Below are 71,559 nucleotides of genomic sequence, written 5' to 3' on the forward strand. Positions count from 1 at the left end.
GTATGAAGATGAATTCTCAAAGCCTCGGAAAGCCTCGTTTGCTTGGCCTTGTTGGATTTACAGCCTTCTTTCATCATTTTTACAGACATTGTACAGACACTGCCAGCACGCTTTCATTTCACCATATGGCTCTTAAGCAAACACATTATACCCGCAAACTACAGACACACGAGCACTCCACCCCACACTACACAAAACTTTAAAGATGCTCACATGTGCTATTGACAACATTAAATCCCTGGCAAATAGTCTCGCAGTCTGGTATTTGTCTGTGAACATGAGGTAATAAGGGAATACCGCACTTATCTTCATTATAGCACGGATGTGTGTCCCACCATCTCATTGATGCCAAGAAGCAAGGTTCCTGTAGAATATTAGCTCTCCCTCAAACCCCAGTAAAAAAAAAAAAAAAATCACCACAGATGCAGAACAGAACATGAGCTGGTGTGGAGAAAAGTAGGGAGAAAAATCAGAGTATGTGTATGTGAGAGAAAGAAAAAGAGTCTTGTTTCCCACTATACACTGGAAGATGTTCCACTAGAATATATTCTTTATAGAGTGCTCTAATTTTATGGTCTTCAGTACTTCTTCTCAGACGCCCTATACCCCTTTGAACCTGGTTCCCCCAATGTTCCTCCTACAGATATCCACTACAAGGGGGCCGTCTCTCTCTCTCTCTCTCTCTCTCTCTCTCTCTCTCTCTCTCTCTCTCTCTCTCTCTCTCTCTCTCTCTCTCTCTCTCTCTCTCTCTCTCGCTCGCTCGCACGCACGCACGCACGCACGCACACACACACACACATCCACACTTAGCCCGTCTCTTAAACCCCAGAGGATGGAACAATGCCAGCCCCTGGAGAACTTCCCTCACTGTTGCCCTGCTAATGATCTTAATAACAGGGGTCTATAAGTATTGTTAGCTTACTGAATTTTTCATAGTTTTCCAATGTTCAGGTTAAGCTCACATAAAATGATCATACTGCCCAAACTGTGGCTTAGAATTATGCTATGAGTTGCACACCTCCACCAGACTTTTCACTTAGAAGATGCATCATAAATACTTCTGAAGTCATCGTGTCGCCCTTGGGCGGGCCTCTTAAGTAAATGCACACGGTTCCTTTGTGGTTAGACTGAATTCATGCCATCAGCTTGGCAAGGATAAAATGGGCACCTACTTAAATGCCATGAACCTTTCATGAACTAGAACTCTGGGCCAGTTCTAATCTTTTTAGTGGAGAATTATGGGAGACCAGTTGTTTCATCATTAATCCATGCTATTTTCCGCTGGGCAATAAGACTCAATTACTGAAGCTTTTGAGCAAGACGCTCATAAAAGATACAGATGCTGGAGGAACACGGCCAGTGGGGCCATGAAACAGAATACACCGGCATCATGTACCTCGAGGACAGGCGCACACACACAAAAAATAGTGTGTGTGTACTTCATACAAAAAAGCAACTTAAAGCAAAAATTCATATTCTGTCATATTTTACTCCCTTGTGTCATTTCAAACCTGACTTTCATCCTCAAATGGTGATATTCTAAAGACATTCTGCTATAATTGTGATGAATGAGGACCAAATATTTTAAGCTTAAAAAATACACAAGTACCAGAAATATGTCATAAAAGTAGTTAGGTGCTCTGAAATCATACAATATCTATGTGTGTGGAACAGACTGCAACTTAATTTCCTTTCAGTCATCTGTGAATTGCTGTGACTGGTTGAATGAGTCAGTGAGTTGAACTCATGAATGAATCTTTCAGACCTGTTTTGTGAACTGTATCACGGGATTCATTGAAAAGATTATGATTTTTTTCCCCATTTGTACAGCTTAAATTTGGGTCTGTTTCTCAAACAACACAGTATTGTTGCTTTAGAAGACTTGGAACATATGGACGACTTTTATATTACTATTTTGAAGCTTACATGCAGTCACTGGGGTGGAAACCCCATTAATGAGGGCCAGATGACAATATGGGATGCCATAAAATGTTAAAAGAAATCACTTTTCCAATCTTAAGCCCTACATTGAATGCAACAATCAACAGGTGCACTCAAACACATGAAATACAATTGATAGGTTAGAAGACTTGCAAATCCCTTTTGGTTACAAGCTCCCTGATGCGTCAGATGGCTATAGAAGACTTTGGTCCCTTTGAGTTTTTCCTTTATCACACACACATGTTCCAGGAAATCAGTCCAATTGTGACCTAACACCATAGCTGCTCTACTGCCCAGTTCTATAAACCTCTGGATTTACAAGTCCATTAAGTTAAAAAAGCTTCATGACGCAATTCTAGGAGCCGTGTTGATCCCTGGAAGAAAGCATAATTACATAGCCCCGCATTCTAATGAATCAGTGCAAACGAAATAATACAATCAGAGACTAAAAACAAACCAGATCCATTTGTAAATAAAATGTTGTAACTACAACAAGCAGGGACAACTACTGTACAAGAAAGTTTTAAATGTCAGTTAAAGAATAAATGCATAAAATGAGCTGAACGAGACAGAAAACAGGCCCGTGTCTGTAGAACTACTGAATCATACTCAGCAGAAATGATATATTTGTATCTATAACCTGCCATTATACAGATCTGCCTCGCCATACATAAAGGTCCACAGCAATCAGACTGCAGAAGCAGAGGGAGGGATGGAACTTGGGGTAAATCTCCACAGGGAGAATCGAAGGAATTGGAGTTGTTTGTTGAAGAAGTGCTGAAGAGATTTTTCCAGCTGTTTTGTGGTCAACTGCTCCCCTAAAAACCCCTTTATTAATTTATACATTTTCCATATGGAAATATTCTGAGACGGATGTACATACACGCATTACAGTCCTGCATTTAGCCTCGTTCCTCAAGAAAGACAGAATCTGAACTCTAATTGGCCCAATATTTACCCAGGTATGGTAATCTAGGTTAGGTGCTAAATGTGCTCAGTGTGTGCAAAAGTATGTGAAAGGTCAGATCAGAATTTAAATCAGTCCAATAATCAGTGCCTGTTGTACTATAGGCACCTCTTTATGCGTAGGGATGCCTCATCTTCTACTCGTCAGTCTTTCCTGGCATACTGTAGCTTCAGAATGACACTCTTCTTCTGTTGTCTACTCAGGGTATCCACATAGCACCAAACAACAGTGGGGGGCATTTTGTCTTCCATTATTAAGAGTGCATCAGTCTCCATTTAAGCTATGCCAAAATTATTATGCTATGATTATTACTCACTGATCACAAATGGAAACAAACCTCTGCAGTGAGCAAGAAGGACCAAACAAGAAATGCATAAACAATAAAATAAAGAAATAAACAAATGTCCCCTTTTCCCTGTTGTGTAATTTGGTAAATTCCCAAAGTGCTAGTACATATTAGTGAGATCAGAGGATGTTTATGTTTAGAAAGAACCACTGAGTCTAATGAGCTACACATGTGGAAAGGCTCTATGCTGTTTTTTTTTTTTTTCCATTCATTAATCCATGATGATTTGTTAGGTTGCTTGTAAGAAGTCATCGAAACTTCCAAAACACATGTATCTGGCTCCCTTTTTTTTTCTCTCCTCTCTGCTTGAAAAGTCATGCAGAGCATTTGAGACACAAGTAGGCCTACTTTAAACCCTTAACTTTGAACAGTATTGTATGGTTGTAGCATGATTTGTTCATCTGAAGGTATCTGGACATAGTCGAGGCTAACTTGGATCACATCTGCCTTGATAACACATCACATAATGGCCTTGACGTCATTGTATTTCTTTCAGAGTTGTACGACAGTCAATCGCTGTTGGCGGATACCATAGAAATGAATGAGAAGTGCCGTAAACTGAATCACACCTGCCGCAAAATTGTCAGTACCTTCTCTTATAAAAGAGCGTGTTTTTTTTTCAGGGTAAACCCTAAAAATAGATCAATCCAAAACAAATATTTAATGGCAATCATGTTGAAGATTAGCCAATAGGCTGTCGCTTCGTTAAATGATAAGCTGTTTTCCCACAAAAGCAGTTTATTCAGCATAGTGAAGCCTCTCCTCCATTGACATCCATTTAAAAAAAAGGAGAAGATAAAAACGGCCTCCTGTCTCCTTCCTTGCATACCACATCATTACGCTTTTTTGCTAACCTTGGCTTAAAGCGTCTTAAGCAAGCAATGGCCGTCATATCACCATCTAACTCTCTACCACTTGAACAAAATGTACTCTGAAGATATTCTGAGATGATAGCTACAATATCATAACAGTCTTGAATAGTCTCTCATGACATATTGAGTAATCAACTGAACTTATAACCTTTTCCATTTTTTTTATGATTTGAGATCTAAGTTGCTTCTAGTAACAGAAGGGTTTGCATATGAAGAACCAATCAAATTGTAGGGAAATTATGTAATGTTTCATGTAATTTTTGCCATGATCTTGTTCTATAAAAACTGTTGTATTCTTTTTGCTGGTGGGATTCTCTCTGAAATTTGTCTGAGATCCTCCGGCCGTGATTAAAGCATATTCGAAGGCATTGTCTGGAGTCTGTCTATTTAATGCTGCGCAGCAAGTTAGTTAGGTAAGCTTACTGGACACTTTGATAGTGTTATAGTAAAAGGGACGCAACGTCGTCCAACTCGAAGCCAGTTGTCGACTGTAGACACAGTATAAAGATTATTAGTGTCGACTGTAGACGCTTGGGTGTCGATTGAGGACGCCCCAGATATAGATATCACCGTAAGTGTCGACTGTAGATGCTTGGGTGTCGATTGGAGACGCCCCAGGTAATTTGGAATCTGGTGCATCAGAAGAAAAAATCTACTACATATGTGTAGCCTGTGCATCTATTCTCAGGCTATGGTTAGCCTATTACAATTTTCACTGACAGCCCAAATTTTGCCTTGTTTTAGCCAAGATGTCAGGGCTGTGTTTGGACGGCTATTAGACGTCTTTTAAACGCAAAATTGCTTGCTGGGTCGGTCCCCTCAAAATGATGTCCGTTTTCTTCATGATGAGGGTGTTTTTTATTCTTCTCCTCCCAGGTGATTCATTACTAGTATTGCACCTTATGTTAAATAAACCTAAGTATTAAATGGGTTATGCATGGCTTAAATTTCGTTTTAAAGCTTCCCTGTAAATACTTTGGTGTTTGTATAGGATTAAACTAAGTGGTTGTGCAGGTTTTTGAGTTATTAATCAGTGAGGAGCACAGCAGGAGTAGCAGCCAAAGACTGCAGTCATCTGTACACTGACTCTGCAGGCAGGCACTGAGATTTAGTATGTATACTACTCTGTCATGAGTGGAAAAAATTAGTGCTCAAGGACAGTCTGGTAAAAGACTGAGAGAGAGAGATTCGCCCTGTTCCCTGTTGGCCAGTCTAAAGCGTGCCATCTCAAAAAAATTCGAAAATAACAAGCAATGAGGGTAAATCTGACAGATAGAAGAGAGAGAAAAATGAGAGAGACAGAGCAACAGCTACCAACACAAATATGGATAAGACTATAAATGATGATCTGTCTGGCATGAAGGACATTTTCCATGTTTTTGCACACAAGACTGTGCTTAATTCATCACCCTGGAATAAAATAGGGGGCAAATAAAAAAAAGGAGCAATTAATAACAAAAGCCTTTTAAACCTATAGGTTAGCTTTTTGACCTATTTAGAACTTGTGCTTCTTTTATCATAATGTTGTAAATTTAAAGTGTTTTTAAACAGCAAACAAACAAATAAAACAAACTTTCAGTAAAAAATGTCAGTAAAATTGAGAGAGAAATGTGCAAAAAAGGAAAAGGAAGTGAAAAAATTAAAACACAGGGAGCAAGATAAATTACACAGAACATTACAAAACACTACATTTACTATAAAAAAGGGGTTGATTTAATGAAATGTTTATCAGTATTCATTGGTTTTGCTGGGAAAAATAATGTGTTATATTGAAGAGATTCCGAAAAGATAAACATTGTGTAAATATTATATAGCAGGAGCTTTGAAGTATGGTCTGTGGTGAAATGCGTGGGCTAATAATTCTGAAAAGTGTTGTAACCGATAAATCACTCCGACACTAAAAATATTTTTTACTTAGAAGTTTGCTCTAACTGACAATATGAGTTTACCATTAATGTGTCACATAAAAATGTGCTACTTCACACAGCATATATCAGAGGTTATGCTTTAAGCAGAATTTTGGTGAAAGGCCATTTAATATCACATTTTTAAGAGGCTTATAAGTTTTGAGTCACTCTTGATCCAGTCAAGGATCTCCTGCTGACTAGAACAGTGATGTCAGTATTACAAAGTGTTTAAAAGAGGCAAGTTCATTTTAACTGGCATGGGCACACAGAGCTGTTGGTCTTTCCAACAACTGTTAAACACCATCATACATAAAAGCAGGATAAAGGCTATAAGGAGAGTCAGAACACATGCATAAACATCCTTCAATTTTCATTATAACCGAGTGTTGCAGCACACTCCTAAGGTGTGCAAAGTATTCAAACAGTGGAAATGTTTAGACTAGAGCATCTCCTTATTTAACGCAGGGAGGAGGATCACGCATGCTTTCCATATGCAGTAAGTGTTGAGAGCACTGAAGCAGTTGGAAGAGACCCCCGCTAGGCCAACAGTGGATCTACACTGGGCTTTCTCTGGTGGAGTAATGGTTGGAGCGTGCTCAACAGGAATAGCTGCGGTAGTGTTAAACCTCCGTGCATCTGCCAGGAACGCTGCCGCAGAAGCAGTTCTGTCTCACTACGTCTGAGGTCTATAAATGCCCTCATTGTGCCCAAGACACAGTCAGAGTCAGGCAAATCACGCCACACCATGTCCTAGCCACACTGCGACAGAAAATTGCCATATTCCCAGAATAGAAAGCTGATGAAAAAAAAGGCAAATGTTTGCACAATGTTAGTCTCTAGGGCTAGTCAATTAAGTTGCAGGGAAATGTAGGCCTAGTGTCAAGTGGAATGAACAGTTTGAGATGTCAATGTAAGATTGTAGCAGAAAAAAAAATGATCATAAGATTAGGAAAAATAAGTCATTTTAAGTTAGATAGATGGATGGATGGATGGATGGATGCATGCGGACGATTGTGCTGGACTCAACCAAGCTGAGTTGTTTCTAATTAAACTCCACATTCCTCCGAAAAGGATTGAGAGGGAAAGTGCCAAGGTCATTCTGGGCTCTAAAAAAAACTGTCACATTTAATAAAATACTTTGGAAGTAGAGTACATTTGTGGCCCTGTGTTTTTGCCACTGTATTTGATTTGATTTTTGATTTTTTACTTCAAGGTGCTTTGCACATGCTGATATATATGACCAAAAATGACATTGCAAATGTATAATGAATTATATTGGATATTTTAAAAAAAAAAGTACAAAAAAAAAATCTATCACTGTTGTACTCTTTGGTCAATAACATACTAGAAATATTTAGCATGCTCTTTATTGAGAACAGTTTTAAAAGTGTGACAGAAACTCTGAAAACAGATGGCTGTGAGTCTTGTGCCTATTTCCATAAACTAAAAATAAAATTCTCTCAGGGATCAGACTTGTCTCTATTTTATAGTTTCTAGGAACAATCCATGATTGTTGGAGCAGAAGAAGTGTTTTTGTTAGCACGTTGCTACAAAAGCCAACAATTGTTTTGCACTTCCAAACCATTTGTTCAAACAGTGCAAAAGTGTTGACTGTGAAGGGGTGGATTCTGGAATCCGCTGCTTCAATCTAATGAGTGATTATAATCAATGTATTCATCAATATTTTTCTTTCTAAATATCACATGAGTGAATGACTTCTCCTAACTATTTTACTTCGTTATAGAAGTTACTAGTGTGATTATCAAAAATGTTCTTTTCATGTATTCTCTAAAGTCTGTATTCAATATCTGAGAGGTGAACGAAGGGTCTGGCTCAAATGCCAGGAATACAGTAACAGCGCTTGCTCATTTAGCCCGGCTTCCAGAAATGAATTATGGACTTGTTTTGTGTTTGAGAAAGGTCTTCAACATGTGTCAATACATACATCTGCTTTTCTAGGGTACCCATGGTCACAGGGGTCATTGAATTCTATAGTTTAAGGGACCATTTCTTTGTTAAAGCCTTACTTTCCAGTTAGATTAAAAGTGTCCTCCCCTTGAGAGAAAGAACGTATTATCTTGATGTTTTGAGAAGACTCTCCTGTTTATAGTTAGAGCCTGGCCAAATCCAACCTTGAAGAAGCTGGGTGTAACCCAGGTTACTAAAGATGTTTTTATTTTTTGAAATAGAAAATAAAGAGACTGACACTTATGTGAATGAACAGTTATTTTATTAAATATCTGTAAAGAAAAGAGAAAATAAGAATACATAAATTAGAGAAGAGTGATTTGATTTAATGAGACAGTGATTGGTCCTAATGAACGAATCAGAGTTGGCCGCCTTAGTGGGTGGAGTCATCGGAGTCGAGAGATGATGCAATGATCATTTTCCGATAGAAGCACGTTAAGCACCGAAAGAGAAGCAGTGAGCGCGATCTGAGAAGAGAAAGAGACTTGAGCGAGCTAGTAGTTTGTTTCGAGAGATTTAGAGATATAGAACATAAAGATTTTGAGAAATAGAAACAGAACTTGATACTGTGATTGATTTTGAGTAAAAGTGAAACTAGCTTTTTGTACGTGCATTCAAGTACGGGCCTAAAGCTGAAAGAGCTGCCGCGAACTTTTTCTAATTGATAATTGGAGTACTCTTGGTAAGTGAAGTTTTCGTTTTATTGTTATTACTAAGGTTCTTATGTATAAATATTCGATAAAATGTGTTCAAATGCCAGATATGCGTGTATAACTTTCTGTAACCCGTGTCGTGGCAAGTGTGTTACCCTCACCCTCCTCAGTATAAGACACAGAGGGGCGTGAAAGAAGACACTGCTTCAATCTATGGACCAGCGATCAGAAGACCAGAATTCGCTCAAGAGACTGTGTTAGCAGCAAAGAAGCACAGGGACACACTGTTTAAGTTGGAAAAATTGGCAATTTGTATTTAAAAGGAATAACAAGCAATTAAAACGAAAGAAAATGTTCAAAAAAGCAATAAAATTAAACTCAACACATCAACAAAAGAAAATAAACCAGAAATGAATAAACTCTTATTTATATCCTTATTATCTTTCCTAATTAGTCTCTATTTTTATCTACTATAATTTATACGGTCTATTTAGTTTTAAATCTAATTTTACCTAACTAACTTATTTAGGTATAATTAAGATATCTGGTTTCTTTAGTTATTTGAGTTATTCCTAATTTGTCTTATTTATATTAAGAATACTTTTCTCTTTTGGTCTGATTTAAAATGTAACTCTTTTCAATTTCAACCTTTCAAGTTACCTTTCAGTTCCCTCTTATTACCCAAAAATAGAAATTATGAACTCTCAATCAATAATTCAAAAGAAATAAAATCACAATATAAATTGAAACAAAATAACAAAAATAAGGAAAATAAATCAGTGTCAAATTATCTCAGTGTTCACAGAAATCTCAATGTGATATGAGATTGTACTAGTTCTCAGCTCCAGTGCAACGTTCCTTCACGAGATCCTTCTTCCGCACACTCAAATTAACTCACGGTTCAGTCGGATGGGAAAAGAAACCATGTACTCGACTCTACCACACAGTTCACAGTGCGATTCTCAGTTCTGATCCTTATTTGGGCATGGCTCGCCAGTTCCTGCTTGCACCAACTCTCGAACTTTCGCAGTGAAGCAGGGACATCTCACGTGTAGCTTCCCCGATCCTCGATCCTCGTTCCAGAAAGCAGCATCCAAACTCAGCAAATAGAAAATGGCAGAAAAAAAACAAAACAAAATCCCGAATGGATATAAAAAAGAAATGGAAAGCCCAAAGGGGGGGGGGGAAAGGGAAAAGAAAAGAAAGAAAAAACCCAACCTTGAAAAACAAGGCCAAAAGTACAATTAGGACCTTTTCTCAAAAATACACATATTACCACACTTAATATCAATATATTCAACTATTAACGTTTCCAACTTCACTTTTAATATAATATTAACACATTAACTTCTCATATATATATAAAAACAGTATTTCAAATGACGCGCTAGGTCTCATCTGCTCAATTTACACGTGCGTCACACTCATCCGTTTACTCAAACTCAGTTATTCGACAAAATCTATAAATTCACATTTCACAAATCATCAAAAATAACTTCTCTCTTTTTTTTATCACTTATTTAACAAATTTATGAAGAAATCTTTTCCCTTTTTTCTCAGAAGGTTGACTCTTACATGCATTTAGTTAAATATAACACGCATATCTGGCATTTGAACACATTTTATCGAATATTTATACATAAGAACCTTAGTAATAACAATAAAACGAAAACTTCACTTACCAAGAGTACTCCAATTATCAATTAGAAAAAGTTCGCGGCAGCTCTTTCAGCTTTAGGCCCGTACTTGAATGCACGTACAAAAAGCTAGTTTCACTTTTACTCAAAATCAATCACAGTATCAAGTTCTGTTTCTATTTCTCAAAATCTTTATGTTCTATATCTCTAAATCTCTCGAAACAAACTACTAGCTCGCTCAAGTCTCTTTCTCTTCTCAGATCGCGCTCACTGCTTCTCTTTCGGTGCTTAACGTGCTTCTATCGGAAAATGATCATTGCATCATCTCTCGACTCCGATGACTCCACCCACTAAGGCGGCCAACTCTGATTCGTTCATTAGGACCAATCACTGTCTCATTAAATCAAATCACTCTTCTCTAATTTATGTATTCTTATTTTCTCTTTTCTTTACAGATATTTAATAAAATAACTGTTCATTCACATAAGTGTCAGTCTCTTTATTTTCTATTTCAAAAAATAAAAACATCTTTAGTAACCTGGGTTACACCCTCCCCTCTTGAATACATGCACGTCCCGCTGCATCTACACGTTTTGGGATTGAATCGAAACCACAGGTACAGCATTAACAGAAGCATTTACTTCCTCTAAGGCAGTACTGAATGCCTCACTTAGACCTTGCAACAGATTGAATCACTACGGTAAGTGGATTCCCTAACTGGGGATATTCAAGCCTTTTTGCAGGTCTTCGCTCTCTTTGCGAACGTCTGGGAATAACTCCCTCTTCAGACTCTGTGTCATTCTCTCGTTCACTTTGATCAATTTCAGTATCTTTAGCTTCACTCAGAACTGGATTCTCTTCATTTCTGTTTTCACCTTCACAACCAATTTCTGTTTCAGCTTCCTGAGAAGGAAACTCAGAGCGGGGATCAATTTCTGGTTCTACTCTCACTGGAATCTCTAAATCAACACGAACAGGTTCCATCCCAACAGGAAGAGCTTCCGCTTCTCCAGATTCAGGTAAGTCAACAGGGACATTCCAAGGATTTCGACAAGGTAAGTGCTCGGGGCTCACCAAAACTCGGGTTTCAAAATCCAATGTATCCCTAAATGCAGGATTAATGAATCGATCAGTGTCAGACTCATATTCACACTCAGATTCTGGCTCTTGTGAATCATTATCATCTGCACAGGCTCTAGTTCTGGGCCTGCGAACCCTTTGCTTAGGCTGTTTCTCATGTTGACTCGGCTGCAAAAATCCACAAGGTAACAACAAGTCACGATGTAATGTCCTGAGGGGACCACTCTGCCCAACTGGTCGGACAGTGTACACCGGTAAATCGCCCGCTCTCCTAACCACTTCTTGCACTCCTTGCTCCCACTTGTCTGCGAGTTTGTGCTTTCCTCGCAACCTAACATTGCGCACAAGAACTCGGTCACCCTCTTCCAAAGTTGAATCAACCACACGTTTATCAAACCTTCCCTTGTTGCGCATTGCTATCTTAGCAGAATTCTTCTTAGCTATTTCATAGCTCTCTTGTAACCGTTCTTTCAAATCTTTAACGTACTGAGAGTGAGATTTAGCTGGAGATTCCGCTGGCAATCCAAAAGCTAAATCTACAGGCAGCCGAGGAAGACGTCCAAACATAAGCTCATAAGGAGCATACCCTGTTGTATCATTACGCGTACAATTGTATGCATGTACCAAGGGCTTTACAAACTCCTTCCACCTAGACTTCTTCTCATTCTCTAGCGTTCCCAACATTTGGAGAAGTGTCCGGTTAAAACGCTCTACCGGGTTACCCCTGGGGTGATAAGGCGTAGTACGAATCTTGTGAATACCCGCTACATGACACAACTCTTTTATTGTACGGGATTCAAAATCAGGTCCTTGGTCACTATGTAGCTTTTCGGGAAACCCATAATGTACCAGGAAGTTTTCCCACAAACTCTTCGCAACTGTACGAGCCGTTTGATTCTGGGTCGGTACTGCTACGGCGTATTTCGTGAAATGATCCGTAATAACCAATATGTTACTGGTATTACTGCGGTCTGGCTCTAATGACAAGAAGTCCATACAGACCAACTCCAAGGGTCTACTGGTTTGAATGTTAACCAGGGGAGCGGCTCTGTCTGGAGGTCTTTTTCTACGCACGCAACGTTCACACGTCTTGATCTTCTTCTCCACGGCTTGGGACATTCTTGGCCAAAAGAATCTGGACCTCACCAAGTCTAAAGTCCTCTCAATACCCAAGTGCCCCATATCATCGTGAAGACTACGCAACACCATGTCTCTTAGTCCAACTGGCAACACTAACTGATAGTGAGAGACTCCGTTCTCTTGCTTCTTCCTATACAACACTCCGTTCTTCAACTCAAATCGACTCCATTCTCTCAACCACAATGCTAAATCAGATGGCTGACCCCTCAGGGTACCTGGCTTAGTTCCATTTCTCATCCACTCAACTATCACCTTGAGCTCTGGGTCTTTCTCTTGCCATTCTGCCAATGCTGCCTCAGAGAGATTGGGAAGATCAGGCAACCCATGCTCAGTCTCATGTTGCAACTCCTTCGGCAAAGCATTAACACAATAAGCGAGAGACTCCACTAATGTAATAGAAGGGTGTGTCAAACTGAGACTTTCAGGTAAACTAATCACCTGATGCCTTTCACATATGGCTTTCACTACATCTGCCATGAGAACATCAGACTTGTTTTCAGGATCTGCAAGGTGATGAAGTGTAAACTTCTCAATTCTTTCTCGTTCTTTCTGAGAGACCAAATCATCAAGAGGCTCACCATGTGGACGCCGGGAAAGACCGTCCGCATCCTGATTCTGACTCCCAGCCCTATATTGGAGTTTGAAAGTGTAGGTTGACAAACTAGACAGCCAACGGTAGCTGGTAGCATCAAGTTTCGCAGATGTTAAAACGTACGTCAAGGGATTACTGTCTGTTACAACAGTGAAGTCTGTACCATACAAATAATCACTAAACTTAGCTGTGACAGCCCACTTCAATGCAAGAAATTCCAACTTATGTGCCGGATATTTCGCCTCACTTTTTGTCAATCCCCTACTGGCGAACGCTACCACTCGCATCTGCCCGTCCTGCTCCTGGTACAATGCCGCACCCAGCCCCGTAGTACTAGCATCAGTGTGGAGCGTATACGGAAGTCTGGGGTCAGCAAAGCCCAGGACAGGAGCAGAGGTCAACTTTAAAATAACATCATCAAACGCATTCTGACATGCATCAGTCCATCGATCACCAAACTGCTCTTTTGTGTTAAAATACTCGCTCCCCTCTCGTTTTCCACTGCGGCCCCTGCGCAGTGGAGGGTACCCTTCAGTGAGTCCCGTGAGAGGCTTGACCATTTTCGAGTAGTCACGCACAAACCTTCTATAGTACCCCGCAAAGCCTAAGAAAGCTCTCAACTCTTTTAAATTTGTGGGTCTCGGCCAAGTTTTTAGAGCTTCAATCTTAGCCGGGTCAGTCTTTACTCCGTCCTTTGAAACAACATGCCCCAAATACTTGACTGATGTCTGAAAGAAACGGCATTTTTCAGGCGCTAGCTTCAACCCGTACTCCTTAAGCCGGTTTAGGACCTGGACTAACCGCGACTCATGTTCTTCTAAAGTCTTTGAAAAGACAATCAAGTCATCAATGAAAACTAAGACCTGCTTCCTGTGAAGATCACCCATACACCGCTCCATTAACCTCTGGAATGTACTTGGCGCATTTGTGATTCCCTGAGGCATCCTATTGAATTCCCAGAAGCCTAGGGGACATACGAAAGCAGTCTTGCACTTATCAGCTTCATCCATTTCGATCTGGTAGAATCCAGACTTCAGATCAAGTACCGAGAACCATTTGGAACCAGTAAGCACAGAAAAGACCTCCTCTAGATTTGGTAGCGCGTAAGCATCCTTAATCGTTTGGGAGTTCAACTTCCGAAAGTCGATGCAGAGCCGAACCGAACCGTCTTTCTTCCGGACCACCACTATGGGCGAAGAAAAGGAAGACTCGGACTCGCGAATGACTCCGGCAGAAATCAATTCCTGAAGATGCTTTCGAACGGCATCGATGTCTTGAGGGTGAATTGGACGTGCCCTATGCTTAAAGGGTGTCTCATCTGACAATCTAATCTGGTGCTTCACTTGACTAGTACAACCAAAGTCAAGATCATGCAAAGAGAAAACTTCAGGCATGGAATTTAGCCGGTTCGAAATTCGCTCTTTCCAATGTGAAGGCAAAGGAGAATCTCCAAAGTCAAAGGTAAGGTTGGCAGAGGTAGGTGCTGATGACTCTACTCCGCAAGAACTCTTGGTGTTCTCTATCACTTCCTCTACAGCGTAAATCTCTGCAAGTATAGCTTTAGGTGGAATTGTTATATCAGTCCGAGTGTCATTCTTAAGCAGAACTGACAGCTGAGAGGATCGTCTGGATGGTAAAGTGTGTACACAACTCGCCACCGAAAGACCGCTGAACGCTGGGGTTGAAGGCGGTTCAAGAGCTATCAATTTCTCTAAGCAAGGTTCCCGAAGCTGAACATAGCCATTCAAGACTACTGTGTTCCCGGCAGGCACAACCTCGGGGATAGCTCCCATCAATTTCACATGTCCTAATGGTTCACTGCTAGCTTGCCTCCATCTCGCTTCAAGGACTTTAAGCACTGCCTGATACCCATGAAGATTCGAACAAGGATTATTCTGTTTCTCGTTGATACAGTGACCATAAAGCACATCCAAGGAGTTGGTACCTACTAGAACTTGCGACAGACTATTGAGGTCCGGAACTACCAAAGCTAGGGTAGGAATTTCAATTTCTGCACCCACAAACTCTTTCGGAAACTTCAAGACCAACTCTATGTACCCTAGATACGGAACTGCTTGTCCATTGGCTCCTTCTACCTCTAGTAGGTTTCCCAATGACTTCAACGGATGATCAGACAGGTGCGACTCGTAAAACGACTGGGGAATGGTAGTAACCTGAGATCCTGTGTCTAGGAGACAACTAATTTCTTTACCCCCAATGATAATATGCGCTGTGCACTTTACTCCTACTAACCCCTCTGGCAGGTTCTTTAAGGGTGATCTATTCTGATTACTCGCAACGGCCGCTTGCCTATAACACTTAGGGCGATTAAAGTTACACCTTGTCTCTGTATGCCCCGCTACAGAGACATCCCCTAGTTTAAAGACAAGGAAGAATTCCCGTGCAGAGAGTCCCACTGGGCCTGCTGCTCTCTCAGCTTACGACGCTTTTCTTCAACTCTCAAGGGGTTTGCTGGATTATCACAGGCAACAGCCAAATGACCGTTCTCTCCGCATCGGAAACAATATCCGGGACGAGGCCGATTGGCCATTTGTTGGGCCCTTCTAACATCTCGACCAGTATCTGTCTCTATCAAACCAGCAGTCACACGGGAGTGATCTCTAAAATTTCTCTGAGCAACATTCTGAGCTTGCAGTTCAGCTACCTGTCGTCGTAGGTTAGCGACTTCTAAGCTATCTGAATCTTCACGTTTTGCTTCTTGAGTCATGGAAACTCGCATAGCGGCTATCTGAGCACGCAACTCTTCCACTACTTTTCTCAAAGCATCAAATTCTGTTTTCTCAGAACATCCGTTCTGGCGTTTCTGATCTGAACTTCTACCTAAAGTAGCAAGTTGAGCCTGAGCTTCTGCAAGTTGCTTTCTTAGAGAATCTGTTTCAGAACTACTAGCATTTGGTGTTTCATGAGAATACACTGACACTTGCTGGGTGGCAGCTCGAGGTTTCGGGTAACCAACAGGAGGTTTTGGCAACCCAAGGTGTTTTTTCATTCTCTCTTCTTTGGAAGTACGTTTATTCTCTTCTGTTCGAATTAACACAACCAACTCGGCGAAAGTGAGTGGCTGGGTTCCGCTCTTCCCTAACTGAAGGCTGTCAATGAGACCATTATCCCAACATCCCCTCATAAACTGCTTCAAAAGACAACGATCATGATCTTTCTCCGCGATACCTCCCCTCTTAATCGTTGAACTCAGAAGAACTTGCAACCTGTGCAAGAAATCGGATGACTTTTCACCTTGGTTCTGTAAAGTGCCCATAAACTTGGCCAACAGTTCGTCACCATCCTCTACGGAACCATACACTGATTCTAGCAACTCAAGGTACACCGCAGGCAGAGCTGGAGGTCGCACGTGCTTCACTACGTCTGCGGCAGGAGACAACAAGCTATCTAGGATCCTACGTACTCTTTGCAAATCGGAAATAGCCGGATCACTTAGCAGGAGTTCTACACTTACTCGCCAAGTGTCAAAGTCAGGTTCATTTGGAGGACGCGGGCACCTCCCTGAGAAATTCCTAAGACGGACTGAAGTTTGCTGTAACATCGCAGCATCAGCTGACTTCACTATGTGCTCTACAACCATCTTTTGAATACCTGGTGGGTCTACAACATTTATGGGGAAACCAGAACGAGTGGTCACTGTAACACCATCAACGGTGGTTTCTGGAAAGGCCGTCTGTCTCTTGATTGGGTTTTTGAATTCTAAATCTCGCATTCCTACTGTTTCTGCTTTACTGGAATCATCACAGCTCACATTTCGCGCTCTCTCTGGAGTACAGTTGGTAGAGTGAACTTCCTGGAGTTCATTCAACTCCTCCTGAAACACATTTGAAAGAGGTTTCTCACTGGCCGTCTGGTTACATACGCTAGCCAAAGCTCGTATTTGAAACATGACACTTGGATTCGAAAGACTTCCCAAAGTTATGGGTAACATTGGCGCTAAGTCCAGCATTGCAGAGCTGTGAGCATATTCTACAATGGCATGCTGATGGAACTCAGACGTTTGATCGTCAATTATCAAATTACGTTTAACTGAGCCATACCTTTGCAAGAAAGTACTCAGCTCATCATCTGTTTCGGTCAACGTGAGACCTTTGACAATAAGCGCATTTGCTACGTCCACACACTCTCTTTTAATGATTTCCATTGTCACAACGCAAGATCAACGCTTCTGAGAAAAATTTGGTTACTAATTAGCTTGTTTCCTAATACTATCCTTGTTGCTAAGCAACAGTCTCCTGGCTGGCTCGCCAACTTTCTGTAACCCGTGTCGTGGCAAGTGTGTTACCCTCACCCTCCTCAGTATAAGACACAGAGGGGCGTGAAAGAAGACACTGCTTCAATCTATGGACCAGCGATCAGAAGACCAGAATTCGCTCAAGAGACTGTGTTAGCAGCAAAGAAGCACAGGGACACACTGTTTAAGTTGGAAAAATTGGCAATTTGTATTTAAAAGGAATAACAAGCAATTAAAACGAAAGAAAATGTTCAAAAAAGCAATAAAATTAAACTCAACACATCAACAAAAGAAAATAAACCAGAAATGAATAAACTCTTATTTATATCCTTATTATCTTTCCTAATTAGTCTCTATTTTTATCTACTATAATTTATACGGTCTATTTAGTTTTAAATCTAATTTTACCTAACTAACTTATTTAGGTATAATTAAGATATCTGGTTTCTTTAGTTATTTGAGTTATTCCTAATTTGTCTTATTTATATTAAGAATACTTTTCTCTTTTGGTCTGATTTAAAATGTAACTCTTTTCAATTTCAACCTTTCAAGTTACCTTTCAGTTCCCTCTTATTACCCAAAAATAGAAATTATGAACTCTCAATCAATAATTCAAAAGAAATAAAATCACAATATAAATTGAAACAAAATAACAAAAATAAGGAAAATAAATCAGTGTCAAATTATCTCAGTGTTCACAGAAATCTCAATGTGATATGAGATTGTACTAGTTCTCAGCTCCAGTGCAACGTTCCTTCACGAGATCCTTCTTCCGCACACTCAAATTAACTCACGGTTCAGTCGGATGGGAAAAGAAACCATGTACTCGACTCTACCACACAGTTCACAGTGCGATTCTCAGTTCTGATCCTTATTTGGGCATGGCTCGCCAGTTCCTGCTTGCACCAACTCTCGAACTTTCGCAGTGAAGCAGGGACATCTCACGTGTAGCTTCCCCGATCCTCGATCCTCGTTCCAGAAAGCAGCATCCAAACTCAGCAAATAGAAAATGGCAGAAAAAAAACAAAACAAAATCCCGAATGGATATAAAAAAGAAATGGAAAGCCCAAAGGGGGGGGGGGGAAAGGGAAAAGAAAAGAAAGAAAAAACCCAACCTTGAAAAACAAGGCCAAAAGTACAATTAGGACCTTTTCTCAAAAATACACATATTACCACACTTAATATCAATATATTCAACTATTAACGTTTCCAACTTCACTTTTAATATAATATTAACACATTAACTTCTCATATATATATAAAAACAGTATTTCAAATGACGCGCTAGGTCTCATCTGCTCAATTTACACGTGCGTCACACTCATCCGTTTACTCAAACTCAGTTATTCGACAAAATCTATAAATTCACATTTCACAAATCATCAAAAATAACTTCTCTCTTTTTTTTATCACTTATTTAACAAATTTATGAAGAAATCTTTTCCCTTTTTTCTCAGAAGGTTGACTCTTACATGCATTTAGTTAAATATAACACGCATATCTGGCATTTGAACACATTTTATCGAATATTTATACATAAGAACCTTAGTAATAACAATAAAACGAAAACTTCACTTACCAAGAGTACTCCAATTATCAATTAGAAAAAGTTCGCGGCAGCTCTTTCAGCTTTAGGCCCGTACTTGAATGCACGTACAAAAAGCTAGTTTCACTTTTACTCAAAATCAATCACAGTATCAAGTTCTGTTTCTATTTCTCAAAATCTTTATGTTCTATATCTCTAAATCTCTCGAAACAAACTACTAGCTCGCTCAAGTCTCTTTCTCTTCTCAGATCGCGCTCACTGCTTCTCTTTCGGTGCTTAACGTGCTTCTATCGGAAAATGATCATTGCATCATCTCTCGACTCCGATGACTCCACCCACTAAGGCGGCCAACTCTGATTCGTTCATTAGGACCAATCACTGTCTCATTAAATCAAATCACTCTTCTCTAATTTATGTATTCTTATTTTCTCTTTTCTTTACAGATATTTAATAAAATAACTGTTCATTCACATAAGTGTCAGTCTCTTTATTTTCTATTTCAAAAAATAAAAACATCTTTAGTAACCTGGGTTACATGTGTGTCTGTGTATGTGTGTTAGTATTCTTGGTTACATGTTAAGGAACAACTGGCCTTATTGGAGATTGACTGAGTTGTTGTTCGGGACAGGGTGGCGCCCAGCAACCCAAATCTGCGACCTGGAAGGTCACGACGTGCCTAACTTCAGGGTCCGAGTGTCAGCTGCATAATCAATGGAGATATGCTTCAGTCTATCTGTCCATGTGTGGAAAATTACTATTGTTATCTATTTTTTAGCCAATGAGAATCATTCAATCTGAAGCAAGGACGTAGCTAAGACCTTGGTGTAGGGTATAATTGCTGTGATCTTTGTAACTGTAAGCGGGGCGGCCTACGAACTCCTTGTGAGTCTTGACGCTGACTTCTGCTGATGAAACTACAAACTATCTTCAGTCAAACTGTTCTTCAATTGACTGCACTCTTAACTCCGGGTCTTCACTCCTCATATCTGGTATTTGTCTGTAAATCCCCTTACAACTGAAAGGATCTGACAGATCTACAGATAATATAAGTTCCAAATATAAATCTGCTGTAGTGGAGGAAAATCAGTATAGTCTAATAAGAATCACATCTTACCAATGAGATTTGCATAATCATCATACATTCTGCACTAAAAGTATGTGATTCAAGACCGTGAGACAGAATGATGGATGAAGGGTTGAATGAAATAAAGATGGAAAAGACATCGAGCTGTTCTGGCCCAGCATATAAACCCCATTGTGATAGAAAATCTGCAAGTACTTCAATTTTCCAGATGCATCTTTTCATGCATATGCTCATTTACATCTGTGTGTGTTTGTGTGGCTGTGATTGATATATCACCATCATTTTAAACAATTTAAATAATCAATCAATTTAAATAATTGTCATTGATTAGTGTAATATCAAGTTGTATGTCACTGTATGGGCTGTGTAATTATTTGGGTGGTGTATTCTGTAATTGACGGAATCCAGCTGAAAACAAAAAATGTGTCCAAGTGACCTAGTTTATTGAGATGTGTTTTATGGATACAGGGTTAGATCTCCAGTCAAAAATCTCCTCAAAGGAATGTTCTATCTCACATTCCCTATATCTAAGCTGCAGTGGTTCTCCAAGTTGACTTTTTCGAGTCCTCAACAGGCCCGTTTCTGGCCTCCTCGGGGCATCAATCAGCAGTGAAACATCAGTGAAGCAGGATGCTGAGCTCATGTCTGAGGAAAGTCTCTCTCTTATTATCTCTCTCTGTCTTTCCTCCAAATCTGGAAGCATTTTAGGTCTGGATTCTCTCTCTCCCTCTCTTTTCTTAGTCCATTCCTGCTCTCGCTGTCTCTCTGTGTGCTGGCCTAGTCACATGTGCCCAAGAGGTGAACGATTCTCATTGTCAGCAGGAAAAGAGTAGCTCTAAGCCCTGATCTTATTCTGAGTCACACTCCAGATGCCCTTAAGTGTTTGCACAATTTGTTTTGTTCTAGCAAAGACTGTTTTGAAACCATCTCCATGTGTTCCCCATATCTAAGGCCAATTTCGCTGCCAAAACTGCAAATCAAAAATTGTTGTTGAATTATTTGTACCTGGTGGTTATGTTATGTAGGTCAGTGCTTTATCAATTTAAATGTTAAAAAAAGAGCCTTCAGTCGTTTATTAGCCCAAATGCACAAGCATTAATATATCTGTGATGTTCTTTGATGCACAAAATGTCTACAGGGAGAGAAAACCTCTTACTTTGAACCACTATGTGGATATTAATCATTATAATTCTTTATCTAAGATGGTCTTTGACTGGGAAGTTAAGCTCCACTCCCACATTTTTCCAGGGTTTATGTAATAGTGTGATAAACGGAAAAGCAGCTGTTGAAAAAAGCGGCGAGGAAAAAAACCTGTAGGAGAGAGAGGGGAGGAGAAAAGGAAACATTTGTGGTCATTGAGTTTGGGTTCTTATGGTTGGCCAAGAAGATTCCAGCTGTAACACACCTTTATATATCAATGTATGTCTGTTCTCCTTCAATCACATGTTGGGCAACAGAGAGTGTATTTTGTCTCAAATATGTTATGCAAGCCAGTTTGTTATAATCTCTCCACGTATTGCAGTGCATGGATTCATAAATACTGTTTAAAACATAGGTTCACCTAATTTCATTAAAGAATTACAATTATTTTTCATTTTGTGAATGTGCTCATTGTTTGGCTTAAATTCTGACATCATTTATTCACCCTTATGTGACATGTCTTTCAAAGATTTGGTGACCAAGAAACCCAAAAGGAGTCATTAAACATGTTACAGCAGTATGTGACTGTGTTTATGAGTGAATCATTCACTAAACCGGCAACTGGCAACTAAATAATTGGCAACATCGTGTCAAAAATGTAAGTTACTAAGTATTACCATCTTGTTTTTTGAACATGTTGTATAAATCACAGTTGTAATTATGCTGTTGTTTGAAATATCAAACATGCATGTGATTGGTGACCATGACTGTTATAATTGGACTGGAATAATTACCAATAAAATTAAACTTCTATTTGTCATGTTTGTGTGTGTGTGTGTGTGTGTGTGTGTGTGTGTTTTTTAAATGAGCGTTGGTGTACATGTACTTTCAATATATGGAACCAAGTTAAAACGTATAGCCTAGGGTATTTTGGGTTGTAAAGAAGAAAAAAATCATGGGGTTGCATTAACTTGCCTGCAGAGGTTTATTACTATAATTGCTCATTTCATAACCGTTTGGCTGGTATAAGAAATTATATCAACATTAAACATTCCCCTCACTGTCTGAATCCAAGACAGTGTCACGAAAAAAGAAAGTTACAAATTAACGAGACTGGTTGGTTGGGCTACATCAAAATTCACTCTTATCTAATCTTATCAATTTTGAAAACTGCAAGATATCCCAGAGGCTAGTTAACTCAGAAAAATCGAATAGAACAAAACATTCTATACGACACTCAAGAAATATTGCCTTATTTAAAACATCTTCTTTTGACTTCCAAAAACATTTTTGAGTAAAACTTCTGGTAAACCATTAAAACCCTTAAGGGAATGATGGCTTTAATTGTTTGGCTTGCTTTTTCCAGTATAATAAAACATCACTCAAGGACACGATGCTCATGCTTTCTCAGTGTCCAGCTGCTAATCATATTTCATGTAGTATTGTAATTATTCACATTTGACACTGTCACTGCATAAGTCTGTTACCTCACCATCCATCAGGTTGCTCAAGTCAAATACAGTTCACCGCTCCTCCATGAGGTCTTAAATTTCAGGAGGCCCCAAATAAATTGTAAAAAATAAAACTTCTAAGCTTTTGCTGATCTAACAGTTTCCTAGGATATAAGGACCATGTCGTCATGGCAACGATCAATTTATATTTTATTTAGTTTTATTCAGTTTTCCATTAATACAGTGCTTTCTGTGAAGTCAGAGCTTGACAACTCTAGTGTGCTGTAGCTTTATGATGTGAAGCCCCTGTAGTTTAATAGTCTGGCCTGTGGGCATCAGGCTTTTGTTCTCCAGGGGCAGTTTATGGCTCAATTTAATTTCATTAATTTAAATAGGAACCTTCTGCAAACAATATTTTCCAATACCCAAAATGTTAAATTGAAAAGGCTTGGACAGAAGTTTCCTCATTTAAAGGGTCAAGAAAGTAAATAAAGTAAATGTGATGTTGGTTATAGCCTCTTCAAGAAAGTTTCACATTGAAAACAGCCCAAAAACGCACATTGAGAAACACTGCCATGGTTTCTTCTTTTGTCATGATTATTACTCATAACAGTTTATTAATAACTTTATTAATATTTCTAATTGTATGATGACCATGTGTAATAACAACTGAAATTTTTGTTAACATTCTAGAGACTTTTCTGTAAAAATAAAAACCCAGCATCTGAATTTAACAAGAATGCATCAAAGTCAAGAGTGCAACAATCAGAAACATAGAAAGGATTCAACATGTTTCAATTTCACCATGTATTTTGTTTAAAGGGATAGTTAATAATAAGCATTTAAAGGTGGGAAAGATGATTATTCAGATCATGCTAAACAAATATATTTAAAAAAAATTTAAAGTTTGTTTGGTGGTTTTAGCTGGTCTCTCTGTCTGCTCATGCTGATGTGTTGGTTGGTTGGTTGGTTGGTTTTAGAAGGGTTTTGGTCCCTTTTCAGCAGGTCAGACCAAGGGGCCAGTTTAGCCAGGCTAGGAAACAAGCTTAAACCAGTTAAAACCAGATAATCAAGCCAGTTTAGAACAGTTTAAGTTATGTTGGCCTGTTGGTAATATCACATTGGTATCATCCGATTGTGACCAGTAATGTAGTTATCATTCTTGGTGTAAACGGGCATTAAAAGTCCCTTAAAATTGCTAATAAGGCAGAGTCATGTGATACATGTTACGTTTCTCTGTGCTGGGTGTATTTAGCAAAATAAAAAATTCCATGGAAAAAATTCCATAAAAAAATAAGAATTGTCAATTTTGATTCCATAGGTACCACACTTTCTCATTAATAATTTTATATAGAGATTGCTAGGGTAGATATATTTTTGTCGGGTATCTTTGCATTTGATATAATTGAATAAATGAATACGCCCTGCCCTTTATTCAAATGTATCCTATAAGCATGCTTACATAAAATCTGCAGATTTTTTCAGAACTGACTTTGGGAGAAAATCAGCAACAGATGCACAACAGTAAGGTTTTATATATAGCCTAAAACACATATTCATTTGCTCACCTTTGACTCTGTATTTTTACAGACAAACTCAATTAAATTGGTCCAAATTGAGTTGTAAAAACTCAATTAAATTGAGCTGGACAAACTCAATAGAATTGGCCCAAATTAAGTTGGACAAACTAAATTAAATTGGCCCCAACTCAATTAAATTGAGTTGGACATACTCAATAAAACAAATTTAAACATTTAAATTTGACTAAAATTGTTATATTTGCTAGAAATATTTGTCATAATAAAAGTAATTTGCCATTTTGCTGGCCTGGTACAGGTGCTCCCTGTGCAAAAGAGGCCTCTTTCGGATGTTTAATTAAATCCTCAGGGATCCTGAGTTTTCCTCTTTGATGGGACAAACAACCGAGGGCCTCACGGAAAGGGCAGTGATGAGCTCGACTGAGGCTTCGGGAGAGGATGTTGGTTTTTTTCACTCTCAGGAAAACCGGTGGGCATGATTGACTCATGGTGATGTTGGATTTGATGGTGAAAGATTATCGTATGAAGTGAACAATACTTCCTTTGTGCAATCTATATCTGTAAAACACTGAGAAAGAAAGAGAAAGGGAAGAGATGAGTTGAGTCGAGTTGAGTAAACATATAAGAGTCTGCAAGCTGGTTGTCTTTTTTTTTTTACAGTGTATTAAATTGGCCCAGTGGCGGTATGTCAGAAGGAACAAGGGAGTATGAGAGCCTCCTTAAAATGTATTCAAAATTAACAATGAACAACTTTAAAAAAAAAAAATTGTATGAACTAATGAGCATAACTCAGATGCATATAATGTAAAAGTATATGCAATATTTTCTATAATTTTATTGACTGCAATAGAAGAGGGTGACAGCAATGAAGGCTCCACTCACGATGAGAATATACTCAAATCAATGTTGTTTGTGTCTGCCCAAAGTGGGTCCGTTAAATGCATAAGAAAGGGACATTTTAATTTTGGAGCATAATGGGAGCATAATTCTCAACAATTATATTAAAAAAAAAATACAAATTGGGTTTGATTTTCACAAGAAAATTTCCACACAAACCGCCACTGTGTAGCATCTAAATGTAGTGCATCAGGTAAAGCATAGGTTACTCACGATCACTCTCCGACTCGCTACAAAATGCATGATGCCCCAGCCCCACCACTCAAAATAGTAGGCTACTCACCAAATACTCACTTAAGGAACATGGCGATCATTATGACGTTATAATGAATCACATAGCGCTCAATAAACTCAAGAGTATGTGAGTGATGTAAGGTCTTAATTAAAATAAGGTCATCTGCCATTTTGCTGGCCTTATAATTGAAGTAACTTACTACAGTAAGTAGCAACTGAAATTACCACATTAAATGCACAATCATAAATGGGCAGAAAAGAAGTTATAATACACCCTCTGCTGGGCAAATGTGGGAACTACAAATCATCTGGCCAATTTGTCCACTTTCATAACAGCCAATGATATTTCACAGGTTGTTCACAGGCCCACGATTAAGCACTGGAAACATACCCCTACTATCCCACATAAAGACATGCCTAATAGTTTCACCATCAGAATTTGACCCTTATGACGCACAAGGTCATGTAAAAATAGCATGTGTATTTTCTTTTGTCATGGACAAAATGTTTAAATGTTGCAATGGTATGGGGCGGATGAAAGCAGATCTGAGCAACCTATGGGTTGCCGTGGACACAGGGCATGGGAGGAATGCTCAGAGGCCCAGCCAGCGTGTCAGGTGCTCCTCCCTCCAGGGAATTTCACTTGCTCAAAGTCTTTAAACTCACCTCCAGGATAAACCTGCGTATGAGGTATGTATAACTGACGTATGACTGAAAATTGACGTTCAGCTTAAGTCGTTGTTACAGCTGACGCACATCAATGCTTTATTTGTCTGTTTGCATGCAGGAAGGTGTGGTTTACAGGTGCAAATTCAGGAAAGGCCAGTTTCCTGATAGCCACAAGCGAGACAGATCCCTCCCCTTGCCATTTGTCTCTGGATGCACAGTCTCTGAACTCTCAAACCATTCTATTTCAACCCCGATCATCTCACCCGAGCCCAGCAGGCAGCACTCAGGTAAGGTACACATGTTTTCATTTTAAATATAGAAATCTATTGAGGAATTGTTCTGCTTTCACATTCGACTGGGCTAGTTTGGTGTAAAATGGAGAATAGGTATTAGATGTCAGTGGTATGAAGGCTATTGGAATTCTGATCCATTCAAGTAAATCATTAGAATTAAATAACTAGTAATAATAAATTACTACTTGGAGGTTTGACATATAACACCTGAAAACTATTAGTAAAATTAGACATATTAGTATGATATATTTTTTCTGAATGCGCTGATGAACCTTTAATAATAAATTAACCAAAAATGTATTCTTTAAACAAATCTATGGAATATATATCATATTATAGATTAACACATTTGCCTAATACATTTCTTCTCTGTACATTACGTTTATTGACTATTCTTTAATCCTGTTTCAAAATTCAACATAAGAGATGCCACATACTCATACTGGGAAACCTGATTTGGCACATTCTAAGAATATTATTATAAATACAACATTTTCTCCAGGATGTTTTAAGAAGGGAAAGAGAAGTCTAACATTTTGTTATTTTACATTTATAATTCAATGGACATGTACTTTAATTATTATTATTATTTTGGGAGTGGAGGTGGAGGGTAGAATTGACACATTTTTCATATTGACTTCAAATTGCTTCCGAAATATTGCCAAGCGAACATAAAATATAATAATAACTGACAATGTAGAATACTTCATATATTGCCCATACAATTAAGAACAGATACATTTTATAAATAATTGTTACAACAACTTTATATTTGTAAATGAGAAAAATATGTATGCCACTGGCAATCAGCATCTGGTTCAGATATGACATGACAGCTTAAATGTTCTATATAATAAATACACACAAAAAGGTCACTAATGAGAAGTATTCTTTCCATTTCATTTCTGTAGTAGTATCACTGCTAATAGTTTTGTTGGGGCTTGGCATAAACTGGCCAAACAGGAATAGCTATGATGTCACAACGTGATGGAAATAGTTTCCCAATTAGTCACATGTTAAGTGTGTGTGTGTCTGCTCAACAACACATTCAAATAAAATATAGATATCAATTATCGACATTATGCCACTACTATATCTCATCAATATACAGAAAAGTACAAAACAGTATTTATACAAGTATTTGTGTGAGAGTAACTTTGTCCTTTTTTGTTTTGTTATAATCTCACTCAAAATGTAAATCTAAATATAGTTTGGGTGTGTAATTTGTATACCAGAAACAGAATATTGTGTACTCACCTCCTGTTATTACAATGCAGTGCAATGGTTGAATGGTGTACATTACACTTGCATCAAGAGGGCTTAGATACACTTCAGTGAAAAGGACTCGGGAGTGGAACAAAGGGCTGCTAAACAGAGGTTTCTGAGAAATAAAGACTGAAGAACACTTTCATTTTGTAGAGGAGAGACATCTTAGGATTTGCTTCTTTTCCCAAATGTTGATTCATATATAATGAGAATTCGCCTTTTGATTGATGCCAGCATTTATAGAAGCAATATATATTTAATAAAACTTTTGTCACAATTTAAAAAAGTGAAAGATTGTTGCTCTTTTTCCCCGCTGTTGGTCTTGAGAATTTATCCTAAGTGAGACCAAAGTGTTTTCTGTGATATGCACATTCACTCTACACACAAGTAATTTGTCTCATTTTGGCAGGTAGAAGAACGCAACATGAAATTGCCACTGGGCATCATACTTACACTCCTCTTGATACTTCAGACATTCCAACAAGTATCTACTGAGACAACTGAGTGGAAAACAGATAATGGGGCAATGGACAACAACAAAACACAGTCATCTAGTGAGAAACCACCTGTTCAACCATCTGTTCCAACGGGAGAAAGTATGGATAGCACAATAAAATATGATGGACAATCAGTTAATTCGCTTGGAGATGAACAAAAGCAGAATTCCACAGAACTGGATCAAATCCCTGATCACAAGGACAATAACACAGAGGAATCCAGTTCTGACGGACCCATTTCTACTACGCCACCTCCTACGACTGCACTTAATTCAGTTTCTGAGCTCTCAGATACTTCAGCAGAATCCAATAAAACACAGACCCAGGAGACAGCCACAAATACCACCACACAAGAGCCGGAGCACACAAATCAATCTGATCTTAATGACACATATACCAGTCCAAAACCAGAGACTACCACAACAGAGAGCAGCCTTGACGAAACGGGTTCTGGATATTTCACCTCAGACGATGTACCCACCAACAGCACTACTAAGAGTCCGGCCAACACAACAAAAGATGGGAGCGTCCAGTACAAAACTACAGTGAGTCCAACTGAAGCACCAGTAAACGGATCAACAACACCAGTGATTCTACCTGCCATCCCTGAGGACACCACAACACCTGCGCCAGACAGTGAGGTCACAGGAGCAAACCTGACCGGATCTTTTGACAACAAAGACCATTCTGAAAGAGGTTAGACTCACAAATCAGCATCAATCAAGCATTAATAATCAGTGTTTATACCAGAGAAAGCTTCATTTGATGGCCGACTGAAGAGTTTTGTCATTAGATATTTGTAATTACACATTTTAAAGTTTGGGGTCAGTAAGATCTTAAAAAAGAAAAAAAAAAAATATATATATATAAATCTAAAAAATATATTAAGCAGCACAGATGTTTTTAACACTGAGACTGTAATAAGAAATGTTTCTTGAGCAGCAAATTAGAATGATTTCTGAAGGATCATGTGAAGTAATGATGCTGAAAATTCATCTTTGGATCTTAAATTACATTTTTAAATATATTAAAATAGAGAAACAAATATATAGAGAAACAAAAATGTTACATTCTAAAAATTTTTTACAATATTTTTTACTTTACTGTTTTTATTTTGAATCAAACAAATGTAGCCTAGGTCGGAGACTTCATTCAACAACATCTTACTGACCCAAAACCTTTCAACAGTAGTGTATATGGCAAACATATTTTAGTTCAACTGTAAATACAAAGCACACTACAAATCTGGGACACTGATAGTGTTTTGACCTTTTATAAGATTTGTGATCTTTGTGAACTACGGAAACGGAGAGAGAAATAATGCTTATAAAAGGTCAAAACACTATCAGTGTCCCAGATTTGTGCTTTGTATCTTTTCATTTCATCCCTCAAGCTAACATTTATTCTCAGCTTCTCAATTCAGTCATAAAAGCCATATTTGCTGCTGTTCCTCTGTGTTGGATTGGGTTTCGGGCTTTGTCTGTCCTCTGCTCTGGGCCAGAGTGTCCAGTTACTGACACCTCACCTTCCCTCACAATAAGAGTGGTGTTCACCCCACAGATATTGGGAGGGGCTCCTTTCGAAGTCAGGTGTGGACTAATGTGACACAGAATACCTGACATTGAAGAACAAATACCATTATCTCTTCGTGTAACTCTGACCAATTTGTGTCCAAACCGCATCCTAAACTTAAAAGATCAGGTTATAGGCTATTCACATATCCAGAATAATTATATATTTTTTAGATTTTGTGTGTTTGGCCTGTTGAAGAACAATTAGCTTATAAAAAGCTTTTAGAAAGCAACCATTTTAACCCCTTTGATGGTGTTGATTCCATTCACATTTTTAAACAAGGAACTCCATATCAAAGGCAACCACTCTGTTCTCTAATTTGATCAATATTTTTTTATGAGAGAATCTTTGGATGAAGAAGTTAGTGTCTTTGTTACAATTAACATGTAATATGTCTTTACAGGTTCATCCTCAGATATTACAGGTGTTACTGAAAACAAGAAAGGCCAGGCATGGGCCATCGTCCTTGCCCTTGGGATTGTAGTGGGGATCATTGCCTTGGCAGCATTTATCATCCTGAATCGAAGGAATAGAAGAGACTTTTCACACAGAAAACTGGTGGAAGAGACATCACCTGATCCAGGTAATATACAACTCTCCAGTCAGTATTTGCATCACTTTGAACTGAGATACATTCGAATACCTGTGAGGGCTTCTATGAACATAATACAGAATCGTTTTTCCTCGATGATGTTATTTACATTGTTTTGTCTCATCCTTTCAAAGTTCTCCGACTGGATAACAGTGAGCCACTAGACCTGAAGTTTGGTGGACTTGGTTACTACAATCCAGGACTACAAGGAGACAGCATCCAGATGACCAACTTTCCACAGGGACGGTCGCAATGAGAACAAATCTCTGATGCCAAAGACTCTTTATTTAATGTTGCACGCATGTGAAGACAAAAGGATAATTAAGAAATTATTGTCATTTTTAAAGTGATTTGCCAAATCAATCTCAAGGCAATTTTACATAACTGAACAATCAAAAATGTTTTTAATTTTAAGTGTCTTTTGTTTGGATGTTTTAAGGAACCAAAATGTGGGGGCATGTTACAGAAAGATCTCTGTTTGGTAACAAATAATTTAAAACCCCATTTAGGATAAAAGCTGCAGAATTATATTTCTTGTGCATAATCTTATCTTAACTACGTTTAGGAAAGGGTTTGTTAGGAAAGGGTATTACAGAAGCATTCTAACTTGACAAAACCCCCTAAAAACTGTCTTCACTTTAGGGCAACCCCACTGGTGTCCTAACTTCAAAATTATTTGAAAGCCAACTGAAAAAATCCCATTACAATAGCCCTGTCTGAGAATGGCGTCACATTTATTAATGATACAAGATGTTTGATGGTTTGACTTTTTTAACACCTAAATTATGTTGACGACAGCCTCCCATGGCATATTGGCCTTTCCAAGCTTATCAAACCTTCTCTTTTTGCAGCACTTAATTAAAAACACACCAATTTTATTTTAGATTTCTTAATTACAGATAAGGTGAGATTTTGTAAGATAGGATAAGAATCCTAAATCAAGTTAATATTTGCTTCTGTAATACGAATTTGGGGTAAATTCTAAATTAAATTAAATCTTAAATTAAATCTTATCTTAAAACTTAAGATAGACGTTTTCTGTAATACGCCCTCTGAAGAAAACTGGGCAGTTTTGTTGAAATTGGAAAGCATTGGATTGTATGTCTGCTTTTTTCTAATTGTTCTTTGATCTTCTTAAAGTCAACAAGATTGTTTACTTGACTAATAGTTATTGTATCATGTCAAAACCAAAATTAATTTCTGAATGTATGCAAGATGGTGTGAAATGACCAGCATTATGACACAACTTTGCACACTATGTTTTTTTGTCTAGAAGATCAACTGGTGGAAGAATTTTCTGACACAGGTCTAATACCTTTCTTCTGAGCCTAAGAATTTTTTATAGTTTACAAAAATTGAATAGAGAATTAACATGACAGTAGGTTCTCAGATTGTTGTAATAAATAATAAAAATGATTTAAAATAAATGTGTCTCCGTGACTGATTGATTACTCGTCTTCCAGTCCTGTAGATGGCGCAGATTCATTTCGAAAATGATAAACTCATCTTGATGATAAACAGCAAAGAAGAATTGAGGATGCTGATGTTTTGAATGCTACCGGTACCTCAAACTGTAGATTATTATGTATAATCCGGTCATAATTAAAACCGAGAAGGTTTTACATTTGAACACCTCAAAAGGTAGAAAGGTCCGTGTGGTTCGGGAGCATTATGTGAGGGAGCAGGTGCCGTGCGGAAGCTCCTTCTGTCAAGCGAACTGTCACAACGGTAAGAGGAGCATGAGACAGCATAACAATAACAATATCAAATGTGTAGTTAATTTTATTTTACTTTTTATATATATAGTCAGTATACTAACAAGAGGTCATCTTTTTTACGTTTTTAAAACGTTTTTACCTTCTACACTGAACTATAGCTTCAGGAAATGTTAACTTACATTGATTCAGAAAATTCTCATTACTGGTGACTAAATGTGGTACGTCACGCCCCCTGGAATAATGCCAGATCTGTACAATGCCAATCTATAGTACGAACCTAAAGTTGATTTGTAGTAATTAAACAAACGTCACAAATCTTGTTTGTGAAAGTTAACTTGCAACACTTATTCACCCTACTAAAGTTACACTGATCAGTGATTTACTATCTGATGTTTTGGTGAGAAATATTTTATTTTCGGTTAACTTATTCATCCTGCAATTAATTTGTTCTATGTGCGATGAATTTTCATATTGTGTTTACAATTTAGATAAGAAAAATAATGGTTTACAATTATGATATCGACCATTTTGTGGTCCAACAGTTGGGAAGGTGCTGTCTAGTGATGTGACCCACTATGTGGTTCCGGATGTGGGAGTGGTTCGGGATTTCCTGGAGATACTGGAGTTCAGGGAGCTGCAGGGGATCGTTTTGACCCAGACAGCCTACCAGACTATTCAGCACACTCGTGGACGCAGGTCAACCTCTCAAATATGATTTTTTTGTCATCGGTTTTACTTTATTTTACTGTCACACATTGTGCAGTTTTCACTCACTTCTAGTGTTGTCGTGTGTGAATTAAAAAAAGGAAAATTCCTTCAGAAAAATTTGAAGGGTTACTTTTAAAGGTTGCTTTTATAGATGCATTTTGTTTTGTCTTGTACAGGCACTATAACAGACTGCGTGCTTTACTGAAGGACCCTCGCCACGATTGTGTGATGTTTGCAAATGAGTTTCAGCAATATTCCTACTGCCCCAGAGACAAGGGTGAGTCTCAGGACAAATGGCAAACGAGGTGAGTCCTGACTAATCTATCCAGTATTACACTTTCTTTTATGCATTGTGTACATTGAGAAAAGAGTATTAAGAGTATTAATAGACTATAGAGAAATAGAGTATTAATTTGTGTTAACCTCCTCTCCTCTAATGTGTCATGCACTTTGATTTTCAATAAACAATGGAAGCATGCAGTGCAATTTTAATATGAAACCTAACCTTATTGAGAAGTGAAGCTTCTTCCACGAGGCACTTCACAGGATTAGAGGAAAGCATATTTCAGAAAAATATTTGATCACTCATGGGAGAGACATTTTTATCTGTGAACATGATGTTGATTCTTCCAGAAAAGTGTACAATGCCGCAGTTTGGTACTATAATCATCTGGCTGGACTCTGGCCAGTGGTCATGATTACAGAAGACAGTGACGCTATTTCAGAATATAGTGCCTTAAACAGCGGAGTGTATGTCATCTCAACTCGGGTATGTTCTTCTATTTTATTTTCTGTCAAATCTGTAGTGTTGGATTTTCAGTATCTTTCTGGAGTCAGATATGTTTAATGACCACTACATTTTATAACTGACTTTTGTCTCAGCCAGGAAACCAATTCCCTAAATCGTTGTGCTAGTTTCACATTTGTCATATGACTGCAATCTCTTTTTTTCACATAATAAAAAAATGATGTCCATTTATTTACGGTATCTAGGATTATGTATGATCAATACATTTACCATACATATTTTTCATTTGTAACAAATTGTGAAGAGCTGCATTTAGACTGTTCTGCATTTCACAAAGTAATCCAGATGTTTTTTTTTAAAGTGCATTAAATGAGATCACCATACTTGTCCATTAGTAACACCAGTGAACTCTACTGTAGGAGTACCTGTCAAGTTTCTGTCCGGACCTGCAGGCCGCCCATGATCTGTACAACTCCATTGCTCAGACCCTTCAAGAGCGAGAGAGTGAGGTAGCAGAGAAGGTGTACTCTGAACACCTGCCTGTGGAGGTGCTGGAGGCTGGTATAAAATCTGGAAGGTACATCCAGGTAAGTGCCTCTCCGAGATTCTCCTGTTTTTCAGATCTCTTTTTTTTGGTGGATACATTCCAACCAGCTCTCTCCCCTTTAAGGGTAACCTCAGTGTGAACAAACATCGAGCACAGCATGAAGCCTTTGTCCGTTATGAGGGTTCAGCCAGCAAAAATACAGGTTGTTATCAACATACTTTAATCAGTCGTTCAAATTTGTCTGATTACTGACACTTATTGATATTGGTGGTTTTATGGTATTTTACCTTTGACCCTGCCTGTGTGATCCTGTGTTGTTAGAGCTAAACAGCGATGTGCTGATCAGTGGAGCGAAGCATCGTAACCGGGCGGTGCATGGAGATGTGGTTGTCATAGAGCTGTTGCCCCGTAATGAGTGGAAGGGCAGGACTATGGCGCTTACAGAAGGTCAGGGGGAGGAGCGGGCACAGGAGGACACCCAGAGTCAGCCCTTGCCCACAGGTAACCATAAGCAGAGGTGGACAAAGTAAACAACTTTATTACTTGAGTGAAAGTACAGATACTAGTGGTCAAATATTACTCCATCACAAGTGAAAGTTGTAAAGACTTTTTCTGAAGTACATTTACACACCTATCAAGTCAATCCCTGAATATTGAATTAATTTCTAATCATTGTAAATAACCAGCTAATATTTATTAATATAGACAAACTTTATATTACTGTAATTGTCTAGATTGGCTATATGTAAAAAAAAAAAAAAAACATTTTTCAACACGTAATGTTTTCAACTCTACATTTGTGCAGTAAAATTTACCTTAAACAAGATCTACATTTCTCATTTTTGTTCATGGAGATAACGTGCCAGGATTTCTGTCACCTGATGGAAAACAAACACACTTGAAAATGACATGAAATTACCAATATAACCAGTAGATGGAAGCAGAGGACCATTCATCACTCCCTTTTATAGTTGTTTTTGCGTGTTTTGCTTTTGGCATTTTTTGCTTTTTTATTTATTATAAAATGAATATTATAACAAATGAAACATGAATTTGTTGAAACATTGAACATTATAACATGAAAAGTCACACAGTCTCGTGCCATTTAGGTCAAAGGAATTTCATAAAATAAATAAACCCAAAATTTACAGAGGATGGGAAACTGTGTTGAATTGCTCCCGCATCATATTATTATGTAAACCGTATTTATGAAAAGAACTACACAGATGTAGGTATCATAACAATCTATCAATATATACTTTTTCTAATTTAAGATTTTTTAATTTTTTAATCACTAATTCTAGTATGTTTGAGTGACAATTTTATTGAAGAAAATGTCTCGTTCACATGAGAACATTCCCAAAGTTTCAGTAGGTTTTTGAACCTCACTGCAGATTGATAGCTGTGTAAGTTGTGGCAGTTTTTAACTCTCTGCTCTCTTTTCTATAGGCAGGGTGGTGGGTATTCTGCAGAGGAACTGGAGAGACTACGTTGTGACATTTCCTCCTCTCGAGGAGGTGCAGTCCCAGAGCCGAAATTCACAGAAGATTCTGGTCATTCCATGGGACTACCGCATACCTAAAATCCGTATCAGCACACAGCAGGCTGAGGCACTGCAGGTGGAGATGTAATTCAGTATTTTAAACGCATTAAGGCTAGATTAGCAGATCTTGTTGCAGTAAGTGTAAAGTAATGTTTATATCATTGCTGTTGACATCCTTTGTTAACACTCAAACACTCCTGAAATTAGAAATGAATGATCGAAGAACTAGAAATTAATAGGAACAAAAAACGGGTCCCAGGCACTCAGTCAAAATAAAGATGAAGAGAAGGAAGTTAAAAAGCCTTTATTAAATGTGGCTTAAATCATAATAAAAATTCCACGAGCCAACATGTTTCGACCAACAAGTGGTCTTCCTCAGGGCAAGGTGCTTTTTTTTCCCTACCCCAAGAGCACCTATCACGGACTTCTTAACTTTACCTGAGCGCCGGGTTGAATCTCTCATAACTAGAAATTAATACTCTTTTCGAAAGAAACCTGAAAAAATGTATCACGATTTCCACAAAAATATTAAGCACCACAACTGGTTTTTGTGACACTGGAGTAATGATTCTGAAAATTCAGCATTGCCATCACAGGAATAAATTACATTTTTAAAAATATACTAAAATAGAAAACAGTTGTTTTAAATTGTAATAGTATTTCACAATATTACTGTTTTAGTTTTTTTAGTTTTTCGCATTATTTAAATGCAGCCTTGGTGAGCATAAGTGACTTTTGAAAAACATTAAAAAATTGTACTAACCTCAAACTTTTGGTAGTATAAGTCTTGTTCATCTGGCATGCTTCTCTGTGTAGGACCAAAGAGTAATTGTGCGTCTGGATTCGTGGGAGAGTACTTCTGTCTACCCAAATGGTCATTGTGTGAGGGTTCTGGGGAAAGCAGGTGAGCTGGAGACTGAGATTCAGACCATTCTGGTGGAGAACTGCATCCATGTGCCAGCATTCTCAGAGGCACAGGTGAGGGCATAGTGTCAGCATCTGAGTTGAGGCATTTCAAATGTATAAACTGTGATTTGACCTATTAAAAGAGTAAATCCCCAATCGTAGACCTTCCAGAAAGGTACAAGGTGTATTCCCATAAAATCGTAGTTTTTTGAATGTCTCTTTAGTTGCGAGAGATGCCAGTTAACACAGAGGAGAACCCGTGGCAGATGGACAGCAGTGAGGTGTCCTCTCGACGGGACCTGAGAGAGACACATCTAGTGTTCAGTATCGATCCTAAGGGCTGTGAGGACGTGGATGACACCTTGTCTGTACGGATTTTGCCCGGGGGGAAACGGTTAGAGCTGGGTGTCCACATTGCTGATGTCACTCACTTTGTCAAGGAGGGCTCTCTTACAGACCTAGAGGCACGGTCCAGGTATGGAGATTTGCCAGTTATTCAATATATAGCATTGGATTGATAGAGTATATTATTGTTTAATATAATTAATATGACATATTGATATAAATGTTTAATGTCATGTTTTTTTTCACACTTACTAATGAATAATAATGATTCATATGTTTATCAAGTGTCTACGGTGAATGTACATTTCTTAATATTGAAATATTTTAATAGCATATAATATAACAATGTTATATATAATATAATAATTAAATAAGTTGCATACACTACCACACTGTACACTGGGGTCAGTATGATTAAAAATATATATATATATATATATTTATTTATTTTATCAGCAGGGATGCATTAAATTGATCAAAAGTTACTGTAAAGACAATGTAATTTTTTTTATTCTAATGCAAATACATTTTGATCTTTCTGTTCATTGAAAAATCCTTTATCACAGTTTCCATAAAAAAATAAGCAGGATAATAAGGAATAATTATAAGAAATGTTATAAGACTGGAGTAATGATGCTGAAAATTCAGCTTTGCCATCACAGCAATAAATTACATTTTAAAATACACTTTTTTAAATTGATATAACAGCTATTTTAAATATTTCACAAACGTACTGTTTTTACTGTATTTTTGATCAAATAAATGCCACCTTGATGAGCAATATGAGGCTTGAAAACGACCCTAAACTTTTGAACAGCAGTGCAAGTTGATTTTTGGTTTAGGTCCCCAGATTTAAAATCCCACCAGATTTGAACCCGCTCTCTTTTCTAAACACAGGGCAACCACTTACTACCTTGCTGACCGGAGGTATGACATGCTGCCAGCGGTGTTGAGTGCTGACCTGTGCTCCCTCCTTGGAGGAGTGGACCGGTAAGAAACACACAAACCTTTCCCTGCTATTTGACACTTTGAAAGTGGCCCTAATATGCAGCTGAATCTATGAATTTTCTGTCTGTATTCTGTGACTTAAATGAGAAATAACAAAGGAATCGCTCTGTCACTTGTTCCAGATATGCCATGAGTGTGCTGTGGGAGCTGGATGCTGAGTCTCTGAATCTGTGTACGGTTTGGTACGGTCGCACTCTTATTCGCTCCTCCTATCAGCTTTACTATGAGCTGGCCCAGAGCCTGCTGAACGGCGAGGAGGTCGAGGTGCCTGAGCTAGGCCAGCTTAGGAGTTCGCAGCGGGACCAGAAACGGGCTGAGCTCTTGCTGGCCCTGGAGACTCTGACGAGGGTAGCCAGGCACCTCCGGGCACAGAGAGATAAGGGTGGTGCCCTGGAGTTGGAGGGGGTGGAGGTTAGGGCTCAGCTGGATGAGCAGAAGAACATTACAGCCCTTGTGCCCAAACAGCCTCTGGAGGTTCATGAGACCGTAGCAGAGTGCATGATCTATGCCAACCACTGGGTGGCACGCAAGATACAGGAGAGCTTTCCGCATCAAGCTCTTCTGCGTCATCACCCACCACCCAAACAGGAGTTCTTCAATCAGCTAACCGACAGTGCCAGAGCCCGTGGCTTCAGTATTGATACAAGGTAAAGTTAATGAAAATTATTATTATTATTTTTAGTTATATAAGTTTTTGACAGAAGTCTCTCATGCTCAAGAAGGCTACATTCATTTGATGAAAAATACAGTTAAAGGTAGGGTAGGTCAGAATTGTCTAAAAAAAACTTTTATTCAAATTTGTTTAAACTGTCTTTATATACCAATGCATAATTAAAATGCAAGTACTCTGAAATAGAGAGTATTAAAAACCGAGTGGCTCTAGTGTATTTAATCTTCATTAAACACAGCTCATTAATTCCATTCACTCCCACCTAAAAACGGGTGCGCGACTGCGCGCACGTGGGCAGAGCCAATAATAGCGGCGGTAGTCATGGTGACGGAGAGTGACAGTCGCGCAAGCCAATCCTGTGATTCGTCCCGAATGGAAATAATGAGCTGTGTTTAATGAAGATTAAACGGTCTAGAGTCACTCGATTTTTATACTCTTTTTATCAGAGTACTTACATTTTAATTATGCATTGATATATATAGAAAGTTTAATCAAATTTGGTAAAAAGTTTTTATATAAATCCTACCTACCCTACCTTTAAGCAGTAATATTGTAAAATATTATCACCATTTAAACACCTGTTTCCTATTTTAGTATTTATATTTTAAAATGTAATTTATTCCTATGATGGTAAAGCTACATTTTCGTTCAGAAATCATTCTAATATGCTGATTTGCTGCTCAATGAACATTTCTTCTTATTATCAATGTTAAAATCAGTTGTGCTGCTTAAAGTGTTTGTGGGAAAGTAAACAATAACTTTTCCCCCAGGATTCTTTGATGAATAGAAAGTTCAAAAGCACAGCATTTATTTAAAATAGAAATCTTTTGTAACAATCTTTTGGATCTTTACTGTCACTTTTGATCAATTTAATGCATCCTTGATGGATAAAAGTGTTAATTTCTTTCAATAATACTGACCCCAAACTTTAAACAGTAGTGTATACATAAATAAAAATAGAACAAATAGAAGTAAGTATAATTAAATCAATACATATTCATGTGTCTGTCTGCATTGTTTAAACTAGGTCAAACAGGGCTCTGGCTGATTCTCTGGAGCGGGCTGTGGATCCTCAGGACCCCCTGGTGAACAGGTTACTGAAAATGATGGCCACACAGGCGATGTCTAATGCCCTTTACTTCTCTACTGGAGCCTGTCCAGAGGAACAGTACTATCACTATGGTAAATGCTTTTCATTCTCGCATTATTTATGATATAAATATTACAAATTACAGATGTTAAACAGAGGTTTAATTTTTTTAATAGCAATAAATTCTACCATGATTTAAAACCTCCATAGACATAGTGACATTTTGGTATATTTGCTTGCTAGAACTAAAAGGTTGAAGCCGTTATAAATCATGTTTTGCTGTTCATGTTGTTTTCAGGTCTTGCACTGGATCGATACACTCACTTTACCTCTCCAATCAGACGCTATGCTGATGTATTAGTTCACCGGCTGCTCATGGCTGCTGTTCAGTTGGAGAAGGAAGGATCCCTAAGCAAAGCTTCGGCCAGTAACAAAGAACTTGAGGAGCTGGCTCAACAAATCAACAATAAAAACAGAGTAAGTGGGGCCATTAGCTTTTGTGTCAATATTTTTTAACAGTAAAATAGTAATGATTTTCTGGAAAATGGCCGCAGCACTTCTCAAACTCTCTGTTTGTGTGACAGGCAGCGCAGCACGCACAGAAGCAGTCCACAGAGCTCTTCCAGTGCCTCTACTTTAGAGATAAAGACTCCAACACAGATGAGCGCTGTGTGGCTGATGCCGTGATCTATGGTGTCCGAGCTAATGGTTTTCTTGCCTTCGTACCACAGTAATTACCCACTTATGGAATATTTGTTTGTTTTGAACATGGTGTTGACAAAAAAATGATACACTACCATTTAAAGTTTGGAATGGATAGATTTTTATTTTATAAAAAAATTTGTAATAAGTCTGTGCGTTCACACCGCCATCGGCGAAAGCGCCAAAGTGGCCGGAAGTCATTCATTTTCAATGTGAGCCGGCGGCGAGCTCTGGTGAGGGTGGCACGGTGCGTCTTGTATGATGTGGGCGTCGAGGAGAGTTGAAGTCAGGTCAACTTTATGGTAATGAGCTATGACGCGGTTCGGCGGCAACCACTCGGAATGTAGAAGTCCTCCGCTTGAGGATTCCAGAGAACGCAGTCCTGTAAACTTTGGTTCTGACCACATTTGTTCCCAAGCAAAATGGAGGAGAGGTTGATCATGTGAATTTGATAAGAAGCCGCGCAACACTTTTTACAGGAAACATTTTCGCACTAGAACGCTTGTTTCAGCGGGAATGCAAATTAGCACTTAAGCATGAACACAAAAGCCACACCACACAAATGGCTTTTAATTGGTTTATTTCGTTAGAAAACATGTCACTATAATTAAGTTCTTTCAATGATCAATTTCTTACTTTCACATTTAAAAGATTCCAGGTTAACTTCTACCCTACTTGTGGTCAGTCTGCACAAATAACGATCCACATGCGTGTTTGCTTTGCGGCCCCATTAAGTAAAGTTTAAAAAAAGACCAAGCATTCGATCTACGTCAGAGAGTCCACAAATCTTTCTACGGCGTTGTTGGTAGGGCGGACAGAGCGAATTTTGACGGCGTGACAATGCAAAAGTGTTCATTTTTGATTAATTTAATGGATCCTGAATAAATGTATTCCAAAATCTTACTGACCCCAAAGTTTTGAATGGTAGTGCATACCAAAAATAGCTCTTAAATGTATGTTGGACATGATGTTTGATGTCAAGCTGCTGTAACACTTATCATGTAACCTGTTCACACAGGTATGGTTTGAAGGGAGCTGTGTACCTTAAGGATCGAGAAGGTCAGGTGGTCAGTGTCGATGAAGATGGAAGATGCGAGTGGAAGGCTGGGACATTGCAGAGATACCCTGACAGGATCAGCACCTGCACCAGCACTGGAACTCATACCTTTTACCTCTTCGACCACATTACAGTGAGTATATTCTCAGAAAACAACAAAAAATCACATCGTTTGTGGTCTCTTTATTTGGACTGTCATCGATATTTGCTTGTTGCATTTTTTTTTCTTCATCCTCTTGTGTCTGTCTTCCTCCACAGGTTCGTATCTCTGTAGAACCATCTCGTTGCCATGCCGACAGCTTGTGTCTGCAGCTTATCAGGAACAAGCCTCATTGCGCCGTGCAACCCGAGTCCCAGCCAGCTGGTCGAGGTCGGACTGAGCTGGTTCAGGAAGTGGTGCGCTGGGCAGAAGAGGCCTCACTCCAGGCAGAGGAAGAGAAGGGGAGGAAGTCCAAACTGAGCAGGGAGGAGAGGAAGTTCAGACAGAGCAAAACACCAAACCTCTATGTCCTGTTACAGGAGATCAGTGAACTTGCCCTGCTGGATCTGTCTTTATGCCAAATCAGAAATACAGAGGAACAGACTTGTACTGCATCTTCTTAGCTTTATACTGCTGTTACTGATATTGACTAGACACAATACTCTACACAGAAAGCTTTAGGGATGGTTTTGTAATATTTACTAGATTTACGCCTGCCATGAAGTTCCATTGAAGTGTCCAGATGTGAACTAACAAACAAGTTATACCTACTCAGGATTTATGAACCCTGGCTCCTTTGCATTGTCCAATACCTGATTTCGTAAGGGGACACATTGGGTTTGCCGATACAATTTGATTGGAGATTATTTATCAAAAGGATGAATCTAGAATAAGATCACAAATAGCATGCGATTTACATGGGCTCTTTTTTTTTTTTTTTGCCTCAAGTCTGTTAGGCACATCTGTAAACCAGTTTGAGGCAAATGAGAATAATAACCTACAATATTTTTGAAGTAGGCTTATAGACTTCCAAGATGTTTTCATTAATGCTTTCTATTTTGATAATGTAAAAATGTTAAATATTTTTAGAAATAAAATGTATTTTTGTATGTCGGTAATGATTCACGGTCCATTTTTATTTTCTTTGATGCTACAGAATCAAATTGCGAGACACTTATCTCGGTAAAAGCTTGAATACGCTACATGACTTTTGCCCAGATTTTGAGTTGACACCAGTAGTCGAAAGTCAGAGCCCATCTGCAGATTTTGAGTTGACACCAGTAGTCGAAAGTCAGAGCCCATCTGCAGATTTTGGTCGATAAAGAGTTGACAGCTCACAGAAAATCATGTAGTGTATGATGTGCGCCATCTTTTCAAAGACATTGTTTTCATTTGTCATGTCTCTCCTGACAACTAGATGCACATTTCTGCATGAGTTTGCTGTGGTAATAACTTCAAAGTCTGGTAGTGAATGATGCAGTTTTTCTCTTTAACCATTTATAGTGATTGGTTTTGATTTTAAAAGTTGTGTAAAGTTTTCCAGCCTTTAATCTCGCTTCAAAATATAGAACTGCATTAATTACATCATACATAAAGGGTATGCTATAGCAACATTTATTCAGAAAATCAAAACAATTGACACTGAAACACTGAAAATTGACCAGCATTACTGAAAATAACAGTTTTGTGATGACAAACTAACTTGATCCCCGCCTCCCCCCTTAAGTCATGCATTATTGCATGCATACATATTAGAACTTTTTAATTAACTTTAGCTAACAATAAATGAAATGGTGATCGTTAAGATTACCTGCAAAAAAGGAATGTGATTCCCAAAGAACCTGAGGAACAGATTATGGAAAAAGCTTTGAATACAGGCAAAATATTTCAAAATCCTCACAGAGGATAAAAGATAATACAACAAAATGCAAGCTGAACTAAATCAATGTGTGTGAAAGACCATTAGAGGTGATCAATCCCTGGGTTGACATTACAAAACATGCCAATGAGGTGCAGAAAATGTCTGGCACATGACTGGGAAGATTTTATAAGGTTAAAATGTAAAAAAAACGACTAATTTAGCTGCTACTCCCCAAAATACCCTCAATTTATTTGTAGTCCTCTTTGTACAAACATGGAGGATTGGTTCAATTGCTATCGTCGTCATCAACTATGCCATTTGGAACAGGGCTGGCACCCTCTTTATCATTTAAAGGGGAATTCTGAAGTAGAGTTGGCTTTTCTTTGAGTGGAGTTTGGTTTGAGATGCTCTGATCGATAATGTCCTGATTCTCTTGAATGGGGTACTGTCCTGAAGAACTGGTGGACGGTTCATCTGCATCTCCCTGGACGGAATTCTGAGAGGATTCTGTGGGGAAAAAAAAAAAAAAAAAAAAAGAGACTGAAGCAGCTGAATCTTAAAATTAATATTAGTAATCTCAGTGGACCCAGGTTTTTCCCAGGACTAGAGGCAAAATGAGAGAGCTTGCATTCTGATCACAACTCGACATCATGCCATATCATATAAAATGGCTCCACACACCTAACTCTTTCTGCTTCGCAAGTCTCCTCTCCAGAGCGAGCCGTTTGTTGAGCTCTATGCGCCGCTGCTGTTCCTCGGTGAGAGAGGCTGGAGCAGGAGTAGAATGGACGAACGGATCTTCAGGGAAAACTCCGTCTCCAGCTGGGTCAGACTCTTCTGGGACTAGAACCTCTGTCTCCTCTGGAGGGAAGTCAGTGAAACTTCAGTTTTACTTACTGCTTTCAATACTAGCGTAAGACAAGATTTGAAAAGTTTCATTACCAACGAAGTCCTCATGTGTTATTGGCATGTCCAATCGAATTCGTTTTAGACATGTCTAATGTAGAAACAAAGTACAGCATTAACAAAGGATGCAAGCAACGTCTAATAAGGATGTAAAATATCACATATTAATGGTTTTTAAATGGTCAACTCTTCCTGTTAATTGTCTGTTCACAACAGAATGTTCTTATGCTAACTGAACAGAAATGGCTTGTAACTTGAAAGTGAGCTAAATCACACATTCGATTTTAAAGATGTGCCAGTCATGGTGTAACAGAAAAAAAAACAAGACGTGGCTCAACAGCCTAAGACACTAGAGTAACAGTTAAAAGTGCATAGATTGGTAAGATAGTATAGATTTGCACAACAGTGCTTCAGGCAGCCGAGTTTACCTATCCTATCACTTCCTGTTACAGCTTCTACTGTCCTGTCATAAAGGCATAATGCAAACAATATAACTTTGAAATGGACAATAAACTTGTATTTGTGCTTTTAAAAGCACAGATAATAAAAATTGAATTCAATTTAAAAAAAAAGCACAGATGGAAAGAACACATCCTGTGTGAACAGTTCCTAGGTGATCTTGATTTTTCCTTCAGATACAATTATTTTCTTTCATTTGCATTGTAAAGCTAGCCTGGCAAGCCAGACTTACATCAAGATGTTTAGTCTGGCAACTCTCCATAGACGCGGCTTAATCCGAGGGGCGGAATAAACTGTTGTCTCTCAAAATCCATCTGCACGCAATAGGATAGCGCTACAACCAACCAGAGCAACGAAGAAGGTGACGTAGTCAGAGCGGCAAAACTCCGAACACTTCTTCCTTTTTTTAAGAACGACGTAAGTGCCGTTCTTTGCTCTTTTCTTAAAGAAAAACTTAACTCCAAGTCCTCCAGAGTCGCGGCCAAAGCCGATTCGAAAGACCGCTGTTCTCCATCCGCAGCCGCCATTCTTTGTTTTCAAGTGGCAGCCGTCGCAACTGTCGTCATATGTTAAGCCCGCCCCCGCCGACTCTATACACAAAGTGATTGGCCTGACCCAATTTAGGTTTTTGCAGCTAGAAGGTCTATGGAGAGTTGCTAGACTGCCCTGGCTGCAAAATACATTTTTGCTGCCGCTAGGGTGCGTCTAGATTTCTAGGCTATAGTAAAGCCAGAAGTCCTACCTGAACTTCTTTTTTGCCTCCCAGACTCTCTACTTTATCAATGAACTCTTCAAACTGCATTTTAGGATATAAGCGATGGGCCCAGTTCTCCATTTTCTGCATGAGGAGTTTCAGATTCTCTGCCTGAATCACAAATGAATGAAGAGGGTGAGCAGTGATAACTGTATTCACACATCACTGCTTAATTTATTAACACAAAAACATATCTAGAACAACAGCATCTGTAATCATATAACAAAGAATTCAGCAGAATTTATAAGTCGGAGTGAAAGATTAGCCATTACCTCGTGTCCTTTGCCTTTGAACTTTACATCATCATATAAAGTACGCAGAGCTGGAAGACCCTTTTCAGAAATCAACCTAAAAAAAAAAAGAAGAAGAGGGAAAGAAGAACTGTAAACACTGGAGAAAGTCAGTCATACTCGGTCTGCTAAAATAAACAAATAATTATCATTAATTACCAATTAACTGCCATCTGGTGCAGTACCTGTTAGCATCCAGTTTCGGCCGAGGCCTCTTCACCGTTCGTCTTTTTGCCACTGGCACTTCTGCTAGTTTTGACACCTCTCCTTCCCCCTCACCTGAACACACAACAAAATGGGTTTCATTTACAGATTAAACTCAAAACATTTTACTATGTAGGGTATGAATATCGAGTGGGGGTTCAATGTTCAGCTGGCTGGCAAGAGGTCTGACAGATCACGTGACCTGCCTCCAGTCCTCAGTTAAGACAACTACTGAATGAATACAGATTCATTATAAAACTTTTTACATGGTTTTGGGAGGCTTTTGTCAAATTATAGCAGTCAAATGACAGTAATTCAGGTTACTAATGCAGCCAGCCACTGTTGTTTCCTACAACTCTCTCTGCAGGGGAAATACATCATTTTTTTATTGTGAATATAATCTTATTCTTTTGTATGATGGAGGTTTATCCCTATTCAAGTATTCAAATGGTCGTGATCTCGACTGGTGGGTTACCAACGCTTCGCTGGACACTCGGTCAGGCCACACGCTATGATTAACACGTTCCCTACCACTCTCGCTGCAGGGAAATGCATGATTTTATTGTTATGAATAAATTCTTGTGAATCTATTATTTTATATGATCGACATTTTAAGCAGGCCTATCCCGATTAAATTGGTCAACTGACCCCGACTGGAGGGTTAGTGATCCTTCAGTCCAGCCAGCCACTATAAACTGTGGGATAAACTAGTTTCCAACCATTCTTGCTGTAAGGAAAAACATATATATTCTTATGAATCTATTCATTCATGTGATCAATGTTCTTTTTGGGGAAGGCTTATCCCGATTAAATTACATTTACCATAACAGTTAAACCCGCAGCTCAACAGTGGCTGGGCTAAGCGGTCAGTGAACGGCAGTACTTTAATCGGGGATTAACCTCTCTAAAATATATTAAGGAATACATTTATCTTAAGGATATTTTAATAACAATAAAACAATGTTTTCCCTTGCAGCGAGAGGTAAATGGGAATGCGTTAAACTTGTATAGCTCAGCAGCGGCTGGCTGGACTAAGAGGCCAGTCAGGATTAAGTTCAATTGACCACATTGTTTGGGATAAACCTCCCCAAAATGTCGATCATGTAAAAAAAAACAAAAAAAACAGATCAATAAGAAAATATTCACAATAATATAATATATATGTAAGGGATAATGTATAGCGAGGCGGTTGTTAAAGGCGAATATAACCCCCCGACAGGCTGATTTCGCGTCGGGGTCTTGAATCAGCCTGAAGGGGTTGTATTCGCTATAACAACTGCATCGCTATACATTACCCCGCTTATTACATGGCTACCTACCAAATAACACAAAATATTGATTTAAAAAGGAGTTTATTGATTTAAAAACGACTGTATTGGTTCTGTTAAAGAACACCGTGTCCATGGCTATGCTGTTTTTCATGGCAATGGTGTGTTAAGAAATAACAGACCCCATTCTACATTAGAATTCAACCAAGCCATGTAATAAATATATTTAATCCCTCAAAACATGAGTGGTAAGGGCATGCATCAAACTTTGAACGCTATAGTGTCTGGCTGGTGTAAGTGTTAGTAACCAACCAGTCAGGATCACAGATATTTGACTGCTTTAATTGTGATAAAACATTTTAAAATCTCTAAAAGAACAGAATCATATGAACAGATGTACAATAATAAATTAATATAATTCGCTGGAGCAAGAGAGGAAGGAGCGCAAAACACAAAATCGGCCAAAAATCATGTTGCTGAAACTTGCCGAGGCAGACCGCCAGCCAGAACCAGACTACCAGCTGCCACGAGAGGTCAGATGACCTGCCAGTGGGTGGTGCTGACAGGTAGTTATGGATTGTTAATTTTAAAATGGTTAAGAATGAGAAAGTCTAACAGACCCTCTCCATTGCCAAAATCATCCTCCCCAAGGTCCCGCCGACCAGGTGATGACGGAGGAGGAAAAGGAGGGAAAGTCTCGTCCTCTATGTGCTCATAATCTGGCATGTCAAACAGGTCATTTTCTAATGGATCATTCATGGTGCACAGGATCCTGTATAGAGATAGGAGAATTATCAATTCTAGAACATAAATACAACATTTTACCTTCAATAGTGTTCACATAAATTAAGTTCAGATACATCAGCTGTTTTTTTTGTGTGTGTGTTTCTGAAGAATAATCAAACAGCAAGTATAATTGTCTAAAGTCTGGGTTTTCTGGGGGTAATATGGTCAGATCCAAATTTTTATATAAATTTCATATTACATTCAAATTAAAATGTTATTAATTTATGAATTAAACAATGTAAATTAATTGCTAAAATGTCAAACTAATGATAAATGTCGTCAGTCTATTATTTATCTTAGTTAATATTTCTAATCAACAGTTGTTAGAAACAGCCTCTCACGTCACCACAATATTGTATCAGAAAGCCATGCTAGAATGTTGCAGCGAATTGTTTACAAACAGAAAGTCAATCATAAACTTCTTCAGTAAGTTAATTATCTCGTAAGAAAAAAAATCATGTAACTTAGCTGTACTGTCGCAGAAACATTCGCACGGTTTTACGTTATATCTGACTGAAACTTAAAAATGTTGAACAATGATTGAAGTGATGAAAAGACCCTTATTGTTGCAGTATGTTTGAGAAGACTTTAAAACACAGTAAGAGCAGATCGACAGCAACAATAACAAAAAATGTTTGTCAATGGCTAATACATTATGAAAGAAACATCCTTGGTTTAAAACATATAACGTTACTGTAAAAAGGTTTAACGTTAATATAAAAGGTGCACTGCAAAGTACAAAACAATGTCACACGATTCTGTTATGGGGAGTTATTCTCATGACACAATGATAGTTTAGCTGTACAATTGAACAACTGTAGAAGTTGTAGATTTTGTTACAGTCCAAGCAATTTGGCGCGAGACACCACAAAGCTTCAACAACACGCACGACGCCCGTAGTTTCGCACATTACGGGATATCAAGCCCAACCGATGTCACTGTAATTTCAGGCAATAGTTGAATATCAGTGCGGTCCGTCGAACTTACTGTGCTGTCAAAGGACGAAACTTAAACACCGACTGCAGCACGAGGATATCGATAGTCAGTGGGTGCTGAACTCTATGGTGCTGAACCAAAGTTTCTGCCGGCGGCTTCCTCCTCAGCCAATCAAATTTCTGATACGGCGAACGTCAATGGTTTTGTTACGTCGTTTCTCGTGTAACTGACGAGAACTGCGACGTCTACCGGCTCGGAGCGCAGAAGTTCACACAGTCAAACTGAAACACTCGATTTAGCGGCAGAGTAGCTAAACCCTCTTATTATACGGCTAGCTTTTGTTTAAAGAATTCCTTTAGTAGTTGTTTTGGCGAGAGATTACCGATGTAGACACAGACACATCAAACTATTTAAAAAGATATAGCCTGTAATGCAGGGTTTCAAACTTTATTGAAAGCACGAATCTCATAGGCTACATGTGGATTTTACACTGCACTGTATGCTTCAGTAGGTGGTTGAATCACTGATTTGTAGTATTTTAAAGTTTTACAGACACATTTCTTATAGTTCTAATTGTAGGCTATTGTTTTTCACATACACAAGAGATACAAAATTGCTTTCAAAAAGTTTCAGAAACTCTATCTCACCTCATTCTCCAACACTCAAACCTCAACTTATCCTCTGGGTAATTTGTTGACAGATGTTCGGATGCTCCAATAATTCATGAACTGACACAGAAATACATTTGTGGACCATTTTATTTCAAGGTACATGTAAACGAGTCTCTGCATATCATAATTATTCATAATAATCAATAAAAAAAAGAAATGCTGCAGGGAAACATGCAATGTGAAAAAAAATATAGTCGTGTAAATGTGAAGCAGTCAGTTTAATATCCGTGTTCTCAGCAGAAACATGAGGAAAACTGCACTGAGGAGAATGCAGAGAGTGCACACAGTGGGGACGACAATCTCCGTGGCCATCTCCATGTGGCTGATCAGTGGATCTGGAGAAAAAACACACAGGTAAGTCATAAATAGCACTAGCACTGCCCAGAGGACACGTGAAACAGGCCAACCACCAGAAATAGCAGTATTCCGGCCCTGTACCTAAACTTCATCATGCACAGGCCAAACCTTTGGCATATCTGCATGTTCCTTATTTTCCTTGGATTTTCTTCTAGCTGGAAGGGCAAACAAAAGAAAATTCCTGTTAGAAAGTTACGCTATACTTTTATTTTTCTGTATAATGTGCTTGGTTACAAAAAGAAAATGTAATTTGAGACAGAATTTTCTTTTATTTGCCCCAGCTAGATCACTGCCGGTTGAGCTGCCCACCCAGTGGGGAGTGAAGTCAGCAACAGTTACACTAACCTGCCGCAAGGAGCTGGTTACTTGAGGTGCATGTTTCCAGTGCCTTTCTTTTCCAGCTTTCAATCTGTGGTAAACATGATCCAACTTAAAAACTGCATAAGATGTGAACCGAGACATCATATACATTTCATCACACAGATTGCACAAAAAAATGTTCTCATTGACTCATAAGACGAACAAACATTAAATTAGCATTACATTATATTGCTAAAGTTGATTTTTCGATGACGTCATACCTCTCTCTGATTGGGGAAACCATTCGAGCTGATGATGCGCTTGTAGTACTGAACTGATGCTTTTGGGTAGCGTGGTTTATTTTTGCTCCCAAAATCCACATAGTACAGGCCAAATCTTTCAGAGTAGCCCTCATCCCACTCAAACTTGTCAAGCAGTGACCAAGCTGTGTAGCCTTTCACATCAACTCCGTCTTTAACCGCTGAATGAAATAGAAGTAAAAAACAAAAAGGTTCCTTTCACTGGTTGAATGGGTTTTATTTATCAGAAGAGCAATATGATTTGAAGCTCTGTAGAAACGTTTGAAAGCATTTTGAATTTTTAGAGACCTAAAGCAGTGACATGGTCAATCAGTAATCAAGTTTCTGTAAATTTAGATTTGCATGTTCTGAAAGGGTCATTTTATTAAATCCAGTCTAAGACAATGGTTCTCACCCCTTTTGACTTGAAGGTCCCCCATTTTACAATATTCATAAGCCCCAATGGTTAAGAGATTTTCTCTGGTATTTCTTCGTTAGTTATGACAATGCTGCTTGTTTTAAAACTCTTTTATTAACAAAAACTGGGAGCATCGATAAATTAAATTAATTTATCATAATACATTTTTTAATTCTATTGGATTCAACTAATTTGGTAATTCTTTTAATATACTTACAAATAGGAAAAAATAAATATGGTTTCAGTTTACATTTGTTTTTGTATTTTGGTTTGAATTACTTAATATAATTACATATATATTATGATACTGTTCTATCAAGATAAAGCCAAAATAATCCCATAACATAGTTATATTTATGGGATTATTTGGGCTTTATCTTGATAGAACAGTAGAGAACAATGAGAGGGGAGGGATTAATTCAATGAGTTTTAATACAAAGTCATATTGTGGCCCTGGCCCCTTTGTTGAGCTCCACTGGTTTACGAGTTTTTAACTATAGTTAGAAGGCATAGATTCCTCTATTGATTCTGACCTTTAAACATTTCATTTATGTAATCCCTGAAGTACTGCATTCTCCAGTCATCACACAGTTCTGTGCACATCATCTTCTCTGATACTCCATTTCCTGTCACGTAGATCATGGGGTCTCCATACTGTGTCTAAGAATACAAAAAGATATATGAGCCAGCAATGTGCTAGTCAGACTACTGCCTACCGTCTGGAAGTAGTCGTTGCAAAGATGTTCACAGAGATGTGTAAATGTACCTTTACAAAGCTGAGCAGACGGCGGAAGCCCCATGGCACAGCATAGAGCCACTCTGATCCAGGGTCAGGCCACTGTGGGTCCACCAGCTCAGCCAGGTCACGGTCAGTGAAGTAGCTGTTTCCATGGTTGGAGGGAAAGTTCTTTTGTGTGATGTAGCGTGTGGTGAAGTGGCTGATGCCCAGGAAGTCACAAGTGCCTCTGATGTAACTTTTCTCGTGAGGGCTGAAAGTAGGCAGACGAGAGCTACTCAGACCCTGCTGGACACTCTTCCTACCTGCAGAAATGTCAACAGAAAATGCTGATGATATACATATATGTAAATTATCACCAGCCCCTACTAAAAAAGCAGATACATTTTTGTTTTTCTTATTTATTTGTGGTTTGCCACTTACCTATGTAGTCTTTCATTATTTGAGGATAGTCTCCATTAAAGAGTGGCGTGGCAAACCATCCCAAGAAGAACTGAACATATCTTTCAGCGGCTTCTATATCTCGCTGATTGGTGACATCCACTGGTTCTCCCCAGTCTGCCGACAGGGAGATGCCCACCATACCTGAAATGGCAGAAACACTTATACTAGTTTGGACCTTTGTGCTTTGACAGGTTATAAGCTGAATTCATTATCTGAAATTTGTCTACCTTTCTGCTTGCTTCGCCATTGGGCGTCGTATGTGTGCCAGACCTTAGCATGAGCCTGTCAGTGCAGCAAATGGTAAAAGTGAGTTTGTTTTATAAGAACACTGGTTTTAATAGTTGATAAGTCTTTTTGGAATAGCTTGCTATCCCTAAATGCATGCTTATATGATCATTTGTGTTTTATCATTTATATTTAGCATTTTTTGTCTCTGCTGTCCATACGCATATTCTGGTTTAAGAGTATCCCCCTTATTTTGCAGTTAAGTAAGCTATTTTCTGTAAATGCGATTTAATGCGTAAGATAATAGCCAGTATAGGTAACTAAGTAATAGCTTCTGTAATAGCCACTATAGTTAACTAAGAATAACAGAGCGCAGTAAATGATAACAATTATTTGTGTTATACAAAATGGTGTTTATGATTATGATAACCAAATTGCAATATCAAGCAGCATGATAGCTGCTTTTGTACAGCTACAACTTTACTGGAACCGACACCGGAAGTTACAAATAGCCACACACACTTTTATGTTAAAATAAGGTGGATACTACAGCAAAGTGAACTGCATTTATAACATGGCATCTGAATTATGTTGCTCATTTGTTAGGGTTATTAGACTACAGTGGACTGCGGTGGATTTTGATCACCTTAATGATGTTGTGGGCAGCATTATAGGCACCAGTACCCCTCATCTTCAGACCAGGAGCATGTTCTCCAGTCTCATAACCCTCTACTGCAACAGACTAGAAACAGGGGAGGAATCTTTACTGCCAGTGTAAGAATGGACTTTGAACCAGATAATAAACCAGTTTTTTCTCATATAAGTCAAAGCATCCCTGATAGGAATTGTTGCTAGCTTTTATTTTATTTAAAAAAACAACAACTTGATATTACTATACTTGATACTTGATACTCACTAATAATGTTACTCAATAACTTGAAATTTGCATGAAAAATTAATTATGATGACATTTTTAATGAGTTGGAATTATATTAGTGGACACTATTTTTACAGGTCTTACCCAGGGATTGTTGAAGGTGATCCAGTATTTGACTCGATTGCCAAATCTCTCAAAGCACAGGTTGGCAAAATCGTTGAAGAAGTTGATCATACTTGCATTTTGCCAACCTCCATATTTCTCCTCCAGAACCTGTAAAGGCACATGTATTTAAAAAAATTTAATCAAATTGAAGTATACTCTGATATACTAATTGTAAATATTTTTTTAAAAAGAGAATTCAGAGTCATTGCTTGTGTCCGAATATTACATGTACTATGAGCTGTAAGTGGATAATGAGTAGAGTATTTAGGAGACGAGTAGTATATATGAATTCACATTATTCATAAAACAGTACAGCAAAAAGTAGATGACTTGCTACTTCCAGCGAGATTCTAAAGTGTGCATCCATTGGACACTTTACTATCCCATGAGGCCACTGGAGAGGATTTGTGAATGGCAGAGAAGTGACGCAACTGACGCTGGTAGGTCACGTGACTGTGACAACATGGCAGAAGTAGAACATCCAAAGTTTAATTCATATTACCCATATTCATACTATATAGAAGATAATTTTTAATGGTTGTAAAGTACGTTTCAAACTAAATGTAGTATCTACTAGACAGTATGTGATTTCAGCTTCCTCAGTGAGGATTTAGTTTTACCTGAGGTAAGTCCCAGTGGTAGAGCGTCACAATCGGTGTGATTCTGTTCTCCAGAAGCATATTAATCATGTTATCATAGTGCTCTATCCCTTTCTCATTGATGTAGTCAGCTAAAAGACAATCAGACAAACGTTTGGTTATGACTCTTGTCAAATATTACAAGAAAACGTTTTTCTTCTTCTTCTTTTTAACATTAATTTGAATTACTCTTAATGCCACTGGGCAAAATCCTTGGCCAGGAGATGGAAAAGAGATAGTGGTTCAGCTTCATGTCTTTCATCAGTGAGATATCATCCTAAAACATACATGAAAAAAATATTAGAACCAAAGTGTCTTCATATTGTACCGGTACGTCATTGTGCATTTCTGATAAAGTTAATCATAGCACCTTGATTTTATAGTAGCCATCACAGGATGAGTCACCGGTGTCATTCCGGTCAGTCTTCCCTCTCTTGTGGGAGAACACATCCCAGATGCTCTTTCCTTTTCCATCTTTATCCCATGCTCCCTCTGTTTGGTATGCTGAACTGCCAGCACCCCAAGAGAACCCTGAAAATGTATGCATACACACGTTGCTATTTATATAAAAAATGAGATACTGTATATTAGGGCTGTCGATTTAATTCGTTCATTTGATTAATTAGTTATGGGGAAATAATTAATTCAAATTATTTAATGCACCTACCCCAGACCTACGCATGTAATTTTAAATTTATTGCATAGTTGATTGATTGGTGATTGGACAACTCACTGTGTGATGGAGCCTATAGAATACAGTTAGAAAACCCCTAAAATTTATGATGCCCGTTTATACGTTTTTGTCTCATATTTAGATCATATGATAGGCTATAGTAAGTAACACGCGCAATATCACACAAGTGCTGTTTAAACCGTAAGTAGGAAGTTAATATTGTGTTATTTCAGACTTGATATTGTCAGTTTTTGCTAAATTTTTCCAATGAAAATATTACAGAGCAACACACCGCGGTGTTTTATTTCTAAAGCATCCGCATTTTGAGCGAATCTCTCCATTAATAACCAACTGCAGAACCGCAGAGCCATACGTCACAGCAGCCTGAGGACAGCAGTGCCAGGCCAGCAGTCTCATATAGCCCATTCATAAAGAGAGACATTTACTTTATCCCTGTATGAGTCAGCCGTTTGAACGAATCGGATGAATGAACGGCTCAATATCCTCCTCATTTAGAATGTCTTTCTTACCGCCACCTACTGACAGTTTTAGTTTCTTGTTTAGAGTATCATTTTATTTTGAAGAATGTTGTTAACCAAACTGTTTTGGTCTGTAGGTAATGTCACATCGTGTAGGTAATTAACTAATTAATTTATAATATGCATATATATATATATAAGCCTTTATTTGTTATAATTTTGATATGGCTTAGAGTTTATGAAAACCCCAAATTCAAAATTAGAATATTGTGAAAAGGTTTTCATAGCTGTAAGCCAAAATCATCAAAATTATAACAAATAAAGGCTTGAAATATCTGACTTTGCATGCATAGTCTATATAATATCTATATAATATATTAGTTTCACCTTTTAAGTTGAATTACTGAAATAAATGAATATATAGGCCTAGATATATACTGTATATTTATTATTTTTATATTTTTTTTGTGTATGTTTGTATATTCAATATGCATTCATTTATATAGAATCCTGAAAATGAATGATTTCAATAAAATGATATATGTAATTTTATATAAAACATTTTTATTTTTATGATTTTTATTTTTGTATTGTATTTTTTTTTCCAAGACAGGATTATAGTTTACAATCATATTTACCTCACTTTATTTTTACTGTGCTTCAAACAATGTAAAATAAAATAAAAATTCAACCAGATGGATACTTCATTTTATTTTAATATTTGAGCTTAAAGAGAACACACATCTATTTGCTGTTATTTGTAAGTGTTAATTGCTTTTATGAGTAATGCTTTTACCTGAAGGAAATGTGCCATACTGAAATGATCCCTTTTCGTTCTTGGTCCAGTCAAAGTCTTCGCTGGAAAAAATGCAGGATGCCAGTAGCAGAATGGGACATATCCTCAGCACACTGTGATGTGGCATCCTCTTATTCTCATAGGAGTTTGTTCTTTACCAGTAACACCTGCACAGATAAAACAGACTCCTTTTACTTACAGGCACATCTTGTCACACCACGAAAATGGTTTATTCTTGCAGTTGTTCTTAAATAGGTATGCATGGAGAAACTTCACGTCAGTTATCCACATTTCAAAAATAAGAAAACATACTCAGAGTGGTCAGTTCTGGAGCTGAGGCATATCAATGATGCATCCCAAACTAAAAAGCTGTCACAATCCACGAGCAATCGCCTAAAATGTCAAAAAGAATTCCAAGCCCAGATCAGATGAATTGACTCTCATTTCAGCCAGCTATAAGACAAACTGATACAAAAGGCTATCAGAGACAAAAAATAAGTCAGTTTGTCAAGAGCTGCCAATATGAAAGACATCTCAAAAGTATTTATCCTGAAAAGAGGAGATGTGAGTTTCTATCTGAAGGAGAGAGGATGAGAAGATGATTAAAACGCTCCCTTCTCTTCACAGGAACCAGCAGCTTTGCCCTGTCTCGTGTCTCTCTCTCCCTCCTCTCACCCTCTCCCTCCATCTAGATTCACACTCAAGCACATATACACGTATACCTGCTCCAGGCCTCACATTTGTCCCGACTGGAATCCACTCCAAAGTGCCAGAAGGTTACCTAAGCTTCTGAACTTCATTCACCCTCACAAAGCAGCCCAGTGCCTGTGCGCCCGCACGCACTAAACAGTAGCGAAGCATCTAGTAGATCCAAGCTCCATTCAGGAGCCACACACAGGCCCAAATACCCACTGTTCAAATTCAATGGGCTGAGAGGGGAAAAGTGCTGCTCCTAACATGTTTTATAGAATTGAACATTTGACTCTGTAAGCAAGTTGATGTTGGTGTGGGTGATACATTTGCATTTTTGCCCCCAAAGGAGAAATACAAGTTTATGCTATGAAAAAAGATTGACTTTAATCAGCAGCATTTCTGAATCAAATTCTGAAAGAAAAAAAGCAATGTCTGAATCATTTTCTATTGAGTAAATGAGCACTACATATACTTTAGTAATAATGTATGTTATTTTATAACGCAAAATATTATATACAAATGATATAAAATTATATATATATAGGCTATATATATACACACATATATATATATATATATATATATATATATATATATATATATATATTATAGTATATATATATTTGAAGACTTCAGATGCAAAAGCCTCTAAGTGCCATCTGAAATTATCTTCTAATTATCATTTTGATCAGGCTTGTATGTTTATGTTCAGTTATATCACTTTAATGGCATTGAAACTTACCTATTATTTGTCATTAAAGTGAAAGTACTGCCCTTAAATAAACGAGCTTGATAAAAATGCTAATTTTAGAAAAAAATTTCTGATGGCACTTAGCATTTGCATCTGAAGTCTTCACACACACACACACACACACACACACACACACACACATATATATATATATTTTTTTTTTCTTAAATACTATACTAACTATAATAAACTATAAACATACCTATAATCATACAGTTAGTATAGTATTTAAAAAAAAATATATATATATATTTTTTTTAAATACTATACTAACTATAATCAATATAGACCAATATTATATAAAGTCATGGTTGGTTACCACTGAACAGATCTATACATATGTGTGGCTGTCATTGTGTCATTGCTTTATGCATTAAAACAATTTTCTACACTGTAAACTATTTTTTACAACATCTGACAGAGATTATTGGAGTACATTTTACATGAAAATACGATTTCAGTCTTTCTACTTCAAAATATCATTATTTTTGTAAATTACTAGTAATTTCTGAGTGATTTTTTTTATTTGTTTCACCATATAGTAGCTGCTCCACTTTAAACACGAATAGTTACAACATGCAAAATGCGTCGTAAATTAACTGTGAAAAGAATGCTGAATTGTTTTAGAAAGTGTTGGCTCTGCACTCTTTAACTGTACGTGTATGTTTGTGTATGTGTGTTTAAGTGTGTATGAAGCAGAGCATGTGAACATGTGTGTTGTCTTGCATGGGCTACTGATTTGCATGTCTAAGCTTTTGTACTGTATGTGTGCATTTGAGTTTCTGTATGCACGTATAGCTGAAGGCTTTGACAAAACATGGCAAACTGTATGTGTTTAGCATATCAATACACAGGCCGACTACAGAGAGAGCAGCAGAAAGAGTATGAGCATTCTAGCACTCCCTGTTTCTATGTACCTGCTGTATTTAAGGACCATCTTAGTGGCCACCACGAGCTGACATGAACATCTTCACTAAGGTCTCCGGACTAGCCCAACAAACCAGGTATGTTTGCAGTGCATTTGAAACAAGAGCAACACCAAATTTTGTGGACTGAGTTTCAACCAGATCTGCACCTCTCAAGAGGGCTGCATTAATCATTGCAGAAAAAGACATAGTCAGACCAACATCCGTGACTCATTGCAGTTTTGTGGAAGAGAATATGTAGTTCAGATCACATCCATACGGTTAGGAAAGCCCTGAAACAACATACTGTTATGCTTTAATTGGCAAAATGATTTGTTTCATGCATACATTGTCATGGAACAATTCAAATGTAACTTTAATTTATATGTTAATAGTTCAAAAAGCTATGTTTTCTACTGGCTTCTTTCATGGCATATTTTTTATTGGTTGTTGTTGTGTGTTCTCTGTTGGAAAATATTTTAAGAGTATTGGACTTTTTTTCCCCTAGCAAGCTGGGGTCTGTGCTCCAACGTGCCTTCTACGGGTCCAGTGGGAGGGTAAGAGTTTACTTTCCTGCACCCAGAGTTTGGTGCTGATGAATAATATAACAGTCTTACTCTTTTTATCGCTTCTCATACAGCTTTAGTGGTGTTTTTAGAAAAATTAATTTGGAAAATTAGCTGAAAAAGTAGCTAGTTTCAAATGTGACCCTGGATCACAAAAACCAGTCACAAGTCTCACGGGTATATTTGTGGCAATAGCCAACAATACATTGTAAGAGTCAAAATGATCGATTTTTCTTTTATGCCAAAAATCATTAGGATATTTAACTAAAGATCCTGTTCCATGAAGATATTTTGTACATTTCCTACCCCAAATATATAATAAAATATATTTTTGTGAGTGAAGGCAGCACCATCACGAACATAAATGGACAACTTTAAAGGCTTTCGATTTTTTGCACCCTCAGATTCCAGATTTTCAATAGTTGTATCTTGGCCAAATATTTCCCTATCCTAACAAACCATACATCAATACATCAGCTTATTTACTCATCTTTCAGATTATGTATAAATCTTAAATCTAACCAATTTCAAAAAATGTACCCATGTCAATTTGGTTTAGGTTTAGGTTTAGTGCAGGGTCACATATGTGCTCCGAAAATTATTTTAAATCCTGTTGTGCTTTTTAGATACGTAAATGAATGTGTATATTAAAGTGGGGTTTTTTAACATTAGTTGTGTTTTTCAGGTGACCCTTTTCGAGCAGAGGAACTTTGCAGGTCGGCGACTGGACCTGACCTCTGACTGTCAGAAATTGAGTGAAAAAAACTTTCCCGACAGATGCAACTCTGTCCAGGTGGAGAGTGGAGCGTGAGTACATGGCAGTTTTATATCACAAGACCACGTTTGACCTTTTATAAATCTAACATTAATGATTACTTCACATTTTGATTCAGTCGATATTTTAAAAAGATCCTAAGCTAAATTAAATAATTTTTCCCCATGTAATGACATTTTGCCAATTCAAGCCCACTCAGCTATTTTTGCATTTTAACTGTGTCATGTGTTCATATGTAGATGGGTGGGATACGAACATGAGAACTTCCGAGGGCGTCAGTACCTGTGGGACATGTCTGACCGGGGGGAGTACAATTGCACTGATAAGTGGTGTGCTCAGGGTGACCACATCTCCTCTGTTCGTGCTGTGAAACAGGTGAGACACACATTTTATTCAATAGTACAATTTTTTTTATATATATTCTTACAATATACCAAAGTATCGATCTTTGTCATTTCCACTGAATGTAAAAAAAACCCTGCAAATCATAAACCTGGAGTTTTTTATTTTGTGTGTTTGTATTTGGTGGGCTAGGACACCAACACCGCCCGTGCACAGCTGTTTGAGAGGGCAGGTTTCTCAGGCAAGAAGACAGACCTCCATGATGACATCCCCAACCTGATGAGCCGTTACAGCCTTAACAGGGTGTCCTCCATCAGAGTAATGGGCGGAACGTGAGTACAAGTTCACCGATGTTAAAGTACTTGGATATTTATTCTGTTCTGTATATATTCAGTATTGTGTGCATATTTTTTAAAATATATTTCCAAACACTTTCCTGACCACAGCTGGGTGGCGTACCAGGAGCCGAACTACAGAGGAGCCCATTACATCCTGGAAAAGAAGGACTACAACAACTTCTCTGACTGGGGAGCTCAAAACAGCACCGTTGGCTCAATTCGCCGCGTCCGCTTCAGCTAAGCAAAATCCCCTGAAAAACACCCACACCGTCAGCTCTTTATACAAAAATATGCCAGCTCTTAGTGAAACAAATCCTACAGAAGACTTATTTTAGTAATAAACTGATGAAAAAGACAAATATTGTTGTTTGTGCTTCCATTATCTAACAGTAATTACATAATTCATCTGGTATGATAAAGATGAAAAGTTCTTCAACAGCTCAAGAGCTTTTTGGGTGCAAGAATGTGTGTTGTGTCGCTCTCTGCTGGTGAAGCACATCATGCGCATTTAGTTTCTGCAATATCAGACTGTTTGTTATACTGGTACCTGGCATGTCATAGCCACCAGCATCTTCAGATAGCACAGATCCAGGATTGTTCCCAGGGTGCTACAGTTCTATGATTCGTCCTACTGCCCTGATGGGACGCATCATTAGACGTGGGATGCTAATAGGAAGTGAGCTCACAACTTTGCCCTCTCTTCTATGATCCGAATCCTTTAAAGAGCAGCTGTGAAGCTCATCTGTGTATATTTGAGCATACGTTAAGGAATTCACACGGGCTTTAGCTCTGTGTTGGACTGACAGACACATGCTGCCGTGCTCTCTAAAGGCCGGTGAGGTATTTCTGTGGGTCGTGGGAATAGCAGTTGCTGTGGCCCGGTTGTGCCGATGACATTGTGCTGCTACATATCTCTCACGGTCACCACAGCAGCCTGGAGGTACCCACCAGTGACTCCTTTACATGCAGAAACAGCGGAGGGGAAGAAAGAATGCAAATTGGTTTAGGATTATGTCTCAAAGAGATGGACGTACAGGGAATGAGAGAGAGAGGCTAGAGTGAAAAGAGGTTATGTGATTATAAACAACTGTTTAGCACAACCATTATGTTAACTTCTGGCACTTTATTTACAATATAAAACTAGCTGGTATTGTTCCCATTAGAGCAGATGTTACTGTTACCACTGCTGTTGCTGCAGTTACTGTTGCTCGTATGACTAAATGGTTCCACAGGGTTAAATAACCAAAAATCCAATAATTAGAGTAAGACATGAGTCTAGTGGAATAAGTGAATAGGGAATATTTACAATTCATAAAACAATATGATAGCCTTTTTTTTTTTTACAGAGAATCTGCTGATTTGAAACATAATGCTAAAATATTCAAATGTTAGGTGTTACAAAAGATTTCGATTTCAAATAAATTATTTTCTTTTGAACTTTTTATTCATCCACGAATCCCCCCAAAAATGTATGACAGTTTCTACAAAAATATTAAGCACCATAACTGGTTTCAACATTGATAATAAGAAGAAATGTTTCTTGAGCATAAGCTCCAAATTAGCATATATCTGAAGACTGCTGAAAATGTATTTAAAACACATGTATAATTTTAAATTGTAATAATATTTCACAATATTAGTTTCCACTGTGTTTTTGAGACTTCTCTCAACATTTTTTTTAAAATGATTTAATAACAATATCTGATAGGAGGCGCCAAAAGAGGTTTTACTAGGGCACTTTTGCTATAATGCCACAAAAATGTCCTTGATCACTTTGATGTGAAATCAGTGAATAGCCAGTCTATTCTTACATTCACCAGTATGGGTGATACCATACATGTATAATTTTAAATTGTAATAAAATTTCACAATATTAGTTTCCACGCAGCCTTGGTGAGAATAAGAGACTTCTTTCAAAAAAGTTACTGACTCCAAACTTTTACTGAGGTGTATGTGTACGCAAAAGAAAATTATAGGCAAATACAGCTCTTATGTTTTAGGCCCATGATTTAAACAGAAAAAAAGAATGCCTATTCTAGACATTATTTTTGGAGGTCAGGGCAGTCCATCACAAACCTCTTTCCCTCTGTACCACACACACAAACAAACAGTCAGAGTCTGACCTTGGAGGTGGCAAGGCCTGCTGAATGGGAAGGATCCTATGTTACTTTCCAGTAAGCCAGTTGGTCACAGCTGAAATGGTAAACTAATTGACCACCCATACACAACATTCCTCTTGCTTCAATCCCACACACACAAACACATACACAAAAACATTTAGGCCATTTACATCCACACAGCAAACCGTCAGTCAAGTTTTAACAATCCTACTTTGACTCCATCTGTCTCTGAGTTTGTTTATGTATGTAAGTTTGCACTTGCAAACATACCACACATTGGTTGTTCTGTAAAAGCTGTTTGACCTCTTCTCTGTTTGCTCTTTTTCTCTGTGCGTCGACTTTTACTGTGATCCATAAGCAAAACGTCGTAGATTACCAGTCCTCGTGTTACATAATTACAGTACTACGTGACAGAGTCCCAAACAAGCACACACCAGTACAGCACACCTTAATGGCAGTTATTATTTCAGTCTGGTTTGGTTTCGTTCACACAGAGTGTTTAAACGCTTGGGAACTTCCCTATGAAACGGCTTCTATCCAAGTGTGACCCGCATCTTTATCAGTGTCACAGTAAAAACTGACATTCACTCCCACTCTTTCAAGCGAGGCAGTAACAGACATGAATGTCACATTGTTTTTGTCAATCCAATCTGGGAAACTCCACCTACTTGATCTTGGCCCAAGAGAGAAAGTGTATAGACTCTAAAGAGATTTAGACAGAATAGGCTACAACAGGATATTCTGTTAAAATTAAAAATGTTTAAAAAAATTACAATTAAAAAATGTTTCCTCCCCATTTTCTAGCAGCTATTTTTGTAAATACTTTTTTAGGTAAGCACTACTTAATTGAAGATAATGCAATGTTGTATCCATATATATATTATATCTGTTTTGACTCATTTGCAATGTGTAGATAGGCTATCACTTTGTCAATGTGCAATGTTCTTTCTTGCGCTCTCAGCCTTTTTGCTTGGTCTATGTTGCAGAAAGATGATCTCACCAGAAAATACCCTGCAAGGCTTAAACGCAAACTCTTTCATGTCTGACAAGCTATTTCAGTATGATTATCAGGGAAATCTTGATAGTACATGCCACTTTGCAGCATGGCGTCTTGTTTCAACTTGTTTTTGGTCTTTTAGTCAACAAAGAAGGGAAATGCCTTGGGAGACTGCATGCTCAATGCTAATGGCATCTATGTTTGAAGGAATTTCTGCATTATCTGATGACAATATCTGATAGGAGGCGCCAAAAGAGGTTGTATAATGGCACTAAAATTTCCTTGATCACTTTGATGTGAAATCAGTGAATACATTCTAGTCTTACGTACATTCACCAGCATGGGACTGTACTGGACGGTTGGAACAATTACAATAGCTAGTTTTACTCAGCAGTTATCATTATTTTCATGCACTTTTTTAAAATATATGGTTTGTTGTTTAATTGTTGAAAGTTTTCAGAAAAAGCATTTCCAGATCCTGTTACTATTCTGCATGTAAATATTGCCATGAGATCTTAACATCAATATTTTGTTCTTAGGTGCATTTCAAGACTCGTTTGAATTCTCAGGAGACTCATGAACTCATGTTTAGGTGGACACGGGAATGGCCAGAGGCTTTGACCACAGTCAATAACAAAGAGCCCTGGAATCTTTTGTCTTTTGTCCCAGGCCCTGGTATGAACTCAAAGCTTGGACAGGCCACCACTGTGGCCACCTGTGAACCACAATTATCACCAATGCTCACACACATGCACACTGGACCAATTAAGCATCCCGTGCACCCACCTCCATTCAGCCAGCACTAACAGCTTTGCAGTGATGCCAGGACTGACTCCCTCACTTCCCTCACACTCATCAATAATGACTCTTTGAGCAATGTGTGTGTGTGTGTGTGTGTGTGAGTGAGTATGAGCTGAAAGGTATTTAAAGGGTTGACAAGTAAATACCTAAACAACACATTTCCTGTGCTATACAGATTTAAAAATCATTGACAGTAGTCTATATACTTCAAATCGTGTCAAGATTTATTAGACGACTTTCAGAAATACTAGATTCTGAGTGGTCAATCGCGGCACTCAATGGTCAGATATTTTAGAAAGTGATACATTTCAGCAGTAGTCAAATCTCACATAAAGTTTTTTTTTAAATGTTTTCATATTTTTATTTCTACTTTGTGTTGTATATCCAGCCATTAAATTGCAAAAAAAAAAAGTAAACAGCCTGATGAGGTACACTCTTGTGGGGGGAAAACTTTCAGTGGGGGGTTCAATACTTGAATTTTTTATGCTAAAAAGGCTCTATAAGAAATGTCTTAAATGGGTGCATAATACTTTTCTCTTTAATGGGTTATTCGAATTTGTCAACTGAAAAATTTTCTCTAGTAGTTTACCCGACTCGTTCTAAACCAGATCGAGGCACCGCTGTATCAATCCACACGGCCCGGGTAGTGAACCCCGGCACCGGCTGAACCCAAAAGCTTAGGCAGCTGACTGCACAGGTAGCGTGCGTTTGCGCACGAAGTTAGGCCTACCTCACGAAACTGACTTCAGACAGACTTCTGAGGCATGAGCATAATAGCGGTTCAATGATCTAAATAGAGAGAACTTTGGTGACGACTAGGCCTAAGGAAACATTTAATTATTACAATAGTAATTTCGCGTTAGAAAATGACATCAAAGTTGCAAGTAGGTACAATTTTCAGACGCCATATTTAGGCCCATTTTATTTTTAGCTCAACTGTCACGGAATGGAACGCACATGATCGTTGGATGGCAAAGGCAGCAAATGAAACAAGTATGCTGCCTTCAAAAATCCATAAGATGAAGGTAGGCTATCTCAGTACTAGACAAGAGATGTGACATGATCATTGGATTCGGACGTGCTGTGCCCATCTACCTCAGTATTTTTTCACCTCGCGGACACAGCCCATGTGTCATGTAGGCCTATCACTCGCGGATTCGTGCTTTCTTGAATGATACACAAATGCAACTGGCAGCACTGTCTCAGTTATCGATTGTTGTGAAAATGATCACAGAGGACTGGGGTTCACGCAAAATGTTTTATTCTGTCATTAATTACTCTCTCTCATGTCGTACCACACCACACCCGTAAGACTTTCGTTCATCTTTGGAACACAATGAAGATATTTTTGATGAAATCCGAGAGCTTTCAATCCCTCCATTGGGAGCAACACAATTTACACATTCAAGGTCCAGAAGGATAGGAAGACAAGTATTCCGTGTCTCCAGTGGAATAACCTCAATTTAATGAAACGACGTGAGTGCTTTGTTCTCACACACACACGCACACACACACAATTTACCACTTTAGAATAAAAATGATTCTGTGATGTAAATGCTACAGAAGGAAATCTACTCGGTTACTATCATAATCTCAGTTCCCTGAGAGTAGGGAACGAGTGTTGCGTAGCTATACGTAGTGGGTAAACTCCTTTTCCTCGATTTACTGAAGCTAAAAATGTAAAACGCATTGGCTCACTCATTGGCTGTGCTGCGGCAACTGCACATCCAATGGCGCGGGCGCCAATGAGCTATCATCACGCCATACCACGTCAGAGCCAGCCATGGGGCGTGGCCTCAGTATATATTAGTCCCCGAAAAACACCATTTTAGCAGGTTTAAACGACAGAATGTCAGAACTAACCGACATAGGTTACCAGTAGAACCGGACACCGTCGGGTGTCGCCCCTTTTGCTAACAGATTCTGTAGCCTTTTCTCAATATGCGTTCTTGTCTGTACTTAAAGTCCAGTTCAAATCCCCGGATGTGTTCTTGATCCGCCCTTTTACCGACGAAGCATCGAGAGGTGACTTGTGCGGACTTGAGACAGCCAGGTATCCCAGAATGCATCTCGCATCAACCAGCAAACATTATCAAAGATAATCAATGTACACGTTGCCTGAACTACATTTGTGTGGCCATTTAATGTGTTCGTTTTATTGTTGCCTAAAATATAGCCTACATAAAGAGATAACCGGAGTAGCCAGAGCGTGCTGAGTGACGCGATCATGAACCCCGCTGTTCCATTTGTAGAATCCTCGGGAGTTCGTTCTCCTGAGTCGAACTTGGCAAGTCCGAACTACCAAGAACGCAAGTCCAAAGTTTGCGTACTTGGTATTGAGAAATGGCCTGTATTTCGGCGCGAAGCACGTGACCCACATTGCTTCTCACCAAGGTCCCGACAACAGCCTGAAACTTTGGGGGTCTGCAAGCGAATTGGAGCGAGTGGCATCGCTTTATAGTGTTTATGACCCAACTCGACACATCGGGGATGGCTTGCCAGGCCATCGCCTTTGTGGCTGGGGTCTGACTGATTTGTGCACATACTGAGTGTTGGACTGACTGTACAGAATTTTTGCCTGGGGAAAAGACTGCTGGCTACAGAAATAAAACACAACATAAACTCAGGCCTGTTCCTCTCTCGATCTTCACTGTCGTCGCTCCTCCTTTTATGCGTCTGCTCCTCCGTGAGAGATACGAGACCGGTGCGTCGCGCAGGTGTCGTTCATCATTAATCACGCCACCGGTCTCGCGCTGCTCTCTCACGTCCCTCGACCTCGTCCTGCAGAGCATACGCTTAAAAGTGTGGAATAATTCAGTGTTATAGTTAAGTACAACCTTGTTAAGAAGATGTTAATTCTATATGTTAAATGAAACATAATTAAGTATGATTTACTTAACTAATTTAATTAATTGTTAAGTGTCAATTAAATGTCAAATGAATGTATTATAAATCAATAGCAAGTAGACTTTACTTGATAATAACAGGTTTTACAGAGCAGTAGCAGTAAAAAAATTACTTATGTGTTAGTGCAAATTGTAATGAGGATTTGTAAATCCTACAAGTTATTTTTTTCAGTGTATTTACAAAAATATTGTAATCCAGTAGGGGGAGCACCACTATGCATGCGTGTTGTGTTGACTCAAGACTGGAAGCTGTTCTGTGAACACTTTGAATAATATTATTTTATAAATATAGAGGTAAATTATGATGTTTTGCACAAACAAAGCACTTGCGTTGCTTCATAAAATTCAGTTTTCATATCCACACGTATGTCATCCTTATGAAACATAGGCGTATCATTGATACATATATAATGAGCTGCATAACATTGAATTTGCTTGAAAATGTTTTTAAAGCGAATGACACATCACATCAAAGATTGTGAGAGGGATTTGCAGCCTGTCAGGGTAGTGTCTGAGCTCTAACCCCACCTCTGCATACAAGGCCAATGTCTGTTTCCAATTAAGAGTGAAGGCTGGAAAAAAGTCTTTTAAAAGGGCCTGATCATGTTTGGATGTTTACATTTCAGTCCTTCCCTTCAGTGTGGATGGGAGGCTGCTTGGAGGCTGGGCCGAAGAAACAGACAAAAAAACAAGGAGCAAGGAGTTTTTAAAGTCTCAGTACTCAGTTACCAGAGTCCTGTGCCACCCACTGAGCCCCTGATCCTATCAAACACAAACACAGGCCAAAGTGGTTTACTCAATAACACAGGCATGCCATAGCCGCCTGGCTGCAGAGATATGCATGACCAGGTCATTTTCAACCCTACTTATTTCATACATTTTCTGTGTGTGTGTGTGTGTGTGTGTGTGTGTGTGTGTGTGTGTGTGTGTGTGCGCGCACGTTGCAAAAGCAAAGTTGTTGTTTTGGCATTAGTTGCATTTTTAGATGGCTTAATATTTTCATCTTAATATTTTTCCAATGCACAGTTACAAAACCCCAAGATATTAAACATATTATGGTTCTAGATTGAATTTGATTAATGCACGAAATCTATTGAATTAGATGCCTTTTTGGATCATTTGTTATTAATTAATTATAAATACCAACAGTTCTAACAGCCATGCTTCATTTTCCTATACAAAATTTAGCAATAGCGTATAGCCTTCCTTCTTGAATGAGTGTTTTGGGCGGTTTTGGGAATCATGTGTTGCCTTCTGGAAAGAGAGCTCTGGACAATCTCTGGCCTGCTCCAAAAGTGCTTATACTGACCCCATTATGGGCGTATAAACGTGGATGCTTAAATTAGAGCTGGTCTGCATTCACATGTCATTACCAATCCCAGCTATGGACTGTGAGAGGGACCATGAAGCTGTAATCTAGAGTAATCTTTGTGTGTGTGTGTGTGTGTGTGTGTGTGTGTGTGTGTGTGTGTGTGTGTGTGTGTGTGTGTGTGTGTGTGTGTGTGTGTGCGCGTGTGTGTGTGTGCGCGTGTGTGTGTGTGGTGTTCTAGCCACGGGCCCAGGGAGTAAAACCGAGTGCAGTTCGTCTCAGGCACTTGGAGTGACTTAACTTGGCATTGCCACTATCTTATGAAATATTTTGTGTTTCATAACTTTATAAAAAATTACAACATTGTGGTGAATCATAGAGAACATTTTTGTACAACATATGTTTGTACAACATGGATGCTTATATAGAAGCATATGTGCATATTACAAAAGAGAATGAGAGAGGAAAATATACAGTGAAACATAGTTCATGCATGTGAACATTGTTTTTTCACAAGAAGTCAGTATATTTTGCCCTGGATGTGTGAAGATCCAAACCATGCACTGTAGATTATCATAATAGCCAGTCTGGAGTCTGGACAAAGATTTCTTTTAGATAGCTCATATTTGGATTTCATATAAAAAACTTGAACCACTCAATGTATGCTTTTTCTTATCTCACATGGATAATAATTATATGCTAGCTACTGCTCTATGTCACGGATGCAGGCAAAGGAAAATGATTGGTCCCACTTTATACAGTATTAAGTGGCATTAAGTACTATGTACTTACATTAAAATGAATAATTTGATACAATGGATTTATTGTGTACATGCATTTTTTACATTGTACTTATATTTTAAAAATACCTGCATGTAATTACAGCTGTAATTAATTTATGCAATTACATTTGTAATTACACTGTTGACCCTTCTCTTACACCGGTCCTTAACCCACCCTTAAACCTACCCATACCAGCACACCTGACCCTAACCTTGAACACAATAAGTACATTGTACATATTTTTCAATGTAAGTAATACTTAAAGCCACTTAATATAAAGTGGGACCAAGTTATTTTAAAAAAATGCTCGAAAGGGAAAAAAAAGAGTTCATAGAGAAGATTTGATTAGTTGTGTGAGATGTAGCAGAACGGAAACCCTGAGTTTGTCTTCCTTTTTAGAGAGGGACCATGAAATATAATTAATTGGCATCCCACCAATATTAATAACGTTTTATTTATTTATTTGTGTGTTCATTCATCAATTAATAAAGATATCTTTTGAAGGTCTCTCTGTTGTTATTAGTTGATTTGTGAGGTTTTAAATCCAGCGACTTTTAACAATAATTGGATTTTGCTTGTTATTTTTATTCATACAAAGATAAAGAATGAACTGTAAATAATGAACGTGCAGTTGTTGCCTTCACCAGCTATGTCTGATTTGACCCTTAAAAAGTATTGCATTGGTGTCAGGCCAAGCCTATTCAGAAATATAAATCATTCTTTGACCTAAAAATAGTTAATTTAGATGTTATGAACATGAGGTGCATCTTTGTTAAATGTTGAACTTTTGATGTTAAAACTTGATACGCACACACAAAAACTTTGCCTGTAGATCTCTCTTCTGTATTTCACACGTTTCTGCCTTAGATCCTCTCTCTCTCTGCTCAGAGCCAGGCAGGGACAGGAAATTGAGAGCCGACCTGGTAGTGGTCTGGCCTCCCAACCCTAAACTGCAGAACCGTTTGCCTTTGAAGTTGGTAGAAGAATCACATACAATTACTTGCGATATAAACCACGTTCTCCAAAAACAGATCCCCTCTCTCTCCTTCTCTCACTGAGGGCTTATATTTTTTTATGAACTAGTGGGAGAGTTGTTGACTCGCCAAATGCTGGGAATTCAATATACAGTAATCAGGGAGAGAGATTTTGAAACGGTTGAATGAATCGTACTATAAAAACATCCCACCCATTCCCTCCAGAAACATGCAGAAAAAACACAAACAGCCATAATAGTAATTTCCTGCATTCAGTACCTTTCTCTTTGTCTTTACTTTTAGCCTTCTTTAGAAATATGAAACTGTCACACCTTTGTGCCCAACATTCTTGTCTCTCAGAAAACCAAGCTGTGTATTGAAAGTGTCTGAGACCGGTAAGTGAAGGAGTGGAGAACTAAACTTCCTCAAGAGAGAAAGAATGCAAAGAATTCCCCAGATGACCATAGTACACAATCAGAGAAGAGGAAGAATAAAGAAAAGTAAGTAAGAAAAGTGTCTCTCTCTCTCTCTCTCTCTCTCTCTCTCTCTCTCTCTCTCTCTCTCTCTCTCTCTCTCTCTCTCTCTCTCTCTCTCTCTCTCTCTCTCTCTCTCTCTCTCTCTCTTTCTCTCTCTCTCAACATTCAGCAGGACGGACCATGTTTATTTAATCCTGACAATCATTCCTTTAGCAAGTTCTCAACCCCAAATCCACCTTCATTTCTTCTACAGATATTAAATATTAAACTTTTTATTACTTCATTATAAGTCCAACCACTAAGGGCATCAAGCCAAATAGGTCAATTTAAAGGGCCCCTATTATGGATTTTTGAAAATGACCTTTCATGTAGTGTGTAACATAGCTCAAAGTGAATCAAAACATAGCCTACTGCAAGTTTTAAATCTGAAAGTGAAAGTGTCTTTCAAGAGTGACTGAGTCAGTAGCCGCGTTTCCATTACCCTTCAAACTGCGCAAATTGATATTGCGAATTGAAAATATGCTCAATGGAAAACACGTCAATTTCGCAAAAACTCCCATTTATCGCAAAAAAGTTTTTCCGGTGTTTTTTCAGGCAATACGAAAAATAAATATTTCGCAATACTGCAATGGAAACAGTTTTTTCGCATTTACAGTCACCTGACGTAGATGACACGGTGTGTTTGGACAGAATACGAGACAGAGTTCTTTATTAAACTCTAGACAAAAGAATTACAGGAAAACTGGATTCTAAACCTCAAAGAAATGAAGCTAGCGCAAGTTCTGCCAGGAAGACTCAATCGTTCACGTCACTAATTACCTTCTCATCTATCCAATCATATCATTTTTACTGTAGCATAAAAGGGTAGTACTTACACATGTTTGAGTTCGCAGATGCTGTCGCTCCAGTTACCACCATCCTCCCCGCCTCCACTAAGACGGGACCTTTCTTTCAACCCCCCTACTCCACCAAGTCGGGTCCTCCCTCCATCATCCCTAACACCACCAGACAGGCTGTCCCCTCCATCCTGAAGACTTCAGAATGTTCTTTTTCTCCATCCACCCCGCCACCACCAGATGGCCCCTTTCCTTACTTCGCGGGGGTGGGCTGCGCCCCTGCCTT

The 71,559-nt window shown here is 38.4% G+C and overlaps 5 protein-coding genes across 7 annotated transcripts; 3 read left to right on the forward strand and 2 right to left on the reverse strand.

Annotated features, from left to right (window-relative positions):
• Positions 1-25,857: 25,857 nt before the first annotated feature.
• LOC306994359 (uncharacterized protein) lies at positions 25,858-31,556 on the forward strand. The gene is made up of 5 exons (XM_079604779.1): positions 25,858-25,938; positions 26,036-26,204; positions 27,886-28,669; positions 29,949-30,128; positions 30,272-31,556. Exons 1-5 carry the CDS (start codon positions 25,934-25,936, stop codon positions 30,391-30,393), a joined length of 1,260 nt encoding a protein of 419 aa, XP_079460905.1. The 5' UTR covers positions 25,858-25,933; the 3' UTR covers positions 30,394-31,556.
• A 31-nt stretch (positions 31,557-31,587) lies between these two features.
• dis3l (DIS3 like exosome 3'-5' exoribonuclease) lies at positions 31,588-42,584 on the forward strand. Its single transcript, XM_079605077.1, has 17 exons — positions 31,588-31,865; positions 32,398-32,551; positions 32,740-32,868; positions 33,197-33,332; positions 33,731-33,898; positions 33,982-34,060; positions 34,180-34,359; positions 35,308-35,477; positions 36,218-36,379; positions 36,532-36,782; positions 37,550-37,642; positions 37,783-38,307; positions 39,358-39,512; positions 39,719-39,897; positions 40,005-40,150; positions 41,141-41,312; positions 41,438-42,584. The coding sequence occupies exons 1-17, from the start codon at positions 31,721-31,723 to the stop codon at positions 41,780-41,782; spliced, it is 3,189 nt and encodes a 1,062-aa protein (XP_079461203.1). The 5' UTR covers positions 31,588-31,720; the 3' UTR covers positions 41,783-42,584.
• tipin (timeless interacting protein) lies at positions 42,270-48,878 on the reverse strand. Its single transcript, XM_079605078.1, has 8 exons — positions 48,675-48,878; positions 47,522-47,673; positions 45,615-45,708; positions 45,412-45,487; positions 45,128-45,250; positions 43,963-44,017; positions 43,702-43,881; positions 42,270-43,527 (listed from the first exon to the last, which is right to left on the reverse strand). Exons 2-8 carry the CDS (start codon positions 47,658-47,660, stop codon positions 43,307-43,309), a joined length of 888 nt encoding a protein of 295 aa, XP_079461204.1. The 5' UTR covers positions 47,661-47,673; positions 48,675-48,878; the 3' UTR covers positions 42,270-43,306.
• A 485-nt stretch (positions 48,879-49,363) lies between these two features.
• On the reverse strand, positions 49,364-56,599 carry lctla (lactase-like a). 3 transcript variants are annotated; one of them, XM_079605079.1, is made up of 15 exons: positions 56,424-56,599; positions 56,014-56,094; positions 55,702-55,868; positions 54,124-54,284; positions 53,943-54,030; positions 53,736-53,845; positions 53,095-53,223; positions 52,720-52,815; positions 52,076-52,130; positions 51,828-51,989; positions 51,435-51,709; positions 51,202-51,328; positions 50,233-50,432; positions 49,997-50,060; positions 49,364-49,629 (listed from the first exon to the last, which is right to left on the reverse strand). In XM_079605079.1, exons 3-15 carry the CDS (start codon positions 55,826-55,828, stop codon positions 49,508-49,510), a joined length of 1,716 nt encoding a protein of 571 aa, XP_079461205.1. In that variant the 5' UTR covers positions 55,829-55,868; positions 56,014-56,094; positions 56,424-56,599; the 3' UTR covers positions 49,364-49,507. The 3 variants fall into 3 exon arrangements, with proteins under 3 accessions (XP_079461205.1, XP_079461207.1, XP_079461206.1); XM_079605081.1 differs by lacking the exon at positions 56,424-56,599 and adding an exon at positions 49,733-49,806 and having other exon boundaries at positions 56,014-56,404; XM_079605080.1 differs by lacking the exon at positions 56,014-56,094.
• A 1,442-nt stretch (positions 56,600-58,041) lies between these two features.
• Positions 58,042-60,430, forward strand: crybgx (crystallin beta gamma X). Its single transcript, XM_079605083.1, has 6 exons — positions 58,042-58,149; positions 58,559-58,607; positions 59,302-59,423; positions 59,631-59,766; positions 59,926-60,065; positions 60,180-60,430. Exons 1-6 carry the CDS (start codon positions 58,106-58,108, stop codon positions 60,310-60,312), a joined length of 624 nt encoding a protein of 207 aa, XP_079461209.1. The 5' UTR covers positions 58,042-58,105; the 3' UTR covers positions 60,313-60,430.
• The last annotated feature ends 11,129 nt before the right edge of the window (positions 60,431-71,559 follow it).

Source organism: Phoxinus phoxinus (genome assembly GCF_949152265.1).
Source record: "Phoxinus phoxinus genome assembly, chromosome: 2".
Taxonomy (NCBI): Eukaryota; Metazoa; Chordata; class Actinopteri; order Cypriniformes; family Leuciscidae; genus Phoxinus; species Phoxinus phoxinus.

Coding starts and splice junctions, on each gene's coding strand:
- LOC306994359 (XM_079604779.1), top strand. Junction 26,205..27,885: donor GCCCAGCAGGCAGCACTCAG/GTAAGGTACACA, acceptor TCATTTTGGCAG/GTAGAAGAACGCAACATGAA. Junction 28,670..29,948: donor CAAAGACCATTCTGAAAGAG/GTTAGACTCACA, acceptor ATGTCTTTACAG/GTTCATCCTCAGATATTACA.
- dis3l (XM_079605077.1), top strand. CDS start 31,721: ATGTATAATCCGGTCATAATTAAAACCGAGAAGGTTTTACATTTGAAC. Junction 32,552..32,739: donor CAGCACACTCGTGGACGCAG/GTCAACCTCTCA, acceptor TGTCTTGTACAG/GCACTATAACAGACTGCGTG. Junction 34,360..35,307: donor GAGTCAGCCCTTGCCCACAG/GTAACCATAAGC, acceptor TCTTTTCTATAG/GCAGGGTGGTGGGTATTCTG.
- tipin (XM_079605078.1), bottom strand. CDS start 47,660: ATGAATGATCCATTAGAAAATGACCTGTTTGACATGCCAGATTATGAG. Junction 45,488..45,614: donor CCGAAACTGGATGCTAACAG/GTACTGCACCAG, acceptor TTTTTTTTTTAG/GTTGATTTCTGAAAAGGGTC. Junction 43,528..43,701: donor TGCGAAGCAGAAAGAGTTAG/GTGTGTGGAGCC, acceptor TTTTCCCCACAG/AATCCTCTCAGAATTCCGTC.
- lctla (XM_079605080.1), bottom strand. CDS start 55,828: ATGCCACATCACAGTGTGCTGAGGATATGTCCCATTCTGCTACTGGCA. Junction 54,285..55,701: donor GTATGGCACATTTCCTTCAG/GTAAAAGCATTA, acceptor ATACATTTTCAG/GGTTCTCTTGGGGTGCTGGC. Junction 51,710..51,827: donor AATAATGAAAGACTACATAG/GTAAGTGGCAAA, acceptor ACATTTCTGCAG/GTAGGAAGAGTGTCCAGCAG.
- crybgx (XM_079605083.1), top strand. CDS start 58,106: ATGAACATCTTCACTAAGGTCTCCGGACTAGCCCAACAAACCAG. Junction 59,424..59,630: donor GTCCAGGTGGAGAGTGGAGC/GTGAGTACATGG, acceptor GTTCATATGTAG/ATGGGTGGGATACGAACATG. Junction 60,066..60,179: donor ATCAGAGTAATGGGCGGAAC/GTGAGTACAAGT, acceptor TCCTGACCACAG/CTGGGTGGCGTACCAGGAGC.